This window comes from Zingiber officinale, chromosome 2A (assembly GCF_018446385.1).
Source record: "Zingiber officinale cultivar Zhangliang chromosome 2A, Zo_v1.1, whole genome shotgun sequence".
Classification (NCBI taxonomy): Eukaryota; Viridiplantae; Streptophyta; class Magnoliopsida; order Zingiberales; family Zingiberaceae; genus Zingiber; species Zingiber officinale.
In genome coordinates this window covers 99,619,798-99,687,895 of record NC_055988.1, presented here as the reverse complement: position 1 = coordinate 99,687,895, position 68,098 = coordinate 99,619,798, and the positions used below count along the sequence as shown (strand labels likewise).

The 68,098-nt window shown below is 37.4% G+C and overlaps 8 protein-coding genes, 2 long non-coding RNA genes and 1 pseudogene across 23 annotated transcripts; 7 read left to right on the top strand and 4 right to left on the bottom strand.

Moving 5' to 3' along the window:
• The first annotated feature begins 9,913 nt into the window (after positions 1 to 9,913).
• Positions 9,914 to 11,146, top strand: LOC122041702 (probable WRKY transcription factor 43). The gene is made up of 3 exons (XM_042601482.1): positions 9,914 to 10,258; positions 10,324 to 10,473; positions 10,975 to 11,146. Exons 1-3 carry the CDS (start codon positions 10,134 to 10,136, stop codon positions 11,144 to 11,146), a joined length of 447 nt encoding a protein of 148 aa, XP_042457416.1. The 5' UTR covers positions 9,914 to 10,133.
• Positions 11,094 to 14,234, bottom strand: LOC122041703 (plant cysteine oxidase 2-like). 5 transcript variants are annotated; one of them, XR_006129046.1, is made up of 5 exons: positions 13,608 to 14,234; positions 12,777 to 12,895; positions 12,517 to 12,677; positions 11,544 to 12,409; positions 11,094 to 11,232 (listed from the first exon to the last, which is right to left on the bottom strand). XR_006129046.1 is itself a non-coding variant. In XM_042601483.1 (3 exons), the coding sequence occupies exons 1-3, from the start codon at positions 13,717 to 13,719 to the stop codon at positions 12,630 to 12,632; spliced, it is 279 nt and encodes a 92-aa protein (XP_042457417.1). In that variant the 5' UTR covers positions 13,720 to 14,230; the 3' UTR covers positions 11,160 to 12,629. The 5 variants fall into 5 exon arrangements, 1 of the variants encoding a protein (XP_042457417.1); XR_006129045.1 differs by having other exon boundaries at positions 11,160 to 11,777; positions 12,203 to 12,409; positions 13,608 to 14,230; XR_006129043.1 differs by having other exon boundaries at positions 11,160 to 11,768; positions 12,203 to 12,409; positions 13,608 to 14,230.
• A 3,403-nt stretch (positions 14,235 to 17,637) lies between these two features.
• Positions 17,638 to 21,853, top strand: LOC122041706. Of its 2 annotated transcripts, none has more exons than XR_006129049.1 (5): positions 17,638 to 17,937; positions 18,066 to 18,127; positions 18,811 to 18,958; positions 20,329 to 20,458; positions 20,546 to 21,853. It is a non-coding gene; the product is annotated as an uncharacterized LOC122041706 (long non-coding RNA). The 2 variants fall into 2 exon arrangements; XR_006129048.1 differs by having other exon boundaries at positions 20,329 to 20,466.
• Positions 21,854 to 22,598: 745 nt separating this feature from the next.
• LOC122041700 (pentatricopeptide repeat-containing protein At1g08070, chloroplastic-like) lies at positions 22,599 to 24,780 on the top strand. Its single transcript, XM_042601480.1, has 2 exons — positions 22,599 to 24,522; positions 24,638 to 24,780. Exons 1-2 carry the CDS (start codon positions 22,669 to 22,671, stop codon positions 24,683 to 24,685), a joined length of 1,902 nt encoding a protein of 633 aa, XP_042457414.1. The 5' UTR covers positions 22,599 to 22,668; the 3' UTR covers positions 24,686 to 24,780.
• On the top strand, positions 24,756 to 33,172 carry LOC122041701 (histidine protein methyltransferase 1 homolog). Of its 4 annotated transcripts, none has more exons than XR_006129042.1 (11): positions 24,756 to 24,892; positions 24,971 to 25,081; positions 25,162 to 25,224; positions 25,302 to 25,368; positions 25,482 to 25,582; positions 27,192 to 27,236; positions 27,310 to 27,645; positions 27,727 to 27,829; positions 28,859 to 28,971; positions 31,730 to 32,018; positions 32,130 to 33,172. XR_006129042.1 is itself a non-coding variant. In XM_042601481.1 (9 exons), exons 1-9 carry the CDS (start codon positions 24,884 to 24,886, stop codon positions 28,939 to 28,941), a joined length of 918 nt encoding a protein of 305 aa, XP_042457415.1. In that variant the 5' UTR covers positions 24,756 to 24,883; the 3' UTR covers positions 28,942 to 29,115. The 4 variants fall into 4 exon arrangements, 1 of the variants encoding a protein (XP_042457415.1); XR_006129041.1 differs by having other exon boundaries at positions 31,385 to 32,018; XR_006129040.1 differs by having other exon boundaries at positions 31,330 to 32,018.
• LOC122041699 lies at positions 28,313 to 35,816 on the bottom strand. Of its 5 annotated transcripts, XM_042601476.1 has the most exons (23): positions 35,683 to 35,816; positions 35,479 to 35,545; positions 35,247 to 35,315; positions 35,099 to 35,167; positions 34,904 to 35,013; positions 34,330 to 34,832; positions 34,057 to 34,217; positions 33,798 to 33,974; positions 33,652 to 33,715; positions 33,454 to 33,566; positions 33,291 to 33,372; positions 33,059 to 33,171; positions 32,896 to 32,977; positions 32,661 to 32,773; positions 32,498 to 32,579; positions 32,263 to 32,375; positions 32,100 to 32,181; positions 31,863 to 31,975; positions 31,700 to 31,781; positions 31,300 to 31,575; positions 31,062 to 31,174; positions 30,902 to 30,983; positions 30,680 to 30,820 (listed from the first exon to the last, which is right to left on the bottom strand). In XM_042601476.1, exons 1-23 carry the CDS (start codon positions 35,772 to 35,774, stop codon positions 30,762 to 30,764), a joined length of 2,817 nt encoding a protein of 938 aa, XP_042457410.1. In that variant the 5' UTR covers positions 35,775 to 35,816; the 3' UTR covers positions 30,680 to 30,761. The 5 variants fall into 5 exon arrangements, with proteins under 5 accessions (XP_042457409.1, XP_042457410.1, XP_042457408.1 ...); XM_042601475.1 differs by lacking the exon at positions 30,680 to 30,820 and adding an exon at positions 28,313 to 28,591 and having other exon boundaries at positions 32,896 to 33,171; XM_042601474.1 differs by having other exon boundaries at positions 32,896 to 33,171.
• Positions 33,216 to 36,153, top strand: LOC122041705. The gene is made up of 2 exons (XR_006129047.1): positions 33,216 to 33,721; positions 33,816 to 36,153. It is a non-coding gene; the product is annotated as an uncharacterized LOC122041705 (long non-coding RNA).
• Positions 36,154 to 38,622: 2,469 nt separating this feature from the next.
• Positions 38,623 to 48,106, bottom strand: LOC122041695 (CRM-domain containing factor CFM3, chloroplastic/mitochondrial-like). Of its 2 annotated transcripts, none has more exons than XM_042601470.1 (9): positions 47,178 to 48,106; positions 45,390 to 45,882; positions 45,167 to 45,297; positions 43,856 to 44,200; positions 42,995 to 43,151; positions 42,626 to 42,918; positions 42,423 to 42,494; positions 40,127 to 40,377; positions 38,623 to 38,920 (listed from the first exon to the last, which is right to left on the bottom strand). In XM_042601470.1, exons 1-8 carry the CDS (start codon positions 48,018 to 48,020, stop codon positions 40,204 to 40,206), a joined length of 2,508 nt encoding a protein of 835 aa, XP_042457404.1. In that variant the 5' UTR covers positions 48,021 to 48,106; the 3' UTR covers positions 38,623 to 38,920; positions 40,127 to 40,203. The 2 variants fall into 2 exon arrangements, with proteins under 2 accessions (XP_042457404.1, XP_042457405.1); XM_042601471.1 differs by having other exon boundaries at positions 42,435 to 42,494; positions 47,178 to 48,103.
• A 796-nt stretch (positions 48,107 to 48,902) lies between these two features.
• On the top strand, positions 48,903 to 50,337 carry LOC122041698 (oxygen-evolving enhancer protein 1, chloroplastic). Its single transcript, XM_042601473.1, has 2 exons — positions 48,903 to 49,378; positions 49,466 to 50,337. Exons 1-2 carry the CDS (start codon positions 49,043 to 49,045, stop codon positions 50,219 to 50,221), a joined length of 1,092 nt encoding a protein of 363 aa, XP_042457407.1. The 5' UTR covers positions 48,903 to 49,042; the 3' UTR covers positions 50,222 to 50,337.
• Positions 50,338 to 50,484: 147 nt separating this feature from the next.
• On the top strand, positions 50,485 to 53,601 carry LOC122041696. Its single transcript, XM_042601472.1, has 3 exons — positions 50,485 to 52,980; positions 53,063 to 53,128; positions 53,232 to 53,601. The coding sequence occupies exons 1-3, from the start codon at positions 50,908 to 50,910 to the stop codon at positions 53,409 to 53,411; spliced, it is 2,319 nt and encodes a 772-aa protein (XP_042457406.1). The 5' UTR covers positions 50,485 to 50,907; the 3' UTR covers positions 53,412 to 53,601.
• Positions 53,602 to 53,693: 92 nt separating this feature from the next.
• On the bottom strand, positions 53,694 to 55,152 carry LOC122039833 (annotated as a pseudogene).
• Between the last annotated feature and the right edge of the window lie 12,946 nt (positions 55,153 to 68,098).

Here is a 68,098-nt window from a genome sequence, read left to right as displayed (position 1 = left end):
AAATTAAATTTCGAATTAAAACTAAATTAATTTAAAAAAATATTAAATTAACTTTAAAAATTATTTTAAAAATTAAATTAACTTTAAAAAATTATTTTAAAACAAAAATTAACTTTAAAAAATAATTTTAAATTTAACTTTAAAAATTTTATATTTAACTTAAAATTTTATTCTAAATTTAAAAATTATTTAAAAATTATTTTAAAAACTCTTTTAAAAATCATTTTAAAAACTTTAAAAAATTCTTTCGAAACATTTTATAAATTATTTTAAAAACTATCTTAAAAATCATTTTAAAAACTTAAAAAAATTCTTTTAAAAATTATGTTAAAACATTTCAAAAATTATTTTAAAAACTCTATTAAAAAATGATTTTTAAAACTTTTAAAAAAAATTTTTAAAAATTATTTTAAAAAACTATTTTAAAAATCATTTTAAAAACTTAAAAAAATTCTTTTAAAAATTATTTTAAAACATTTCAAAAATTATTTTAAAAAATCATTTTAAAAACTTTAAAAAAAAATTTAAAACTTATTTTAAAAAACTCTTTTAAAAATCATTTCAAAAACATTAAAAAATTCTTTCAAAACATTTTATAAATTATTTTAAAAACTGTTTTAAAAATCATTTTAAAAACTTTACAAAATTCTTTTAAAAATTATTTTAAAACATTTCAAAAATTATTTTAAAAACTCTTTTATAAAATCATTTTAAAAACTTTAAAAAAAAATTTAAAAAATTGTTTTAAAAAACTCTTTTAAAAATCATTTTAAAAACTTTAAAAAAAATTCTTTTAAAAATTATTTTTAAAAACTCTTTTAAAAATCATTTTAAAAACTTTAAAAAATTCTTTTAAAAATTATTTTAAAAAACTATTTTAAAAATCATTTAAAAAACTTTAAAAAATTCTTTTAAAAATTCTTTTAAAACATTTCAAAAATTATTTTCAAAACTCTTTTAAAAATCATTTTAAAATCTTTAAAAAAAATTCTTTTCAAAATTATTTTAAAACATTTTTTTTAAAAAAAAAAACTCTTTTAAAAATCATTTTAAAAACTTTAAAAAATTCTTTTGAAAATTCTTTTAAAACATTTTTAAAAATATTTTAAAAACTATTTTAAAAATCATTATAAAAACTTTTTAAAAAAAATATTTTAAAAATTATTTTTAAAAACTATTTTAAAAATCATTTTAAAAACTTTAAAAAATTCTTTTAAAAATTCTTTTAAAACATTTTAAAAATTATTTTTAAAAAAAAACTCTTTTAAAAATCATTTTAAAAAACTTTAAAAAATTCTTTTAAAACATTTTAAAAATTATTTTAAAAACTATTTAAAATCATTTTAAAAACTTTAAAAAATTCTTTTAAAAATTATTTTAAAAAACTATTTTAAAAATCATTTTAAAAACTTTTAAAATTTCTTTTAAAACATTTTAATTTTTTTTTAAAAACTGTTTTAAAAATCATTTTCAAAAACTTTAAAAATTCTTTTAAAAATTCTTTTAAAACCTTTTAAAAATTATTGTTATTTTAAAAATTATTTTAACATAAAAATTATTTTAACTTAAAAATTATTTTAACTTAAAATTAATTTAATATAAAAATTATATTTTTAAATTATTTTAACTTAAAAATTATTTTAAAAACTTTTAAAAATCATTTAAAAACTATTTTAAAAAAATTATTTATCATTTTGAAAAATTCTTCTTATTTTTTCACTATAATAAAATTCTTTTAACTTAAAAAAAAATAGTAATAATAATAAATTATTTCTATGGACTATTTTCACTTTAAAAATTATTATTTTGACTTTAAACTCATTTTTAATCTTAAACATCATTTTAACCTTAAAATTATTTTTTAATTTAACTTAACTGAAAATTAGATCTTAAATTAAAACTCATTAAAACTTAATTTAAACATTACTTTTCAACTTAATTTAACCTAACTGAAAATTAAAACTTAAAAATTTAACTTAAACTTAAAACTTAAAGCTAAATTAATCACTGGTATTAATTTTAATCTAAAATCAAAACTGAATTGAACGTATATTAATTGTCATTAAATTCTGTTAGAAATCCCTTAAAAATAATAATTATTATAATTTTTTTAAATTCATTTAAAACTTAGACACCTAACTTAAAAACTTAAATTCCGTTAACTTCAACTTTAAACTTAATTATGTAATTAATAAGTAGAACTTAACTATATAAGTTTAACTTTATTTGAAAACTAAGCTTGATTTGATCAGAACCTAGGTTTAACCTTAGTAAAAATATTAAAATTACTCTAAGTCATTTTTCTTAATCAACCTTTAAAATATTAATTATTTTTATTAAAACATAATTAAAGTTTGACTTAAATTGAACCTTACTTAACCTTGTTTAATAACGAATTTAACTTCAAATTACCACCAACTTTAAAGTAAGTCAATCCAACTTAAAAGGAAGTAAATGAAAAGTTAAATTATAACTAACACCTTCATCAATTAATACAAAATTTAGATTATAGCAAAATTTAATCAATAAATTATTAATATTGATCAATTATTGAATTAATAACAACTTATCTTACTTAACATTACACTAAAGGTTAATTTATTTCAACTTAATCTAACATTAATTACGGTTAGTCAAATTTAAATGAACAATTTTATAAAGATAATTATACAATCGTCTAAAACACTTAGGTACAAAAATATGTTACGGTTGTAAAATTTTATATTAAGGGGAAGTAATAAATAAGGAGGATTAATAAATTAAAGGAGTATCAAATTAAGGGGGAGGTTTATTTTTTAATTATCTCCTGAAGTGTTATTTTTTAATCTTCTCTTTAAAATCTCTCTAGAAAATTCTACCTCAATTTAAAAATAAATATATATCTACTTTTTTAGCAAATATTTAAATTTATGTCAGGTTCAGGGGGAGGAATTAATTAAAAATTTTCCTTTATATAAAATATTTTAAATTTTGTTTGAAAAATGTTTTCTTAAAAATTTCTTAAACCTACTTTTGAAAACTAACTCTTATAAAACTAAGTTGTTTTTAAGAATTGAGTTTTACTTTTTATTGAAAATTGATTTTGAAAATTAGATTTAACTTAGTTTTGAAAATTGTGGAAATTAGATTTTTTAAAACTTAAGTTTACAAACTAAGCTTCTCAAAATCATTTTCCTTAATTTTGAAAATCAAAGTTTAAAAATCAATTTTCAAAATCAACTTGCTTAAAATTGTGAAATTTTTTTAAATCAACTCAAAATTGTTTCTTTTAAATCACAAACTTTTTATCCTTTTTACTTAGTTTTTGAAAACTCAACTTTTCAAGTATTTTAAACCATGGTTTTGAAACTAGTACTTTTGAACTTTAAAATTTTAATTTTTGAAAATTAGATTTAATTATTTTACTTTATCAAAATTAGTTCTACCAAACTCCTTTGAAAACTAAAAGTAAAGTTCAAACTATATATTTGCAAACTGAAATTTGATTTACAAAAACTCAGTGTTGAAAATTATGAAAGTTAGATTTTTCAAACTTAAATCATTGTCAAAACTTAAGTTTTAAATTAAATTGTTTACAAACTTAGTGTTGAAAAATAAATCAGTTTTTGGAAAAATAAATTTTTCAAACTTAGTTTTGGAATTTTGGTTTTTGAAAACTTATGTTTGAAAATGAAACTATCTAAACTTAGCTAGCTTTCTAAAAGCTAAAAGCTAATGCTTTAAACAAATTTTCAAAAGCTTAAACTCCCCCAGATTATCTTGACATTTTTTTACTGAAGTCTATGCTTACTTAATCCATGCTTATTTTTTATGAATGCCAAAGGGGGAGGGTTAGGTTGTTAAGTTAGCTAAACCAGAATTGAAAATACAAACTAACTTAAAAACCATTTAAATGCTTGTTTTTTTCTTGCATATGTTTTCACTAACTTAACCAGGTTGTCATTCCATCAAAAAGGGGGAGATTGTTGGTGCGGTTAGCACTAACGATTTAACCCAGGTTTTGATGAATGACAAATCAGGTTAAGTTAGTCTGTTGTTGTCTAACACTCTGATCGAGTGTGCAGGAGAAGCCCAGACAGGTCGACGGGCTGACCGAATGTCTGGCACGAAGCCCAGCTAGGTCGACGGGCCGACCGGATAACTGGCATGAAGTCCAAATGAGTTGACGGGCTGATTGGACGTTTGACACGAAGTCCAGCTAGGTCGATGGGCTGACCGGATAGCTGGCACGAAGTCCAGACGGGTCGAAGGGTTGACCGGACGTCTGACAAGTAAGTTAAGGTAAGTCACTGGAGGGGAGTGACTGTGAGGACGCGTTCTCAGGAAAGGAACATTAGGCGTCGATCCGACTTAGATCCATTTCGGATATCTAAGTCGAGATCGTGACTAGATTCCGGTCTCGGAAAGACGGAATCTAACTCATACTCCTTTTTGCTAATTCATACTCACTTTGCTTTTGTAACAATCTGTGTTGCAGGGTAAATTTGCCTCCGGACTAACGTTTGTCTTGCAGGACGGATTCTGCGGGAAAACAGGGTCCGGGTGCCCGGAAGGAATCCGGGCGCCCGGGAGGGAAATTTCATCCTGATCGCGTGTCGCCACGTGGAGCTCGCTGGTTAGACTTGCCACGTCTCACCAGGGCGCCCGGAAGGCATCCAAGGCGCCCCGAGCCTCATATAAAAGAAGGGTCAGAGGAGAGCTTCAGAACAACTACAACGAAAAGAAAAGTCTTCCACTGCTCTGCACTTCTGCGACGTGAACAAAGCTCCGACACTACGCTCCTTTCTTGTCTTTATTGTCGGTATTTGCTTTTCATTTTCATTAGCATTCATTGTACTGTTTTTTGTAATCATTATTTCGAACTGCTAGTGAATTGCCCAACGAAAGTACTCACGGAGTACGGGCCTTCGAGTAGGAGTCGTCACAGGCTCCGAACGAAGTAAAAAAACATTTGTGTCTATTTTACTTTTCTGCTGCGTTTATACTCGATATTTTCGAATCCCTCTATCGAATCTAAGGGTCCTACAAAAGGTTCAAGTTAAGTCTTGTTATGATTTAACAAGTTGACTGAGTGTGCAGGATGTTTACTCAACCGGGAAAGACCTAGTTGGAGGCTAGGCAGGAGAAATCTTAGCAGATCGTGGAACCCAGGTGCAAGTCCAAGTAGGTCGAGGAGACCCGAAGCTTGGCAGTGTGATCGAGAGGTCTGGAGGACCGAAGATCAAGAGAAAAGTCCTGGGGAGCAGATCAAGGCTGAGTGAAAAGTCCAAACTAGATCTGGATGATCAAAGTTTGGCAGGTAGGTTGAGGTAAACAAACTAGAGGAGCGACAGTGAGGTCGAGTTTCCGAAGGGAACAACCTTAGGTCGCTGATCCAACTGAAGAAACCGGGAAGGCTTCAAGTTGAGATCAAGACAGTTCTACTGTCTTTCATATTACTCTTGCACTATAATATTGTTGTTCTAATATCCGTGTTGCAGGAGATTTTTGTCTAATACTGTTTTACAGGTGCGGCTGGATTGGTCGACCAAACCGTAGGATCGGCCGACCGAACAAGGCAGAATGAAAGCAGTATTCAGGTCAGACCAGATCACAGCCCAAGTTCGATCAAACAATAATCGGTCGACCGAACTCTGATGACTCAGCATATACCAGCTCACAACCATCGATCAGAAGCAAAATGGAAAGGAGTGGATCAGTCGACTGAACCGGAGGACCGGTCGACCGATCCAATCAGCATTAAATATTGCATTAAAAGAAGATCTCAACTAATTGTGATGAATAGGGAAAAGATCCAGTTCGGTCGACCGAAAGGCATGATCGGTCGACCGAACCCTTAATGAGCAATTAATTCCGAAGATCAAGCCAGCGTCAGACTCCGGCCAGAAGGAAGGGAGCGGGTTCAGTCGACCGAACAGAGGGATCGGTCGACCGAACGTCCAAGGCACCTATAAAAGGAGCTCGAAGTCAGAGGCTAAAAAATTACTTTCTGAATAACTCAAGTGCTGTTCTGCAAGCTGCTCGTGCTACAAGTCTTCATCAACTCTGCGAGCCACTTCATACGATAGTGCCAACCAAGCTTCGACCTTCAACTACTATTGTCGGTATATCTTATTTTTGTACTGCACTTAATTTTCTGTAAGATATTAGGAGTGTTACTATCTTACACTTTTGTATCTATACGATCTATTTCTTTCCGAGGATCTTGGAAAGAAGGGTTATAGTGTTTTGCCCATCGGTGCGGTCAAGAACCGCGAACCTTCGAGTAGGAGTCGAGCTAAGCTCCGAATGAAGTAAACAACTTTGTCCTCTTTCTTATTTTCCGATGCACGATTCTGATTTAAAAGAAAAAGTTTTTAAAGAGCAATATTCACTCTCCCTCTATCGCTTGCTCCGATCTATCAATTGGTATCAGAGCCTCGTTAGCTCTGAATTTCTTAACCGTTTTCAAAGCATTTTAAATCTCTTTTTTTTCTTTTAGAATATTTTTTATTCTTGATTCTTCAAGCACTACTAATCCCAAGACAAAAGTCTTGGAAATATTTTGTCTTTTAATTTTTTCTTGTAAGGACGTCGAACTCGTATCAAGAAGGTTACAGTACGGTTCGACCTCCACTATTCAAAGGAGAGAATTTCAGTTATTGAAGAATATAATAGAGTGTTACTTGAAGTCCGACATCGAGCTTTGGTTCACAATCTTGAAAGGTTACACTCTCCCGATGAAAGATGGAACAACATTAGAACCAGAAGAATGGACTCTCCAAATGATCAGAAAGGCACAACTGAACTACAAGGCGATCAACACCATTCAGTGTGGACTCACCATTCAGCGCTGTGAGGTAGACTGGCTCCCAACGGCACACACCCAGCTTGGGGGGTTAGGCAATTCCATTTGCCATCTGGTCAGGAAAGCTACTAGAGGGACCAATTGAAGGTAGAAGTAGTGGGACTTCCTACACTTGTTGGACGAGAGTATTTTATCAAAAAAGATAGCGCTCACTTGGGCCTAAAAAATGAATACGCTTGGCTTAGACTTCTTTGGATAATAAAAATAATGAAAAATCCAGGGGTGTAGTGGGATTTGGTATAGATGGAACAATATTATAACCCCGCATAGTAACCTGATGGAATTAGGGGCTAACTGTTGTAAGGGGATATAAAAGTAATTACAAACATCGATGAAAAATGGATGCAAGAGGAAACGTAGGTCAGTGAAAAAATGGTCCTTGAAGAGAGTGATGTAGCCAGTAGGAGGGAGGTTTGGACGATTATAACCGGTCAAGATTAGGGATAACAATCGGTCGAGTTCGGGCCGGATTCTATATCCTCCGTCTCCATACCCATCGGGTATAAGATCTTCGATGGGTATACCCATATCCATTAAAGGATCAGATATCTTCCATAGTTATAATTTTTCTTCTTTCTATCCAACTATTATCATTCAACAAAAATATATTAAAATTAATATTCTACTAAAAATATATATATATAATTAAAAATAGATTAAACATCTATATAGTCTCCTCCTGATATCAACAAAAATAGTAAGTTGATTTTGGAAAAAGAATTTTTTTTTAATATATGTATATATATATTATTTAATTGGGTATTTGGGTCAGATATCGAGTATTGATAGTCCCTCCATACCCTTCTCCATTCGGGTCGGATATCGGATCCTCCATCAAGTTCGGGTGAAATTATCATCCCTAGTTGGGATTATGATATGGTAATCAAAAGAGATGTGGTAACTAAGAGTCATTTGGTCTACCTCCTTGCTGTTGAAATCAAAGGTAGTGGAGGTGCGTGTACCAAAGCCTATGGACAACAATAGGAGTGGAAGCCATGAGAAAAAGGAGAAAGATGAACGGAGGAAGGAAAGAAAAGGAACTTACGATAAAAGCAAAGGATTCGAAGAATCGTCGACGGTAGTGAGTAGAAAACAAAGATAAAGAAGATGGAGAGAAAAATGCAAGAATGACAAAGTGGCGTCAAAATGTGAACCTTAAAAAACCTACTGATGATCTTTGATAGTCACCCAATCAAGGATACAGATGATAGAGATTTACTTTGGATTGTTGAATTTGAACCACTAGGGGTCACATCAAATTTCAACCATTGTCGGTCACATCAAATATTCTTTTTATAGGTGTGAAACATGCGGTAGCAAGCTACAGGACGCATTTATGAGGGATGTCAAATAATAAGCAAAGTTATGATGAGAAGGCGTGCTCATCATACTCAGCATTAATGACAAGTGATATGCCCTATTTCCAAGGCACCAGAGTGACATCAACTTGGGTTGAGCTACGATACAGAAAATGAGCATCTGGTCGGGAAACAAGGGACCGCAAAAATACTAGAAGCTAAGTATAACATCATCTTGAGCCGAATGGTGGAGGGAAGGTTGAATGTCTGATCGGAAGAGGCACAAGCGACACAAATGTCTAGTTAGTCGGACATACAACCTCCTTTGACTAGACTTGAAGAGGAGGCTTGTGATACGTTGGATGATGTGGGGCCTCCGAAGTCGGGTTAAAGTCTAGGAGGGGGTCTGACATGGCAATCAAAGTCAAGTTCAGGGCGAGTACAATCGGTCATCTCGGTCGAGCGGTCATCCGAGCAAACTCTTGGTCCGATCAGATCCCGAGTCCCTCAGTATTGATGAAGCCTCGAGCTAAGCCAATACCATTCAAAGCAAAGTCCTCTTTGTCATTTGGGATAACATGATTACCTACTCTGGCTGAGTGATCTAGCCGGTCGGACTATAATGTCGATCAGACATACTGACCACTTGTTCCGATCGGATTCTTTGGCCAAATAGAGAGGTCGAGTGAAGATTGAATCCCTGATATCATTCCTCAATCTGATCTGGCCGCTCTTGCGAGTGACATCCTATCAAACTACAAAAGAGGCTTAGTCGATTTGCAAGCTAAACATATTAAGGGCCCCATATTTAACGACCTAACATTCATTATTGTCGTTTTGACCCAACATTCATTATTGTCGTTTTGTGCAACAGCTGTCAAAGAATCAAAAAAAATATTCCTTGTGCTAGTTGTACGACGGAAGCTTCTAAACAGAAATTACGGATTCATTTCGAAAAAGGTATCAGTGCATCATTATGGTTTGTCCTTTTTTAGCAATGTCTTAAGATTCATGTACAAAGGAACAGTAATACTATAAAAGAGATTTCTATCTATAGGCGCAGGTACGCGCGCACACACGCAAACGTTACATCTACACGATTCATTTACTACTGTTTACTATCTTCCACTTGAGCATTTACTGACTTGAGTGGTCGTACATGTGCTGGAAACTCTCTCCCTTCCTTGATTGCTAATGTTCCTTTTGACACGTAAGATCATTCGGAATTATTTTTTTCAGCTAAGAGTCTTCGCTCAATCAAAATCAAAGAGATTTATCTTGTACACCATCTTTCCCGCTTTTCAAATTATATATATATATATATATATATATACCTCTTAGATGGTAGATTTTTGATAGGCCGGTATGCCCCACCACAAGTAGACCGGTCAAATAGCTCTACCTTTGGGCAAGAAACCGACCGATTAAAATAAATTAGGATAAAAATCAAAAGGCCTCTACATTTAATGAATACTCATCCATATATTTTATTTCAAAAAATATTCTTATTTCACATTGTTACCACCGTTGCAACGTTATTATATAACAATTACTGCTGACTGCTATAATGGGTAAGAGTTATATAATAATTATGTAACAATTAATGTAATATTATTTTAGTTATTGCTATAATTATTTTTAAATGATTTTGATCATTTTAAAATATAAAATGATTTTGATACAGTTTGAATAATTTTAATCAAATTAATAAAAATATTTTAATAATTTTTATATAATAATTTTAGTTAAAAAAAACCGATGGAGATGGCTTAGGAAGAAGGCCGCAATGGTGGAGAGATGCAAAGCACCGGGCCATTTCGATGTAGTTCACATCCCCGTGGAAATTGGAATGAACGATATGGACTCACACGAGTCAACCAAAGTCTTTGCCTCAACTGAAGGTTTCAAGGAAAAGGATAAAAAGAAAGCCTGAAGATTCTACCTGTGGAGGAGGAGATCAGTCAACTCTCTACCACTCCTCTTCTTCAATGAATCAGCCCGACGACATGATGCTGTTCGAGGTCGACGATTTCCTGGCCTTCGCTGATCAGGTCGCAGAAGAACCAGAACCCCCTGCTCAGGAGCTTGACTGCGGCGGCATCAAGAATAAGAAGCAAGTGTTCAGTATGTCAAAGCTTTGCTACTCTATCTTGATTCAATATGTGTTTGTTCGAGCAGGATCAGGAATGCAGGAAGTTCATCATCTTCCACGAAGAACACTCTCGCAAAAGTCGGGTTCATTACAAAGTCTGAGATTGAGTTGCTAGATGATGGATACAGGTGGAGGAAGTATGGGAAGAAGAAGGTTAAAAGTAGTCCAAATCCGAGGTAAAATAACTCTTTGATAACATTCGATAATTCTCAGAATCAAATATCATAAAGTTATTAACTCATGCAAGAGCAGAGCTATAGATCTTGTTGATGATATCCCTCTCTTCTAAAGTTTTTACTTTGACAATATACTATTCCATTGCTCCATCTCAAACCCTACAAGTGATACTCTAAATTGTCTCAACTCTTCTAAGCTTGCTCCACTGCCGCCCACGCAAATCATTGATCCTCGTCATCTCTAACTAATCCAACCGATGACTATCTTAACTAACATGTCATGTTTAAGGGCATGTCTTCATAACTGAAGTAATATTTGAATCCACATAATAAAATTCTGAAGGATCTATTTTAACACCTCTAACAAATCAAAGCTCAATAATATTTGTACTGTAACTGAAGGAAAAGGAATAAATTATCAAAATGATTACTTTTTGAATGAGTTTGATCAGATTTTGCATCGTCTACCTGATTTAAGAGGCGTACTGTAATGTGAGACAGGAACTACTATCGGTGCTCAAGTATCGGATGCAATGTGAAGAAGAGAGTCGAGCGCCACCAAGATGATTCAAGCTTTGTGATAACCACATATGAGGGTGTCCATAATCATCATGCTCCGCAACCTGCGGCTGTGCAGCATCAAGCTCGTCATCTGCCAAACTCTGATGGCTAATTCATTGGGGAAGAGACTTAATGGAAGATCATCTCAGGGCTGCAATTCAACTTCAGTGTGTTTTTTTTGTTGATATGACCTGAATTCTGCACATAACAATCTACATTTCTAGCACCACACTTGGTTGTTTTTAGAAACCATGAAATATGTCATGGATACAAGTGATTAGAGAAATAGAACTCCTGTTAAAATCAATGGCTATGCCAAAATGGCAGTAGCAAACTAATCTTAAATTCCCAGGACTGTCCGCTACTCAGTATCGAAAAGGAGAATGGAGAAATTCTATATAAAAACAAATTGGCTATAAACAAACTTGAAGGCACATTGTGGATGTGTTTTTATGTTAAAGATCTATCGAAGAAACCAAAGACTTTTTGAATAGAGAAGGCACCCTTACTCATGTCCCTTTTATTGCCTCAAATTCCTTTGCTTTCTGTGTATTTACATGCAACCCAGCAAGTCTTGTTTGCTTTTCTGCAAAATTTGCAGCATCATAGCATTTTAAGAGGTCAGTACTCTACAATTTCTGGTCCTGTGTATTGGCTACCGCGTACGACAAGTTCTTCGGGTTCACTCGCCATAGCTTCCAGCCACACGTAGTCACCATCGCCTGCCCCTGGGACTGCAGCAACTAAAAGGCAGCTAGTGAGACCACATCTGCTAAATCTGTTAGACTGGAATGACAATCAGAAACTAATATTTATTCCTTTAGGCAAGAAGCTTATACGCCATGCACGTAGATGCTCAACATGAGATGGGTCTTCTGAAGGTTTAGAGCGACCAAAAACCAAAACAATTTCTGATTCAGCTTATCTATTGCATTGAAAAATAATGAAACCTTTCCAAGATTATATGGGTAAGAGGTAAATATCTGAAGAAGCTTTCATTGCAAACAACTCAAAGAATAAATGAATTTGGATAATAAACAGACAAACGATCTCCTTTTCCTTTTCTTTTTCTGTACTGTTAACTTTATTGCATATTTTTATAATTTAATAGTGAAACTATAGGACAGCAAATCGACTAAAGCTTATTGCCAACAAGAGGAGCAAATACCAGGAAAACTCAAGTATGCATGCTCTTCGTAATAAGTGCAGGCTCTTCCTTCATTGTCATTGTATGGTGGTACAAGGACATCAAGAACTGCACAAGGGGTCACTGCAGTGAAACGATGTATGTTACCCCCAGTAGTAGGGTATAAAACGGATGTCTCACAAGGTGCCTTGAAGACGGCATCAGTGTTCACCTTTGCCAAGCATGCACCTGCAGATTTCCCGAGCAACAACTAGTCAAAATCATCAAAACAAGTCGGAGAGGCTTATGCTTGCTAGGCACTTAGTACTAACTGAACATTCCGACAGAGCACACACCACTTGGGGACATGATTTTTTCGTTGGGACTCTGAGGATCAGTAACCCAATCGTAGGACTTAATATGCATGGAGCCAACAAGAATTTTACTAAAAACAGTCATGCCCGGGTGATTATGTAGCGGGATGACTGCTGTTCGTGGGAGGCAAAAAAATACCAATCTGCAGAATGACAGGTAGCAATTAGGAAGAACTAACACAATCCAGGTGGTGTTTATAATCAAATGCGTCATGTGGTACAATGTGAAGAAATTAAGATACCGAAAAATTGGGGAATGCAGAAAGGTGCAAATATGTTACAGCAGGAGGTCTATTTGTTGAGGCATGCTTGAAAAGGGGTAGGTTGCGACTTAGACCAACATCTTGTGGCTTTAAAGTATCTGCAGGAGAAGACAAATGATCAGAACTCCATCATATTCCTAAACAATCCTGAAGGCAATCCAAGAAACTAACTGAAGTATCCCAATGAATGCATGTGTTTTTGCAAAATATATAGTCAAAGTAAAATTGGCTACATGAGCATAAATCCAATGCCTTGTGTCATTCCTTAATAAACACAGCGTACCAATGATATCATGGACAATCAACCAGAGAATTCGACAAAAGCATCACTGCCAATGAGGAAAAAAAGGTTGAAAAACCATGAGCTACTCATTTGGGTCATTAAAGGAGCTTCAGTTGGCTCTTACTCACTAGTTGATGTGTTAGGTTTGAACTTGTCCATACAAGAAAAAAACAGTAATAACAAAATCCCTCAACTCCTGTTATTCATCTGTCATTGTTAATTTTAAGTATTAGCTAAGATTAGCAATCATAATCACAGTCAGCAAGAACCTTGACTTTTACGATCTGTTTAAATATATTATTCAAGACTTGGAAATTAAGCAATAAATGATATCTTTTCTAACTATTAGTGTATGCATCTTGACGTAGAGACAGTAAAAGTAAACTATTAATCACATTGGCAGACGATCATCAAAGAACTCAATAAGCAAGCAAACCGTGTGAGAAAAACCATAATTCAAAGTAAACCAGGAACAGTGAAATTTTTTATGATCTATTAATCTCTCGTGGTGGATATAAGAACATTACCCAGGACGGATCGAAGGCGCTCCACATCAGCCGGCGACGGGACGGCCCCTGATCCGACATCAGCAAACACATCCTTGCAGGTATCAAACAGCCTCTGCACAGCACTCGGCATCGGAGCCAGCGTCGGATTTTTCTGCCACTGGCACAGCCTCCTCCGAAACCCCGGACGCGATCAAAAGCCTAACTTTACGGGGTCACGGAATGCCACAGCGCGAAAACTGCAACAAACGTGAACAGCCCGCGTTTGGGTGGATCGGAGACGGAGGTTTTTGCACAAAACACACATAAAGTTGCCAAAGGTATTCACTTTCGATTCCTCAAAAGAGAAGAGGGTGAAAAGGGATCTCTTTCTCCTCCTCCGGCGGAATTGGGATGCGAAAAGGGAAGTATTGGCAGCAAACCGTCACGGGCGGAAAAAAGGGAAGTATTGTGGTGGCGGATGGAGGTGGAGATTGAGGATACGAATACCATACCATTTTTAACGAGGTGTACATAAGGAAAACCAGGTGCCATGGCGAGGCTTTCAATTCCGTGGGCTGCTTCAAACTGCTTTTTTTACGTCGAGTGTTGCAGGTGACGTTGACAGAAAAGGCAGCTGGGTCGCCGTGCTGGCCGTCTGTCAAAATGCCGGGATGATTTAGGGTTTAGACTTGGAATCGGTCCGGTCCGTCAAGGAGCTTGCCGTACATGACCCGTAACATTAGTCGACCGGTAAATTACGGCCCGATTGAGTAGTGCCAAGGCCGGTTCGAGCCATCTGTTTTAAATTTTCTGATAAATTATTGAACCATGTAAATAAAACTTTAGAATATCTAAATCCTGTATTTAAGTTTAAAAATTATACTCCATACTCATTTTACCTCTCCATATTTAACCCAATATATGCCAGAGTTTAGATCCTCTGTCCGAGATTCATGTATTCCCGTGTTCCCTCACTAATCGAACGAATTAAATCATATCTCAAGGATGCAGTGTACATCATGAAATTATAATAACTGTCCAACCGACAAGGGAACATGAGAATCTCGAGACAGAAGAACTGAACTTATTAAACTGAACTCATTAATTACTATATTACATCGTGGTAAATTTTCAAATAATAGTAATTGATTAAAATTTTATTTTTTAAAGAAAAATCATTACCTTCAATATAATATATTAAATTAATTTTTTTTCCAAAGAAGAACCAGATAAAGATATAAAACTTATCAAAATCAATTAATAAACTTAAATAACTCAAATAACATGAAAATAAATTGTATGTATTCTTAATATCAACGAGTAATAAGTTTTTAAATATGAATATATTAAAAAAAAAAAAACCTGATTTGTTTAATTTTGGAGATCGGCCTGTGCATAAAAATGTATCTAATAGTTTAACTATGAGGATAAATGCATATATTTAAATTATTATTTTGATAAAATTTAAAAGAAGAATGTGGCTTCTATGATATAATTTTTTTAAAAAATATATATATTCCTGTGATTTTATCTTAACAAATTATATAAATATAAACTAATATTATTTGTAAATAAAAACTAAATAACTTTATAGCACGAGCACAGCTCAGGAATAATTAGCGTCAAAGTATAGCGTTGGAAAGTTTTCCAACTAGTTAAATCACGTCGATCAAATTACATATCTCATACATATTTTACTACGAAGGCTAAAAAATAACGTATTTACCCAATCAATTAAGGTTATTTTTTTAAATATATAATTTTTTTAATAAAGAAAATTAGATGAATATATAATAAAAAAAAGTTAAATAAATACATAAAATCTAATTATTTAATCTGAATCGATTGCTCAATCGATTCGAGACCATGTGCAGATGAATATTATTCCAAATCAATTGTTACAATACAACAATTGATAAAAAAAAAGTCTAATTTGAATTTAAATAATTACTGATCTAATTATAATATATCAAATCGATATTTGAGGATATAGATGTAATCAGTAGAATTAAATGAACATATAAGACATAGTTTTATGTCATGTTTTTTATATTCATCAACTCATTTTAGTTGAAATCGATGGACCTAGAGAACTTAGAATGACATAGAATCAACTATTATGTACTCATCTAATTTTTCTGATTATATTCATACTCTTAAACATCAAATTGACACACTATATATTATATTAAGAGAAATATTTTTTTTTAATATAAATGTGTTTTTTAAAAATTATTACTCTAAATATAGTTTATCAAATTGATATTTGAGGACATGAATATAATTAAAAGAATTAAACAAACACATTTAACGTAATTTCCTGCAATTTCAAGCTCTATAGATTTATCAAGCGATTTCGTCATAAATCGATCAAAATCGATCGATAAACTTAGAGAGTTCAGAATGACATAAATCATATTTTATGTGTTCATCTAGTACTAAAACTCAAATTCATATTGAAAAAATTATTTCTTTTAATATATTGTGTCAAATTGATGTTTGAGAGCATAAATATAATTAAATAATTAGACAAACACATAGAATATGATTTCATGTCATTTCGAGTTCTCTAGATCTATCTACTAATTTTGCCTAAAATCGATTAAAATTGTCTGGTAGACTTAGAGAGTTTAGAATGGCATAGAACCATATCCTATGTATTTATTTAGTTCTATTGATTATATTCATGATCTCAAACATTAGTTTGACCTACTATACTAAGAGGATTGATTTTTAAAATATGAACGTGTCCGGAAAATTTAATTATTTTAAAAAAAATCATTGCTCAATATAGTACATCAAATTAATGTTTGAAGACATAGATATAATCAAGAGAATTAGATGATTTTATATTGTTCTAAATTCTCTAGATCTATCTACTAATTTTACTTACAACTAATTAAAACCCGTCAATGGACCTTAAGAACTTAAAATGACATGAAATTAGAGTTTATATTTATTGATTTTTTTCTTGCATATACCTATATCCTTAAATATCAATTTTACACCACAATAATTCTGAGACGAGCAACGTGGTGAGAGGATTCGTCCTCGAATTCAGTAGGGATCTTTTTGTTCACAAATTATGGATCAGGGGATGGTCTATTGCATGAGGACTCTTGATTTCGATAGACTTCACCTTTAAATAGGTGGAGTCCATCCAAATCAAGGGTCTAAAAAAGTGGACTATTTTTTGGTCCGCAATTTGCGGATCAGAAGTTTCATCCTCGAATTCAGTAGGGATCTTCAGATCCGCAAATTGTGGACCAATGGATGGTCCATTGCATAAGTACTCTTAATTTGGATAGACTTCACCTTTAAATATGTGGGGTCCATCCAAATCAAGGGTCTAAAAAAGTGGATCATCTTCTTGTTCGTAATTTGCAAACTAAAGGATCCATCCTCGATTTAGTAGGGATCTTCTGGTCCCAAATTGTGGACTAGGGGATGATCCATTGCATGAGAACTCTTGATTTGGATAGACTTCACCTTTAAATAGGTGAGGTCCATCTAAATCAAGGGTCTAAAAAAGTGGACCATCCTCTGGTCCGCAATTGCGGACCAGAGGATCCATCCTCGAATTCAGTAGGGATCTTCTGGTCTGCAAATTGTGGACTAGAGGATGGTCCATTGCATGAGGACTCTTTATTTAGATAGACTTCACCTTTAAATAGGTGGGATCTATCCAAATCAAGAGTATAAAAAAATAGACCATGCTCTAGTCCGTAATTTATGGACCAAAGGATCCGTCCTCGAATTCAGTAGAGTTCTTCTAGTCCGTAAATTGTAGATCAGGGGATGATCTATTACATGAGGACTCTTGATTTAGATATATTTCATCTTTAAATAAGTAGGGTCTACTCAAATCAAGAGTCTTAAAAAAATAGATCATCCTCTTATCCGCAATTTCGTCCTCATGAATGTGTCTAAAATTACAAAATTTGAAATCTATTTGTATAGTCAAGTATTCCGTTCCGTATAGACATAAGAACAGCCCATATATAAACAGGCCTTGTTCAATTCCGGCCCTTTTAAATGCCGATTTGAGACACCACTCGCGGCTACCGTCGGCGGACGCTCTAACTGCTCGTCGGGCTCCGACGCCGCGAGTTTGTGTACCTCCCTCTCTCCATGTTTCGGAGGACGCTTTCTCGAGCTTCACCTCTCCTCTCCAATGGATTCATGCGAGAAGGAAGAGACCCTCGCTGCAGCGCTGCTTCACTTCCTTTCTCATTCGCTCCTTCTTCCTCGTTCTCTGACACTTCAAACCCTCCTGTGTTGCCGGAAGAAGAGAGCCGAGATAACTCCGAAAATATCTAACCGGCGGCCTCAATATCAGTCGACCGCTCGGGGTTATACAGTCCTCCAGGTGCGTCAACTGATTCTGTTTTGTTTACAGTTTTGTGCTTTTTTTTTTCTGGCAAATGACAATTGGGTTTTTACTTCCATATTTCTCATTTCGGTTCCAATTTTATTCCTTGACCTTCTGAAATGAAGAGCATCTACACGAGTCATCTACGGATTCCAATCTTGTTAAGCATCTAAAGAGTATTATAAAGGTAGTTCAATATTCTTTTTTTCTGCATTCTCTTATTTCATTCTTGGATTCACTCAACAACGAGAGTAGGAGGGTTTTAGATTGGCCTTAGTTATCTCAAACAGAATGAGGCTACCAATCTACATGAAATCACGAGGCTACCAACCTATATGAAATCATGACTTAGTGAATACTAGATTGGTTTGAATTATGCTCTTCATAAAGGAACTTTGAATATATATTCCTTCAATGTCAACCTTTTTCTTGTGCTATCACAACCTTATTCAATCCTTCAGGGACACTTTACTCAAGTTTCATGGAATGATTGCTTTTTTACTAGACTGCGTTTATGAGAGGATTATGTATCTGCTTGAAGCCATAGATATTCGTCTTCTCAGTGAAGTCTCAACTTAGGTGAATCAAATATAGTTCTATCAAGAATGAATTTTGCAGTAACTTAGGTGGCCATCTACAGATTGAAATTGATACACAATTCATTGAATAAACTAGTTTAGGTTTCTAACTCCACATTGAAGACTCCCCTTATACCTAGCATTTTATTCATTTGCCTTTTACCTGTGAAATCTGCAAATGAATTTTAAGTTCTGCCGTTCCTTTGTAACCTCAGTATGTTTGAGCATATGATTTTGATTAAATGCAAGAATATTGTTCTTTAACTAAAGCTTTGTCATTTATGTTTGATAGTTCCGTACATGGATGCCCTATTTCTGTTGCTGAGTACATGGAAGAAGTTTTAACTAATCCACAATCAGGTTTTTGCATCAATAGAGATGCTTTTGGAGCTGGGGGTGACTTTATTACTTCCCCTGCTGTCAGTCAGATGTTTGGGGAGGTATTTTTATGACGATGACTGATACATTTTCATCTCAATTTAAAATTATTATTTAGTAAAAAAAACATGTGATTAAAGCTTGAATTTGAATCCTGAAAATAGTCTATTGCAAAATGCAAGATTGAGTACAATGGATCCTTCCTTGGACCCCGTATGGCGGGAGCTTTGTGCACCAGGCTGCCTTTTTTTTTTAATTGTTAAGACATGAGAATACATTGATTATCTTGTATATTCATGCAAATAAAACTAATGTGCTATATCATATTTATTAAATTAATTTTATGGGGTTCAAATATAGATATGCTGATCGAGTTCCCTGTGTTGTACTTACTAAAAGTTTCTTGTTTAAATCCCCTTATGTAAACCTGCCAACTCCATATTCTGTTGTTGTTTGAGCCTTGCCTAATCTTACACTGATCTTTTTGTCAAAATTAGTTCATGCATAATTTATGCACATTTAGCAATAAAAATCTTCCAACTTCAACCTCTTTTTATCTACTTTACTTAATTGTTCTGAGGAATATGAAATGTATTTATTGTAATTGTCATAGTGGCATGCCTGTTTTCCTTTAGTAGGTATACTCCTGACACACCAACTCCTTGCATCAATTTATTTGATTCTATTTTTTTTAGAGGATCACTTGTAAGATTGTTTAGATAATATAGAGTTATTGGCACAGGGACCTATCATTTCAATGGTTTGTCACACAACCTCTCAATTCGAGTCAGTTGTAGGTGGCGTTGCCCTAGATCACCATAATTGCTATTGATGCTTGATCTTCAGTTAACTACTGACTTTTCAGTAAGGCTGTTCCATTCTGATCAGCATTTTAGATGCTCTCTTTGGGCACGTTATTGGTCTCAAATATCTGTACCACAGTGCTGGCCCATTTATCCCGAGCAGCCTTTAGCACATTCCATCAGTTATAGAATAGGCATGAAGGAGGACATTGCTAACTTCATCTATTGCTTAATGGATGTAGCTTGAGTAAGACAGAGAAATAAATGATAATTGGAAGAAAATGGGAAACAAGATTAGAATGTTGCAAAGTGTCAACGTTGGTGTTGCAAGGATCACAACAAGGTCTTACTTTGAGCTGAGATGAGCTACCTTCTTTGGGTGTTCCTTTACTTTTGTATTTGTTTCTCCTGGAAGAAGCCATGCATCTGATAAGTGATTTAGAATTTGTGTGCTCCATCCACCATGTGTCATTTAGGATTGCCATGTACTGGTTGAAACATTTCCAGCCATTTATCCACTATTCTCTCTTTTAGTTTGCCCTTTGGCGCATGGCCAAAATATAGTTGCTAGCTTTGAGTAACAACCTTTGTGGCAATAATATATATATTATACTTCTCTTCATTTTCAGAAGTATTTTGTTTCTGCTGATGGTGGGTGTTTGGACTGTGTATTTGGGAGCAGATGGGTCAACCTGGAATTGTGAATCTTGTTGAACTGGGCCAGGACAGGGGACCCTAGTTATGGCCGATCTTCTGTGTGTAAGAAAGTATTCTGCTTATCTTTCTTCTAGCTGGTATAACTCTTTATTATCATCAAGCAATATAAATATAAGAATTTTTTTGCAGGGATCTTCAAAGTTTTCAAATTTTACTAAAGCTCTTAACATTCACATGGTGGATTGCAGTCCTGTCTTACAGGAGGTCCAATACAATGCTTTGAAGTGCACGGATGAAACAACTAATGACGACAACAGCTCCAAAAGAACGATCACTATGTGTCTGGCAGTCCAATTTCATGGCATCCCACTCTGGAACAGGTTCCATCAAGATGTATGATACTGACTGACTTCAGATTAATTAGTGCACAATATTGAATTTTACGTGCTGCAATTTTCATTGTTACTTTGAGCTGTGGTTATTCAAAGACACAATCAATCTACATGATGTTTAAATCATTTTTTTTTTGTAGCAGCAACCTATTACATTTACAAGCTACCTCTTCAAATCTCCTCTTGAATTGTTTGTACTGATGCATGCTATATGGTAGAAAAATGTTGCGAACTTCATTGTACATATAGTGTTGCTTTTTCTCAGCTCAATCTCCCTTTCTTGTTCAGTTATATCACTTATCACACTAGTCACATCATTGAATTTTATATCTGTTTACCGTAGAACCCTGGATATGTGATCCACTGGTTGTTGATCCATGCAGCCACTCAAAATATCCTGCATGGGGCCACTGTTTATCCATATTTTCTCAGAGAGCCATATAGACAAATGGAGGGCAAAAAAAAAACTTCAAAAGTCAAAGAACATGGTTCTATAATTGCTTGGGGCATCACGAGTTTCTTCATTTCCTTGACTGAATTTGATTTTCCTTAGCTGATCCTAGTTCATACACTTTGTAATTTGATTTACCTACCTTATAACAACTTGTATAATCTTCCTTTCCATTAATTCTTGAACTAGTTAGTGCAGTATGTGTGCTTTGCAGCAGATTCAAAACTCCTCAGTGCTGTAACATTGGTTGGCTTTTCTACCTCCTATTTTTGTAATCTTCTTTTGTTGGTTTTGTCTAATTCTTTTAGGGAAGAAATCCAAGATATGATGGACTTATCTCTGACAGTCTGCAGGTCAAATTTTCTGATTTTGAAACTGAAAGTAGTTGGCACATAGACTTGATTGTTTAGTTGTTTTAATTGAATATCAAATTCTTGAATCTGTTTACTTTTGTCGCCTATGCAGGCAATTCGTAAGCACGAATTTGTGGACGTATTAGATGATCCCGGTTCAGCTGATCTAAGTGCTCATGTTGATTTTGAATCGATAAGGCACTCTGCCAAGGGAGTATCAGCTGATCTAAGTGCTCATTTTGATTTAAGAATATTTTAATATATTTTTTATTTTAAAAAATATTCAATGTAATTGTAATAGTTATAGGAAAAATGCTAAATGCTAAATTTGAATTTGATGGAAAAAATTGAAACTAACGATAAAATTATTAAGATAAGATATGATAAATTGTAAACTAAGAGTTTTAAGTATTTAGAATATTATTTGTAAAATGAGAAAGGGATTGAGAGAAATATTTTATATAAAATATAAGTTGAAATAGAAGAGAACGTCGGATGTTCTATGTGATTATAAAATATCTTTAAAATTTTAAATTAAGTTATGCCTATGTGATTATAAAATACCTTTAAAATTTTAAACTAAGTTATGCCTACATATTTTGTAGAGCAAATGTTAGACTATGATTTGTATATGAGTTGATGAAAGTTATAGAGATGAGAATATTAAAATAAATATATTAATATATAAAAATGAATAAGATTAAAAAAATAAAAATATTAAATAAAAATTCAAAATTCTATCTTACTTTGAAATACACATTTAAAATCATACAAATATATAGTTAAATAATTAATAAATTCTCTCCTTTAGCAATGTAAAACTAGGATAAACATATACTACACTGACTTTATTATCAATAATAAAATAAATAAAATATATTTAAATATAAATGATAATTATTTTAAAAATATTTTTTTACAAAAATAATATCAAAAGGTATTATTTTGAATTTTGTCTATATTTATATATATTTTAAGACATTCTATCGTGAGTTAGTAATGCAACGGCCATTAACTGGTTAATGAAACGTACTAATAATGATTTTATCGAGATACAGTATTATAAAATTTCTCCCGTCCTTGGCTCTCCGCTACCGCCGCCGAGCGACGGCGCTCATGTCCGATCGATTTACGAACATCATCTCTCTCCTCCAACAGCCCGGTACCGTCCACCTCCACCGCCACCTCGCTCAGATTCACTCCCTTTTCATCCGGTCCCAGCCCGACCTCCTCCCTCTCTTCCTCGATCATGTCCTCCTCACTCTCTCCCCTTCCCCCGCCGCCGCTATGCACGCGCTCGAGCTGTTCGAATCCATTCCCCAGCCGGAACCCGACCTCTGCGGCAGGATCGTCTCTGCCTTTTCCAAGCTTTCTCTCCATCGAGAGGTCCTCGCTGCCTTCTTCTCCGCTCACCGCAAAGGGACTCCGTTACCGTTTCCATCCATCTCTCTCGCTCTCAAAGCCTGCGCTTCGATCCCAGATTCTGAACAAGGCAGGCAAGTCCACGGCCACCTCTTGCTTCGTGGGCTCGGATCTAACGTCTTCATTCAGGCCGCATTGATTGATTTCTACTGCAAGGCCGGTGATTTAAGTTCCGCGCAGAGAGCCTTCGATGATATCGCCGTCAAGGACGCGGTTCCAGTAAACTGCTTGATCTCCGGCTACTCCAAAGCTGGAAATGTCCTCAAAGCCCGCCGGCTGTTTGATGAAATGACTAGGAGAACGTCCGCTTCTTGGAACTCCATGATCTCTTGCTATTCCCGCAGTGGAGACTTCCCTGAAGCTCTGAGGTTGTTCGAGCGGATGCAGCAGGAGAATGCCCGGCCTAACGGGATCACTGTGGTGACACTTTTATCCATATGTGCGAAGCTAGGCGACTTGAAGACAGGGGAGAAGGTAAAGTGCTTGATCACTGACATTGGCTTGCAGAAAGATATGATTTTGCAAACCGCATTGCTAGAAATGTACGTTAAGTGTGGGGATGTGGACAAGGCACGCCAAGTGTTTGATGAAATGGAGCACAGAGATGTTGTTGCGTGGAGTGCCATGATCAGTGGCTATGCTCAGAACGGGAAGTCGGAAGAGGCGCTTGAGCTTTTCGAGAGGATGAAAGCGAAGAATTGCAAGCCGAACGAGGTCACTCTCGTCGGCATCTTGTCTGCCAGCGCGCAACTCGGCAGTGCAGAAGTCGGAGAACACATAGGAAGTTACATTGAGGGACAAGGTCTGGCAACAGGGGTTTATGTTTGCTCAGCTCTGGTCGACATGTACTCAAAGTGTGGGAACATCGAAGGAGCTCGTAGGGTGTTTGATAAAATGAAAGAAAGGGATGTTGTCACGTGGAATTCGATGATCGCCGGACTCGCATTGAATGGGCTGGCCGAAGATTCATTCAGTCTCTATCGGAGGATGAAGGTGGAGAACTTCAAGCCAAATGACATAACCTTTGTTGGCTTACTAACGGCGTGCACTCATACAGGCCGAGTCGAGCAAGGACTTGCAACATTTCACAGCATGAAGCTCAAACATGGCATCGCGCCAAAGGTTGAGCACTGTGCTTGCATAGTCGATCTTTTCTGTAGGTCAGGGCTCTTGGAAGATGCTTACGAGTTCATTTGCGAGATGGAAGTAGAGCCTAATGTGGTTATTTGGGGCACCTTATTGAGTTCGTGCAGAATTCATTCAAATGTTGAGCTCGCTGAGATCTGCATGAAGAAGCTACTGGTTTTGGAGCCGGAGAACTCATCTAACTATGTGCTTCTATCGAATATCTACGCCGACGCACGCAGATGGGACAGCGTAAGAGAGATTAGGAATTTGATGAAGAGAAAGAATGTGCAGAAGCTATCTGCATATAGCTGGATAGAATTGGATGGTGAAGTACATAAATTTCTGGTGGAAGACTTGTATCATCCAAGTTGCGATGAGATATACCGTGTCCTCGACAGCTTAAGCTTCCAATTAACACGGGTCGGTTATGATCATGACTTAGAATGTACTAACCGATAAGCTTTGCTGTACTCACACACCTATTTTATACATCTTGGACTCAATTTTTTTCGATTGCTCAAACACATGCTTGTAGGAGAACTGCTTCAATGCTGAAGTTGAGGAGCTGTGTCGAGTTTATTAAACTTGAAGTGGTTTTATGAAAAATTGTTTGAACGATGCTGATTTGGTTCTTTCTAGCTATAAAATTGGGCCGTGTTTCCGATGAAGCCCAATGAGGCCCAACAGTTAGTGATATACTCGCGCCTCCGCCTCGCTTTCCCATCAGATCGCCGCCGCCGCTCCCTTGGCTGTCGTCGCCGGTCCCTCTCTCTCCCGAGCGATGGAGGAGGTCTTCTATTTTACTTATTCAGTTCCTTTTCCCCTCGGCTGTTGTTGTTTCAATTTTTTTTCTCTCTTCTTCCATCAGAAAGTGTACCCTAGTTTCTCTCTCTCGAGTCTGGGATTTGGGCCATCCGCATCTTCACGAAACCCCCTTCCGCCATCGCCGGCTCCTGTGGAAGTTCTCATCACCGAGGAGGTTACTCTGTCTAAAGTTCAAAATTCTATCTTTGATCAACCCAGGATAAAAAATCAAAATTTTGTCGGTTGTTCTAGCAGGAATCGCTGTTGGAATCAAGTGTGGAGCCTATAGTCATCGCCGATGGGCTTACTCTTCATAAGGTAATTGAATTTGTTTGCTTGTGTCATGTATACTTGTTCTTTTCTTCCTGTTATTTGGTATTCTCTTGTTTTGATAGGGAAGAGTAAGTACCTCTGATGTGTTCGGGTTGGCCAACTCAGATTTAGTTCCGGGAAAATATGAAGGTGCGCTAGTGCTTTAGTTTTGCTCATTTTCCTTTCTCTAGATATCTGCTTGCGGCTCGGTGTACACTGTTTGGTGCTTGCCTAAAAGTAAAGTCCGGGGTTTCCAAGAGTAGGGGGCTTGAAGCTGTGGGAAGGTTCACTTGATCTTGTTAAGAGACTGCATTCTGAGGTCCACAAAGGCGAGTTAGTTCTCAGAGGAAAAAGTGTTTTAGAGGTGGGCTGCCTGATCCCAGGTGATATATGTGCTATTTTACATGTGTTATGCAATATTATTTAAAGAGCCAAGCATCATCTCCTTGTAGAATTTCTATTTGCATCATAATCATTTAGATGACTCCCCAAGGCAATCCTATACTGGAGTTCTGGGATAATTGAGGAGTTATAAAGCCTGGATGATACATCTACAAGTACTGACCTGAAATAAAGTAGCGAGGGTTCAGCCTAGTTCAAATTAATGGATCACTTCCAAGCTTTGAGAAATGTAGGCAGGTGGTAATGTAGCATGAGTTGGTAACCTACATAGGGTTGTAAACAAGCCAAGCTGAGCCAATTTTTGTGGTGTTCAAGCTTGTTTGATAAGATAACTGAGCCGAGTTGAGCCGAGCCCAAAATGAACCAAGCCATTGAATGATTGTTCATGCTTGGCCGGGTTCATTTTTTATGAGCTTGAGCTTGGTTCAAGCTTGGCTTGAGTTTGATTCGTTTAGATGTTATCAAACTCTTAATTCAGGCTTGTTTGATTATTTGAAACTTTTACATTTTAAGCTTGTTTGATTGGTCATTAAGCTTGATAATATAAATTTGTTTATTCATTTTGAAACTTTATTTTCGTTTATTTAGCATGTTGATAAGAGTTTTATTGATAAACATTGTTCATGAATGTTGTTCGCGAACGTTTGTTCACAAACATGTTCATGTACATTAACGAGCTGAACACATGTGTTCAAATTTGTTTGTTTAGTTTAATAAGTTGTTCAAGCTTGTTTATTTAATCAATCATGTGTGTATTGAACGAATATAAACAAGCTCTTACTAAGCCGAATACCAAGCTTATTCACGAACGTTTGATTCATTTACAGCCCTATACCTAGATGCGGATATGTAGAGGCACATGCGGTCATTATAATTCTTTTAGAAAGAATATTTAGATCAATAGAAATGGCTGATCATATAATGAAGGATATAAGTCAGCACATTTAGCTCATACTTCCATATGAAATATATATGTCTATCATGCAACACAAAAAACATGAAGTAATCAATGCTGACTGACATTGTAGAATGGATGATATATAAGTAACATGCATATAATTAATATCTAAATGATTATCACTCAAGTGCTTGTATTAACATTTATAAGTTACCAGCTATCACATAGGAAGCAGGGTTTTGTCAAGTCATTTCAATTTGAATAGGTTCAAATGAACTTAAAAATGGCTTCTTTTTCAGGGCCATGCTCTCCTTCCAAATCCATCTAATATGTGTCTTAGGCAGCATTTTTTAAATTATGGCTTCTTTCCTCCTTTATGCTATCTATATCTGCTTTTATGTGGTCTTTTTCTGTTTCTTGCTTCTCATCATTGGGAAAATATGCAATTCTTTGGACTTACTTTCTTGAGCCTTCACAGAGTTCCCTATGAAGTAACCCTATTTTCCACTTATCCAGAATTAATCATGGATACTGATTATTAAATGAAAATTTCCATTGGTTTTGGGTCCCTCTATAGAAATCACATCATTATTCTTTGCTGAATCAATGATTTAGGTGACAAAAAACATATCATTTCTTTCATTTGATATTTGCAACTATCTTGTTTTGTCAGCTTGGATGCGGTCATGGACTTCCAGGGATCTTTGCAGGCCTTGAGGTACGATCCCCAACTTATATGTCTTGTTGCTTTCTGTGAAGTGATTATTACAATCACAGTTATCTATTTGTAGGGCGCATCAGTCATTCACTTTCAAGACTTTAATGCTGAGGTGCTTCGCAATCTAACCATCCCAAATGTGAAAGTCAATGTACAGAAACACTTAAACCAACATGAATCATTGCCTATAAGCAAGTCATCAACTCCCAGAACCCCTAGCGTTCGTTTCTTTGCTGGTGATTGGAATGAAGTCCATCAGCTTCTACTCTGCCGTTCTAATGCTGGTCAACAAACAGCAACAGTTTCTGGTTCAGAGGGAAACTTATGTGATGGTTACGATGTCATTTTGATGGCAGAAACTGTGTATGAACCGTCCTCCCTTAGTAGTCTCTATGCACTTGGCAAAAAGGTTACTGTTTTTCTTTGATGATCAATATGCAAACCTGCTGATAAGGCTCTCAATATATCTCAAGACTCTTGTATTTTGCAGTGTTTGCAACATCCTCTTGGAGTAATCTATATGGCAGGAAAGAAGCATTATTTCGGAGTTGGTGGTGGTACAAGGCAATTTGTAAATTTGGTTGAAGAAGATGGTAAGCTTTCCCAAACATGAATGCCATGCTTGTAATTTACTGAAACACACATATAGTTTTCCTGTTCTACAAAATCATTCTGCCATTTTTTGTTTTTCCAAAATGCAACTCTCTCATTTACTTGTTATATCCTTCCATTTTAAGATTTCCACTCCAAATGTTTCACTAGTTGGTTTCAAATAAGTCTAAATTTTCATGTTTGAGCATATGCATATATTAGGTGGAAATGAGCTCATATGAGATTTCAAGCAAAATGTCGCCACTTTTGATTTCAAAATCAACTCGTTCAAAGTAATCCTAAAAACAACTTGTTTAGGCTAAATTGAGTTTGGCAGCACCTGTAGGATATATCTTTAAAATGTATATATTAAGTGGCAATAACTCACACATAAGATTTATGTGCAAATGCTGATCCAAGTTGATTCTAAGATTAACTTCTAAGCTGATTTTAAAATCATCTGTGAAACATTTTGGATTGGAATTTTGAAATGGAAGGGTATAATAAGAAAAATATATTTATGTGTCTTTATAGTAAAAAAAAATGAAACAAGAAGATATTTTAGTAAAAGAGAAAAAAAGAATGAAACCAGGGCACAGTCCTATCCATTTTCACTTGTGAAATGCATATATGGTTTATTTGCCCAGTCTTCTTTCCTCTCTTTTTTTCCATCAAATGAAACAAAGAGAATGTGCTGCTAGGTAACATACTCTTTTAGTTATGCCTACAGTAGTAGATGGACTACCGTTGAACGCATTGCATTCCTGAAATAGTAAGCACAAACACAACTTGTTGGTGTTAATGTTGAAGAGGAAAAATGAACATGCTCTTTATATTGCATTTTTCTTTTAGAAGCTTAGAATCAGTATCTGATAATTTGGCATCTGATGAATGTAATTATGTAACATGTAAATATAGTGCAAGTGGTTAGTTATGCTGCATTGACTTTTATACTTCAGTTTTGGTGTCTTTTGGCATGTTTAAATTTCAATTTCCAATGGTGACCATGCGTTGCCTTTTTCTTCTCCCAGGTGTAATGACAGCTTCTTTGCTTGCTGAGGTTGCTGATGGTTCATCCAATGTGCGGGAAGTGTGGAAATTCATGTTCAAATAGATTGACAATAGAAGAAAATGAACCATATACGTAAGAGTTATGTTGAGTCACCTTGTTCTCATATTTAGGCCAGTTTTCTATCCGAAAATTCTTTTTCTTATGTATTAATCAATGGCTATGGGTCCAATTCAATCTGAAAATTTAGATTTTGTCATATGGAAATGGAGTTCATTATGCTTTCTCTCTCTTCTTTAACTAGGTAGGTTGTTCCAAATACTTTATAATTAAGGCATGAACTTTTTCCTACTTAATAAGTGTCTCACCTTGTTATCATCCCTAATATCCATCATCTCACAACATGCTTTACCCAAAGCTTTTCTTAGATCATCTCTATAAAAAAAACTTGCCTGGAGGGATGAACAAGAATGAGCAAATTGATAAATTAGTAAATGGATATTGCCTAATTTATTCCAGTGACTGAAAAAAAACTAAAAATATGGAATTAATGAAGGGGCGAATGACTAATACATTTAACCTCTTCAACTTGTCCATCACACTCGGTCTCTCTAGCTTAGCTCACATGATTCATCCAACCTAACTTATCTAGATCGTTTGATCTAACTAATTTGAATCATTCAACTAGCATGATCCACTCAGTTCATTTTAACTATTTAGCAAGTTCAGCTAATCTACTCATCTAATTGTTAGGTTAGATTGAAATCGACTTATCTGTCCAAACTGCCCAACTTGACTGACTTGCTCAACCCATATGAAAAGTTTAGCTGGCCACTAGGTTGGTCAAATAGTCTGTCCCATTTGATTCATCTAAATCATTAGCTTGCCTGGCCTAACTGTCTTGGTCTGTTTGATTGTCTAGATCAGCCTGCCTGTCCCATTTGTTCTACTAGCCTAATTGGCTATTTGTCCTGCACAGTTTGTACAACTCAACCAACCTATCCAGTGCGATTGACTCACTTGGTCTCACTGGCTCGTCCAATATGCCAGCATGACTGACTTGATTAGTCATTCAACCTGTCCAACGTGACTAACTTGTCTAGCTCAACTATTTCATTTAACTATTTTAGCTCCTCTAGCTCACCCAACCTGCTCTACTCGATAGCTCGATCAACTAAGGTTTGATATTAAGGTTTGATAACAAGGTTTAGTGCTTTTGTGTGTGGTACTGATGAAGCAATCTAGCTAGTGTTTCAGAGTTATACTTTGACTATTATTTTGTACGGAGTAACCACTAAAGTTATTTCGATAAGGATAAAGATTCAATTTTTGCTGGATTTAAATGGAATCAAATTGATGGATTGGATGAATCCCTATCCATTCTAAATCTTTCCAAGTAGACCTTAAGCTCCCTCCCATGAAGACCCCCCGAGAATGTCATTTCCTTGCAAGATCTCCAGAAGATCGAAACTCTTTTTGGTATTTCATTCATTGACGACATTGAAAAACAAGGTCAAGTGGGTTCTCTGACATTTTTGTATCAGATCTCCAACTCACCCTCATTTTTCATAATGAAGGATTACAATTTAACCAACACCATCAACACATAAGGAGTCTTTGTTTACAAGGAAAGATAGGATAGAAGAAAAGAAGCAATGTGTTACACTTTTCTAAAGAGTCAAGAAGAAATAACACGTAAATGAATGAAAAAAAAAAATACATGATTTATGTATACTTCTTTTCAAATCAAACATGAAAAACCTATGATATAAACAAACTTATCCTTGATCATCTGTGCACAAATACCAAACCCTGTCCAAATGAAGATGGTTTCAACTAAATGAAGCAAGATTAAGTTTGATAGGGCTCAAGTTTGCCATGGCTCTCCAATAAGGAATAGATTTCTTTGATATGTTTCATTGCTGTCAATACCATAGGGAATACCCAAACAATGAATCTAGACGACTCAACTCGCGCAATGAGTCTGTTTCCATGGAAGGATACTATGAAAATGGGAATGAATAATTCTTACTAGGATATTCTTGTGATAAATAGGATTACTTACCATTTTGTTGTACTTGAATGATTCCGCTGGATGATGTTCCACTGCTTCCATGGAAGGGATTCGAAATTTGTTGTGCGTTGTCCTACACACATTGGGGCACCATATTAGATAAGAATTCCAAAGTATCGATACTATGTGTATTGAATAGCATTGTCCTCACTATGTGAGATGGAGGAAGTTGTTCTAGCCCATTTGTATGAGGTCCAGTACCAGTCACGATCATGTTTTGAGACACAGGGGAAGGTCCTAATTCACCTCCACTCGGAGAATTACCTGAAAAGATGGTTAGGGAGACACTACTCATAAACATCAACATGTGAGCATTAGAGAGGGTGTATTAATGTGTTTATGTCTCACTTTCTTACTAGGGTATTCTTCTGATTAATAGGACTACTTACCATTTTGTTGTACTCCAATGATTCTGCTGGATGATGCTCCACTGCTTCCATCTAAGGGATTCCAATTTTCTCGTGCATTGTCCAACACACATTGGGGCACCATATCAGACAAGAATTCCATAAAAGTATCAATACTATGTGTGTTGAATAACATTGTCCTCACTGTGTGAGATGGAGGAAGTTGTTCTAGCCCATTTGTATGAGGTCCAATACCAGTCAAGATCATGTTCTGAGACATAGGGGAAGGTCTTAATTCACCTCCATTCGGAGAATTATCTGAAAAGATGGTCAGGGAGACACTACTCATAAACATCAACATTTGAGTATTAGAGAGGTGTATTAATGTGCTTATGTCTCACTTTCTTATTAGGATATTCTTGTGATAAATAGGATTGCTTACCATTTTGTTGTACTCTAATGATTCCGCTAGATAATGCTCCACTGCTTCCATCTAAGGGATTCCAATTTTCTCGTGCATTGTCCTGCACACATTGGGGCACCATATCAGATAAGAATTCCATAAAAGTATGGATATTGTGCGTATTGAATAACATTGTCCTCACTATGTGAGATGGAGGAAACTGTTCTAGCCCATTTGTATGAGGTCCAGTACCAGTCAAGATTATGTTCTGAGACACAAGGGAAGGTCCTAATTCACCTCCACTCAGACAATTACCTGAAAAGATGGCCAGGGAGACACTACTCATAAACATCAACATGTGAGTATTGGAGAGGTGTATTAATGTGTTTATGTCTCACTTTCTTACTAGGATATTCTTGTGATAAATAGGACTGCTTACCATTTTGTTGTACTCTAATGATTCCGCTAGATGATGCTCCACTGCTTCCATCTAAGGGATTCCAATTTTCTCGTGCATTGTCCTGCACACATTGGGACACCATATCAGATAAGAATTCCATAAAAGTATGGATACTGTGCGTATTGAATAACATTGTCCTCACTATGTGTGATGGAGGAAGTTGTTCTAGCCCATTTGTATGAGGTCCAGTGCCAGCCAAGATCATGTTCTGAGACACATGGGAAGGCCCTAATTCACCTCCTCTCAGAGAATTACCTGAAAAGATAACCAGGGAGACACTACTCATAAACATCAACATGTGAGTATTGGAGAGGTGTATTAATGTGTTTGTCTCACTTTCTTACGAGGATATTCTTCTGATAAATAGGACTGCTTACCATTTTGTTGTACTCCAATGATTCTGCTGGATGATGCGCCACTCCTTCCATGGAAGGGATTCGAATTTTCTCGTGCATTGTCCTGCACACATTGGGGCACCATATTAGATAAGAATTCCATAAAAGTATCAATACTATGCGTGTTGAATAGCATTGTCCTCACTATGTGAGATGGAGGAAGCTGTTCTAGCCCATTTGTATGAAGTCCAGTACCAGCCAAGATCATGTTCTGAGACACAAGGGAAGGTCTTAATTCACCTCCACTCAGAGAATTACCTAAAATGATGGTCAGGGAGACACTACTCATAAACATCAACATGTGAGTATTGGAGAGGTATTAATGTGTTTATGTCTCACTTTCTTACTAGGATATTCTTGTGATAAATAGGACTACTTACCATTTTGTTGTACTCCAATGATTCTGTTGGATGATGCTCCACTCCTTCCATGGAAGGGATTCGAATTTTCTCGTGCATTGTCCTGCACACATTGGGGCACCATATCAGATAAGAATTCCATAAAAGTATCAATACTTTGCGTGTTGAATAGCATTGTCCTCACTATGTGAGATGGAGGAAGTTGTTCTAGCCCATTTGTATGAGGTCCAGTACCAGTCAAGATCATGTTCTGAGACACAAGGGAAGGTCTTAATTCACCTCCACTCAGAGAATTACCTGACCATCAGGAAGACACTACTCATAAACATCAACATGTGAGTATTGGAGAGGTGTATTAATGTGTTTATGTCTCACTTTCTTACTAAGATATTCTTGTGATAAATAGGACTACTTACCATTTTGTTGTACTCCAATGATTCTGCTAGATGATGCTTCACTCCTTCCATGGAAGGGATTCGAATTTTCTCGTGCATTGTCCTGCACACATTGGGGCACCATATCAGATAAGAATTCCATAAAAGTATCAACACTATGCGTGTTGAATAGCATTGTCCTCACCATGTGAGATGGAGGAAGCTGTTCTAGCCCATTTGTATGAGGTCCAGTACCAGTCAAGATCATGTTATGAGACACAAGGGAAGGTCCTAATTCACCTCCTCTCAGAGAATTACCTGAAAAGATAACCAGGGAGACACTACACATAAACATCAACATGTGAGTATTGGAGAGGTGTACTAATGTGTTTATGTCGCATACCGTAAAATCTCTCCAAATTGTCCCCCTTGTTGTATGCCTCCAATACCCACTCCTTCACACACTCCTAAAGGTAAACACGATTCTCTTCGGCATGTTAAAATGGTGTGTGAATCAATTTTATGTATGGTTTGTTGATCACTCTTTACCTGTTCCGACGGTGTAAGGTGTTTGTAAGGCTTGCCGTTGACACTTTGGACTTCACAAATAGAGTTCAAGATGAGATCAAAAGGCTCCCTGCTATACATGTAGAGAACCTCTCCCCTGTTGCAGGTTTTTGCATGCTCGACAGTTTCATTCAACATTCTCCTCGGCATATTTGTAATCTAACAACAACAGAGACTTTGGGATCATGAATGCACTTATTGAGATACTTGAACCCCTGGAGAGTGCACATGTTCAACTTACCTTTTGAAGGTGCTCCTGATCAACAACTGCGAGCTTGAGGAAATCTTTCACAGTGGTAATGTTGCGAGCAGCCAGTCTCTTCATGAATTCACCATTCAGTCTAATGTTTTCCAGCTTGAATACCTTATCATCCAGAGATGGGGGGTAGCTTTTCTGATGCTCTGGAAAAGAAAGACATTCCTCTTTCAGTATGCAATCGGGTTACATCATGAAATGCTGTTACGTCTAGGATTGTTAGATCTAGAGAGGTACACTGAAAGAAGGGAGACTTACGTTTGCTTCGTTCAACTAAAACTTTAAAGCATTCTGTAACTGCTGGTTTGATCTCCCAGCCGACATGGCTGCTAGGGGAAACTTTGGCGCCTAACTTAAACTTGCCGGATTTGGCCAAAGTGGAACTATCAGTGAGCTTGATACCTCCAAAAGAAGCAATGCCTTCATGCAATCTGGCCTTGTAGGCTCCTAAGAGCAATGGCTTCTTTCCTTCCCGTGCCTTCAATATTTTGCTATTGAATTCCTCAGTACTCCACTCGCCACTGCTATCACTGGGGAACTCTCCATCAACAACCACTATCTCTACTTCAACAGGGAATTCAAGAGGCGGGCTATATATTTGTCCAGATTCAATTTGCCTAAGGGCAACCTGGAGATTGTTATGATCCTCATCTTTGATAAGATCCTCAGCGAAGAAGGTTGATTGGAGCAGCTTCTTTTGGAAGGAGAGTTGCAGCTTTGGTGCTGCTGGCCCAGCTTCTTTGATAGGCAGTCTGGGAGATCTACAGGGCACGAGAATGATTTCTAAATGACAAACGAAACATTAGACAGAAGGGGATTTCATGAGTTGTACCTCAGTAAGGGGTCTGCATGAGCAATCAGAGGTTCCATCTGCTGAACCACAATACCATTAGTTTGGGCGTTGATTTGAGCAAGTACGTCCATCGGTCTTTCCTCGCGCATCTATACGAGTAATGCAAATTTCAAGATTAGTTTCAGCTTTCTAGTTCTCCGCATCCCCTACAATTTTAGCGGTCGAGTGTTGCACCTGTTGACGCATGACAAGAGCAGTTTGATCCATATCCTGAGGTATTATGTTCCGCAGCTCCCCAAGCACCTGAGTCAGTTTTATGCTGTTAAATCGATATCATGGAGTTTGTTTGACAAAATGCATACGGAGTTATTGTGATTCCCACCTTCTGCATGACATCAACCTCAATTTGATTGATAATATGTGGAACAATGCGCCCAAGCTCGTCATGCAACTAAAACAGATAGATGAGACATTAGTGAGCAGACAGTTGAGATTTTTCAAGCATATTCAAGTCTTAGTTCTTGATGCCAAACAAAGAAGAGCACGAATCCCAGGGTAAATCTATTCCATTTGTGTTCTAAACTAGAGAAGATCAAACAAACAAGGCAATATACCAGATTGCTGACCAGGGGTTTCACCACCAAGCCAACATACTGTATTCCTAGAGCTTGCATGATCACCCTGGAATAAGAAATGCAGATGGAAACACAATTCGCGGGAAAAAGATTTACTTGCTCATGAGACAATTTGGTGTAGTTTAGCTGAGAAGAAAAATGATGACAAGTAAAAAAAAAAAAAAAGGGAAAAAGGAGACTCACTTCTTGAAAGAAGGTTTAGTCCTCATCCCTGTAGCTCTTCTCTGTTGGTTTGAGCGGCTGGCTAATTCTGACCGAGTTCTTCTGAAATCCATTTTTTTTTTATGTTCTTGTTTTGATTTGTTGGAGAAGAATTGTGGGATTGCTCTCCTAATTAGGAACTGAAGAAAGAGATATATATAAAAGAGAAGCAAGAAGGCAGGGGAAGATCGTAGAGAAAGTGAAACTGGAAAGGCAGAAAATGATGAATGGACAAGCAGGAAAACTGGAGGAGGGTTGGACGCTTCAAACTACGCGAATGCAACTCCACTAGTGCATCCCTGTTCCTTTTATTCAACGAGAAGACGCGTATTTATTTTAGTTTTTTTGGATTATTAAAACTTTGAAGAACATCAGAGGAAATGTAATGGAAATTTGAGTGAAACGTGATGGAAATCTTGACTAGAGATTGATGCAGTTGAATTCGTTGATGTATCCGTGTGGGACCCGACAAAATCTTGTGATGCTATCTTTGTCATTCGAATGTTCAAAGATGCTAGCAGCTGTTCAAATAATAAAAAGTAGTTGGGGATCTTCAAACTGATGCTCATCAGTTGCCCCCTAAAAAAAAAAAAATCATTTGTAAAGGTGGTGGATAAATAACATCTAATATATTTTACTATTGTAATATTTATAATGTGTTAAAATAAATCAATTTAATTAAAAAATATTATATATATAATATTATTATATTTAAATATTTTTTTTATTAATTTAACCAAAATTATATCAATATTGTTTCAATAACTATTGTCCATGAGATTGTAAATAAATTGAATGTTCTTGAATAAGTTTGGTTTGGTGCTTATTTTGGTAAAAGTTTATTTAGGGGGCGTTTGGTTATTTTCTAGGAATCGGAATGGGAATCATTGTATTGTGGAATGAGAATGGGTATGAACATGGATATCACTCTTAAAAGCAATATTTGATTAGTTGTATATTTTCTATCGGAATAAATAAAAATTTCTTTTTTTACCCTTAAAGGAAAAATAAGAGAAAAAATTAGATGTAAAAGAAAGATGAATGTGAGAAAAAAATATGATGAAAGAGAATGATGAGAGAGAAAGTATGATGAGAGAGAAAGTGTGATGAGAAAGAATGAAGAGAGAGAAAGTGTGATGAGAGAAAATAAGAAAAGAGAGTGTGATAGGAGAGAGCATGATGAGAGAAGATGAGAGAGAAAATATGATGTGAGAGAAAGTATGATGGGAGAGGATAAAGAGAGAAATATAATGAGAGAGAGTGATGAGAGATATTGAGGAGAGAGAAAGTATGATGAGAGAGAAAGTGTGATAAGAAAAAAAGAGAACAGTGAGTGTGATGGGAGAGATTGAGGAGAGAGAAAGTATGATGAGGGAGAAAGTATGATGAGAAAGAAAGTGTGTTAAGAAAAAAAGGGAGGGAGTGTGACAACAGAGATTGAGGAGAGAGAAAATGTGATGAGAGTGAAAGTGTGATGAGAAGAAAAGAGTGTGATGGGAGAGATTGAGGATAGAGAAAGTATGAGGAGAGAGAAAGTATGATGAGAAAAAAAGAAGAAAGAGAGTGCGATGGAAAAGATTGAGGAGAGAGAAAGTATGATGAGAGAGAAAAGTGTGTTGAGGAAAAAAAAGGAGGGAGTGTGACAACGGAGATTGAGGAGAGAGAAAGTGTGATGAGAGTGAAAGTAATGAGAAGAAAAGAGAAAAGAGAGTGTGATGGGAGAGATTGAGGAGAAAGAAAGTATGATGATAGAGAAAGTATAATTAGAAAAAAAGAAGGAAGAGAGTGCAATGAAAAAGATTGAGGAGAGAGAAAGTATGATGAGAGAGAAAGTGTAATGAGAAAAAAAAGAAAGAGAGTGTGATAGGAGAGATTAAGGAGAGAGAAAGTGTGATAAAATGATGAGAGAGAAAATATGATGAAAGAAAACAAGGAGAGAGAAGTGATATGAAAGAAAAAATAAATAAATATATTTTGATATTTGATATTAAGGGAGAAAATTTTAGTTCTAGGTCAAGGGTATTTTTGGAATAAGGGAATATTTTGATTGATGAAAATAGGGTAATGGTTCATTGAAGGGGAAGTACATGAGAATGAGTTATTACTCAATTTCAAGGATTCATTCCTTTATTTGTATTTCTATTCCTATAATCCAAACATTAACAATGACAATCAATGATCCCCATTCCCATTTCCCACTCCTATTCCCCTAAACCAAACACCCCCTTATATCGTTCAATATATATATAAGATTAATTAAATGAATAAATTTAAACAACTCATTAAAATAAATAAACAAGCTTAAATAAATATACATTCAGCTTATTAATATTCATGAATAATATTTATAAATAATATTCATGAATAATATTTGTGAATTAAGTTCATTAATAAAATTCTTATTAACATTCTAAATATTTTTTTTTATTATTAAACTCAATAATCAACCAAACAAATTTAAATGTAAAAATTTAAAACAATCAACCAGTTTAAATTAAAAGCTCGATAATATCTAAATAAATTAAACTCAAACTAAACTTGAACCAAACTCAAACTCATGAAAAAAATCAGACTAAGTTTGAATAATCATTTTAATAGCTTAATCATTTTAGATTCACCTCAACTAACTTACCGAATAACTTTAAACATCATAAAATTTAGCTTGACTTATTTACCACTCTAATTGTTCATAGCTATTATTTCATAGGTGTTGACTCAATTTTAATTAAGTTAATATTTTAGACATGAAAAATATATCAAAAATGATATTTTATGAATTAGGCTTTGGAAGGGTATACGGAAAATGGATAGTCATTCCCAGCTTAACAGAAGGAAAAAAAAAGGATGAAATAAAAAAATAAAGGTAGAACATAAAACGGAAAACATGCATATGCAAAAATTAACAGCGTAGAATACAAATACTTCACCCAAAAAAATTATCAGACCTCAATAAGTTGTCAATTAAAATTGTCACATGTTGGTGAATAAGAACCCAATTAAGGGGGAACTAGGACAGCGATGACTAGTACCAGCGACAAAATAAGTATAAAAACAGACCTCAAATCATCAGAGGAAAGTACAAAAATGAAGAACAAATTTACTGCAGATGGATTTACAATTTACAGACTTGATGAGCTATTGCATAGGTTCCTTTGGTGGCCAATCTTGGAGATTAGCAGCTGCTTCCGCAATGCATACAGTAGCTTTGTTTAAAGATTCCCTGCCAAGGAGTTCAAAACCTGTTACATTTTCCAGAGGATGGAAGAAAGGGATACAGAATTTTGACATTTTCCAAGAACTAGAACTACACAAGTAGCAGAGGTAACAGATGCATTCAGCTCAAACGATAGAAAGGCGAGCAGAACATATTTCTAGTGACTAACTGAAACTCTACAAGATTGGATATTACTGGTAGTTCTCAGTTCATTGTTACATGTTATCATATAAGTTTGCAAAAGGAACTAGTTCCCCTCTCACTTTTGCATTGTAATAGACCACAAGCTTGATCACACATTATGTTTCTCAGTGACATTGACCTCTTACCTTAAATGAAATGGCCCATTTATTTGTAAACCAACTGAAAAATACTCTCGGACATTACTCTTGACCGAGGGTCTCCAGCTAGCTAGGCAGTTGAGATTCAATCTAGCATTGAATAGTTTGAATTACATGCTCATAGATTGCATGCATCATACACGATCCAAATATTTCCAATTCTGAAGGTGAATGTAATTGGTTGTGAAGTTATCTGGATAAGTGAAACAAATTTTAGCGACAAGTTTCTAATTTACTGGCTAACGAGGTATGGGGAGTCACCCTGCATATTCTTGAAATTTCACGTATCCTCAATTTGAACCAATATAAAACGTTGCTAAAAGAGAAAGAACAGGTCATATAAAGAATTAGTTAGTTTAGATCAACGCCAATGGCTCTCTTCCATGCTAGTACCCTCATTCTTACATATTTTAAATGAAGATCAAGACTAGGACCTGAATCAAAAAGATAAAACACCTAAAATATTTTTAAATATCAAAGAATGTTTTAGGTCAAAACCCGAAGGGGATATTTTGTTTCTCAGTAACATAGGGAGTGAAAATGGAGTGCCCATAACAACAAAACTAGTTTTTACTTCATTACATCACTGTATACAAGGGAAATCCTGCTTTGATTTCCCAAAAGTCCTAGTTCCCTTTGATTTCTCTTCCCTGATTGTTATAACTATTATTCAGTTAAATCTTGCGTGATCTGCCAAACAAAAAAGCTTCATGCCACAGCGAAGTGTCCATGACAAGAAGCAGCATGTGAAAAAGCATATGATGAGGCCACACACACAATTTGGATATTGATTTTACATCTTCAACTGCCCAAAATTATTATGGCTTCTATTGCACTCCAATATAGAAAAGCGTGTGAAAAAAATACTAACCTTAACCTTCAAGAAGGCTCCAACAACACCTTCAGGATGACATTTAATATCTTGATTGAGTATTACTCGAAGACACTTCAATCTCTTGAAGCTTCATCCTCCTCGTCTTCAGAATCATAGAAATCACTGACGTCTTCTTCATCATCAGAATCAAGAGAAGCATCTTCATCTTCCATCTGAAATGACGACTCATCGTCGGACTGCATTGTATTTGTGCCAGTAGCAGCTATTTCCTCATTTTCAGAGATTCCCTGTACACGTGAGTTAGAAAATATTAAAAGGGTTCATGCAATCAATCATTCTAGGTGATAGAGTCAAGCTAAAATGACATTGGGTCATTGAGACAATTTTCCCACGTGATCTTAAAGTAAATGACTTCACTTTTTTCATGCTATCTTACAAAATACAAGTTATACTTAATGAACATACACATACTCGAACAAAATCAACTGTGTGCAGATAAGGGATTTCTCTGATTTGATCAAATACATCAACCTACCGGATTTAATTCAGATGTCAGCCTGACAATAGTTCTTAGGTCAAAGTAGGCCTGCCAAGCTGTAAGTTAAGATCAGGTTTCAAGGTAGAGGGGAGCTTCAGGGTGAATTGAGGACATCCTTATCAAGAGGTACATCAAAGACTTGATGCCTTTGTCAACATGGCGGGCCAGTTGCAATGCTACTGAGCTGACAACTTCCTGAAGCAGCTTGCAGTCATAAAGCTATTCTGCTCAACTAGGTGGAAGATAGTGGCTGGTGTGACCCTGGGATGGGGCAGTGTTGCGGATGCCTGAGGCGTGATTTAAGATGGAAGAGGTAAGCTCAAAAGTCAAGTTGAAGTTGCCACCCAAATTTCATGTTACATCAAGGCACCCTCTTAATATATAGACATAATGGACCATCACACTTGTTCAGAACTACTGGGTGTAGAACATCTTAACTCTAACGTGCTTCACAACACCATAGTGACTCAAAGGCATAGGTCTAGCTTTCAATACCATGAATTGAAATGACTCTCATGCCATCCAAAATGACTAATCAATTGAAAATAAAATTTTTTGTAATTTAACTCTAATATATCAAATATAGACAAGTGAGGTGGTCCATTATGTTATGTATGTATATTAAGACAATGTCTCTCTCCCAAATGACTAGTCATTTTAGGATGAAATAGTCTCTACCCTAATTTAACATCTTTTTACTCACTGTGCCCATGACTATGTCTAGTTTGAGCAAGAGAGGACGAAGAGAATTGTGAGAAAGGAGAAGAGGGAGAGACAATGGATCAGAAGTTGATAAATGCTTGGAAGGGGGACTAGAAGGAGAGAACATGAAAATTTTCATTTCTATCCGTTGTCGACCTCTTCTCCACTGTAGTTTGGTGATGGTCCAATGATTTGTCTCCACTGTAGTTTGGTGATGGTCCAATGATTTGCCAAGGTCCTGCAGTGGATTAGTGGTGGTCTAGTAATGTTTAGTTGTCACATTGAACCACCATTATGTGTGACCATGTTGAGGTGAAGACAAGACACTGGTTCAGTGATGAGATATGGTGGCGTACAGTTGTGATGACCACAGCTGACAATACTGACGACTGATGATGGTCGCGATGGCTGCCAACGAGTGATAACCAGTGGTGATCATTGATGATTCGATAGTGGTCCAACATTTAGTGGTGAGTAGTGGTTAGTGATGAAGAAAGGGCATCAGATATTTTATAATTTTCATTTGTCTCACCCAATCTATCCATATTTAAATAAATCAATTTTAAAAGGAGCAAGAGAGACAGCGATCCTCATTGGTTCATCTCTCTCTGTAACTTCATCCAAGTAGATATCCTTTCCCTCTTCATCCCCTCCATTTTGGCCCCCTTCCCTCCAAGTGTTCCCAATAATCCGAAGTGAGAATTGAACAGTTGTGCCCCCTTTCCCCTCATATATCCTTGCAAAAAAGAAATAATATACTGGGAAGTTGAACATATAGCGCAAAAACAATCACTCAAAGCTAATTTTTAGGACCATGGATGATGAGACATGTCTATGGATTTGATTCAGGCTTTGCATCAGTTTGCTTTAACATAGAACAAAGAATTTCATCCAACAATAGCACTAAAATAGTTCTAACCATTGTGCACAAGATCCTGAACTTTGAACTATATCCATATATGATATGAAAGCATGTTCTTGATTATTAGCTAAAGGGGGAAAAAAACAAGCATTACTGAATGGACTATTCATAAATGGTGAATTGTTCTCCAGGGGAAAAGAAAAATTGTATTCCCAAAAGGTTATACTGACATTGGCACATACCAGTTCCTCCTTCATTACTTCTATGTTTTTCTCAAGCTCGACTATATGTTGGCTAAGGGCCTGCATTAAATATAGAGAGAGAAAAAACAGCAATTAAATTCAAGACATCATCTAATAAAAGAGTTAGGGATAAAATTGTGAGATAGAGGACTTTCTTTTGCAATCATAATATAAAAGTAATTTGAACATACCTCATGGCGTTGTATTGCTATTGCACGCTTCAATGCTTTTGCCTTTGTTAAAAGATTTCTAGGGCGCAAGCTAATAGGTCGTTGATAATTCTTCCCACGATAATAAATAAGTGCATAACCTTTGGGGACAGGCTCAATTGCAACTAAAATACCACCACTCTCGTATTCGAGGAGTCTTGCTGTGCTCTCAACAAAAGCTAAGGTTTTCTGCTTAGAAATTAGCTTAACCAATTCCCTATGCTTCCAATGCAAGTGCATATTCTCGATCACACCATCAAAAACACCACGGATTCCTATGTTTGGACAAACAATCAATCTAAAAATTGGAAGCGGTGATTCGGCAAAAATAACCAAAAGACAGAAACTGACCAAGTGGCAAGTATGCCTTCATTCGCAAACCGATTCTGCGAAACACAGATCTTTCTTCATCAGTGATTGTTTCCTGGTCCTCACATGGATTGACAGGAACCATTGATGCTTCAATCTTAGTAAGCAATTGCTCAGCTCTTGCCTTCTTTGCTTGAGCCTGCCCATAGGGAAATAAAAATTATCTATGATTAACATTAAAGCATTGCTTGAAAAGGAAAAAAAAATCAATCACACACAATGGAGATTTTTTTTTTAATTTAGATCAGATATCTTCTATATATAAACATATGAGAATACACTGAGAATTTACAACCAGCAGCAGCTAGTTCATAGACGCATCCTGGATATTTCATATGCATATTATCTACTCTCTAGAAGGGGAGCCTTGGCGCAACAGTAAAGTTGTTGCTTTGTGATCAAAAGGTCACGGGTTCGAATCCTGGAAACAACCTCTTGCAAAAAAGCAGGGTAACGCTGCGTACAATGAATCATTCCCCGGGACCCCGCATAGCGGGAGCTTCATGCACCAGGCTGCCCTTTCTTATATTATCTACCTTCTAACACTTAGGAGCATCTGTATGAGCATCTGTATGGCTATAACAGAACATTAGTTATTCATTCTAAATGCAAACATCAAGAACACTCTTAAACAACCAAAATATAACTAAAAGCCTACAAGTTCAGGATGTACAGCCTTAAAAGGGTTCCTTAAAATCTGACTAACATGCAAAGGGGGCAAATCTCTAAAAATTTTGTAGAGATTTACTATAACAAAGTAATATGTAAGTAAATTCAAGATACATGACATTTCAAATTTCATAAAAGCCGAAGCACAGCTTGCCAGAGAAGAAGGAAACTTACAATGGATAGTTTATGTTCAACCCTTTTAAAAAGCTTGGTTGTTTTATATCTTGAAGCTTCTTCTTTCATTGCATCACGCTCTTCAGTGGATATTTGTCTTCCCCACCGTGCTTGAGCCTCGAGAAACTCAGCTAAAGTACCAACAGGTGCATCCCCCTCAGGTGCGTTTACACTAGGTTCTCCAATCGTTCTTTTCCGCAGTTGCTCCTCTGCATCTTGGATTTCCTTTGTCAGTTCCTCCCTTTCAGCCAAAGCAGTGGCTACAGAAGCCGGAATAAAATCCTTCCCACGATAAATAACAATGTAATACTTGTTTCGAAGAAGCAAGGTTCCTCCAATCAAAGCCTTTAAAGTCAAGCAACCACTTAAATCTTTAAGTCATTATGTTAAAAAAATGTCAATTTGTGCAATCATAAATAGAATTTTGCATAAAATACTACTAGTGCAAACTGCAAAACCACATCCTTTTTTAAAAGAAATGTAGTAAATAACTTGTTAAGAATACATAAAGATGCAAAACATTTGAAAACACAAATCCACTATTGTTTCATTGTCACAGGTATATGTAAACAAGCATCCTCCATATCTAGGATGTATAATCAGCATGCAGAAGGTTAGCTCCGAAAATATATATATATATATATATATATATATATTCCAACATGTAAGATAAGGTAGTCAAATATAAGGAAAACTAGAGAGATCATAAATAAATAAATAAAATAAAAAACAGATGAGTGCCAAACAAGACTAAATTGATAGTTGAAAATGTTTCTAGCTATTTAAAAAGGTAAAAAAGGATGTGGGCCAAGGGCAAATATCTGGAACTGCTACAATTGGCAAATGAGTGTGTATGGCAATTCCATTACACAGTTGGATTCTTAGAAGTATGAGAAAAGGAAATGGACCAACTGTAATGACACTTTGATTAAAAAAATAAAAAAAGTTTCAGCATTCAATCTCCAATAAGAAAACTCATATACTGATACTAATTGCTTAAGCGGAATGGGGCCTTTAATGCAGTAAAAAAAACTGAGGAAGAAAAGTTCAAATATGCTGGAAGACAAACCTTGAACCAAGTTCAAAATGAAACCAATCCCAAATAAAAAAGAACCATTTGAAGATGACAAGTGGTATCTATCATAACCAAGCTAGAGCAATCATAGTTCACATCAAACACAAAGCTACTTTCCTCTTCAAAAATAAATATTTTCCCTCATTATCAAGATTTGAATCCATAAAGATGCAGGATAGATAGAAACCTAGAGAAGAAAAAAATAGTTACAGAAGAAACTAAAAAATTATACGAACCTTCAGCTCTTCAGCCATTAGTTTATTGTTGGTATTTTGAACTCCCCTTTTCACTGCAATTTTCACAACTAAACTTTTTTCCCAAATCTTCAGAATAGCATCTGCCAAACCATGATGGTGTCTGTTTCTCCCTTCACCATAACAATTTGAGGTGATAACATTAGCATGAAAGAAGCAATAAAGAAACAGAATTGAGAAAAAAAAACATTTTGACCAAGCATACCAAGGGCGAAATGACAAGGAAGTCTCTTCGCTAGCTTTCTCAAGTTGGTCATCTCTGAATTGGTAAGGCGTGCTCGCATACCAGAAGGCAGAAGTCTAAAAGGTGTTCTAAAACCAGGAATATTTTGAGGTAATAAATCAGCATCTACAGGTAAAATCCCAGTTCCCCACCAATCAACAAACCGAGGACCTAACCCATCAAGCAAGTGGTTAAACTCCACTTCCTCTTCTGCCAGATTTTTTTCATGCTTAAGGTTTAAATCAAATGAACTTGAAGTTACAGGTTTTGAGGTTACAGAATGATCAACATTCTCGACCAATGTGGTGGTTTCTGAAACATCTGGAATAAATAATGACTCAGTTTCATTTGATACTAATGTCTGATTGTTTTGCACATCTGGCAATTGAGTTCTAGAAGGACGTTTATAGTTGCTACCCCGATAGACCACCATAACACTACCAGATCTCCAAATAACCAATCCTCCAGTCCTACTCTGTCCACAAGCATAACCTTTATGAATACATCAGCACGAGAAAACATGTAGTGTAACTATCATAGAATTGTGAACAACAAGATTGCACATCCAATATTTGTCTACAAAATTACAGAAGACCACGATAATAGTTTCAAAATGGTGAATGATTTATAGTAAATGTTAAAATCATCTGCCGAAAACAATCCTAATACTGCCACTTTTGATTTCTATTCTAGCTTCATACATTAGAAAATTGCTTCATATGATAGAAATTTGCCCTCAACAATCTCAGAACCAGGATCTGAATCTGCAGTTGCTTCAGCAGAAAATAAACACAATCACTGTGACTGATTGTTTGAGTTGCTGATTTCACCTTGTGTGGCTGCATAACCCATTAAAGCATTGGGGACAACCCAGCAAAGGTCTATCAGGTGGTTCAAACCAACAGTCGTGCAGGCACACACAAGCAGCATGCGCACAACCCTGTGTGAGAGGGCAGCCTAACTGCAGCCCATCACCTCAAGGAAGGTATGTGGGTCCGGCCTACTACATCAGTTCTGCATCTATTAAAATTTTCTAACCTTAGTTTAATTCCCTTGCATAGTGATTCGTGCACTCACCATTGGTTGAGATGGTGCCTCAAGATACATACAGCTATCAGCATTGGTTGAGATAGTTGCAAAGTTTTATTTATTTTTCATTATTGTTGAGCAAGGAGTCTAGGGAGGTTGATAGATTTTTCTACATGATGCAAGCAGTGGTTGTTTAAGTTTTCTCTATACTTTAGCTCTCAATTGATATAAATTAGAATTCTCTTCTTGGACAATAGGCTTAAGTACATCCTTGTTATATTGCTTTTGTGTTTCTCTTGTATTCGTTTATCATCCTATTATGCTGGAGAAGATTGTCTAACATAATGTGCTCAGTGTATTGCTTTTAGAATGAAGAGAAAGATTCCACTATGTGAATTCATGCTAGGTGACTTCCAAATTCTATGTGAACTAGTCTTGATCCGTTGTGGGCAGTTCAAGATGGTAGATCAGAGCATCTACCTTATTGGGCATTGATCTTACAGTGATTTCTTGAAAGCGTCAACAGATGATGACACAACCTCAACCATTTTGTTTAAATAGATTTCCAACACACAGGAGAGTAGGCGATATAAATTGAACTTGTATCTGAGTATGCATTTGCATTCCTATACTCATATTAACTACATTGTCTAGAAAGATTATCCTAGTGCTTCAAGATGTACAAGAGAAAAAAGGAATAACTGAGATCAACAAGTAGGAGATGACTAGAATAATACCAACCTCAACAAGCTCATGAGCTGTCTTCATATCATGGACCAAATCCTCGTGAAACTTTAACCGAACTATCTCCGACTTCCTCCATGCATCATGAATCTTCTCAGTAATGGCCTGCGTGACACCAGCTTTCGGCACAGTGATTCTTTCTCTCAGCATGATTCCCAGCCGCCTGAGCCTCCGCAGCTCAGAATCCTCTATGGTGAGCTCTGCTAAAGTTGGCGCCCTCAGTCTCTTTCGTTTTTCTCCCTTCGTAACCTCTTCCTCCACAAACCCTCTGTCGTCTTCCCTCTCCCACGGCAGAAGAATTCGATCCACCATTTGGCACGTGTGCGGACGGCTCCAGGTGCGCTCTAGAAGCTCACCCAACCTCTCTTTTCCGCTCAAAGGCGTCTCTTTGCTGTCTCCGTCCACGCCCTCTACTTCCTCGCAACTGAGTTCGAGGTTACGCAGCCGATACACGATCCTCTCAATGGAGCCGCCTCGGCCAACGTCGGGCTCTTTCGGCTTCCTCTTTGCAGGAGCCTGGGATGTAGACGACTCAGGAGGATCCCACTGCTGCAACCAGGGAGCGGAGCGGAAAGGGGGATTCGTGCTACCACTGGGTAGCCTGCCATCCTCGTCGTTGTCTTCCCACGGTAGCCTTGGGTTTCCGGAGGAGCTCCGTGCATCGGAATCACCGCCCCCGCGCTCAGCGAGGCGGACGGAGGACGACGAAGCTGCGGAGAAGCGGAAGCGGTGGAATCGGCAGCGGGGAAGCCAGAGGGAGAGAGAGAGCGGGCGGGAGCAAAGAGGGAAGGAGCTGTGTGAAGGGAGCTCCGCGATGTGGGCGCTGGGAAGGAGAGCCATTCGCTCCTCCTCGGTGAAGACAAGCTGTTTGATAATTTGCTCGAGAGGAGCGACGGGATAAGGGAGATGGCGATATTATGCTCCGCTATTAACTTTATAACGTAACGTAATCAACAAAAAAACGTAACGATAACGTGACGTCTTTACATATCGTCTCGGAGCTTGCCAAACAAAACGCCGATCCGCGTTTGCTTCCGCGAAGTGGTTCTTCGCCGGACCAGGCCGCCGGAACCCTAACCCTACCTGTTCTTCGTGCCGGTTCCAAGGTAACGCTTTCGGCCTTCTGGCTCAGCTTCGGAGAGAGAATATGATTCGCTCGATTCCTCCTCATTGCGTATTTTGGATCCAAGATCATTCTGTTGTCGGAAAAAGCTCTCTGTGTGCTTCCTCCGCCAGCCATCTAGATGGAGTTCATCGCTTCCATGCAATGGCTCCTTCCCCATTTCGTTTCCATGTTATGGGCGATATGCATGCTCGGATACTTCGCCGTCTTCCGCTCTGGATCTCGTTGTTTCCCACTCCCTTGCCACGCTCTCCGTATTCGTCACCTGCCGGTGCACTCGCGCTACTGGTCCTCCTTGTGCTCGCCGAGGCCACCACCGCTTGTCAGAAAGTATGGGCGTTCCCCTAAATGAGGAAAGAGAGTCGCTTGTCATTGTGGTTGTGATCGCTGGTTGGAGCTCTTCAGAGAGACGAGTGCAGAGAAAGAAGATTGATTGAGGCAAGTAACTATGAACATATATCGTTCTGTAAATTAAGAACAAACATTCAAAATAGCAGAAATTCTTGCTGTTAATTTCTCGACTAACACAAATCCCTGTTGTTTGGTGAAGTTTCTTATTCAAATAGTCTGTGTTTGGTGAAATTTCTCCTACCTCAACAAAGATTTTTATGATATTTAAGCGTAGAGACGCTGTGGATGGACTGTGGACGGTAGACTGGCCACCACACAATCTAAAGCGATGACAAGCGAAGACGACAGCGAATTTCCACATCAGAAATGGCAAATCAGCACGTAGCCAATGGCAGAACTCCTCTTATCCGATCTTCTTATCCTCCGCTGTCAATATACCTCCATCCAACCCGATGGCACTCAGCCAACAGAGGGGGAAATGGCAGCATCTCTGCAAGCCGCCGCCACGCTGATGCAACCGTCCAAGGTCGGCGCTGCCGGCCGAAGCATCGCAGGCCAGCCGGTGAGGTATTCTTCCCACCTGTCTAAGGCGTTTGGGTTCGAGCCGGCCGCCGCCAGGGTCTCCTGTTCTTTACATTCCGACCTCCGAGACTTGGCGCAGAAGGGCACTGACGCCGTCAAGCTCGCCGGCTTCGCACTGGCCGCCTCCGCCCTCGTCGTCTCCGTACGTGCGCAAAAAAAAAAAAAAGGATCGGTTTTCTGTTAATTGATGGCTAGTTTGTTGATCGATGCCCGCGGGGGTGATTGACAGGGAGCGAGCGCAGAGGGCGTGCCGAAGAGGCTGACGTACGACGAGATCCAGAGCAAGACGTACATGGAGGTGAAGGGGACGGGGACGGCGAACCAGTGCCCGAGTATCGACGGCGGCGTGGACTCCTTCGCCTTCAAGCCCGGGAAGTACAACGCCAAGAAGTTGTGCCTGGAGCCGACGTCGTTCACTGTGAAGGCGGAGGGAGTGTCGAAGAACGCGCCGCCGGAGTTCCAGAAGACGAAGCTGATGACCCGGCTGACGTACACGCTGGACGAGATCGAGGGGCCCTTTGAGGTGGGCTCCGACGGCAGCATCAAGTTCGAGGAGAAGGACGGGATCGACTACGCGGCGGTGACGGTCCAGCTGCCCGGCGGCGAGCGCGTGCCGTTCCTGTTCACCGTCAAGCAGCTGGTGGCGACGGGCAAACCGGATAGCTTCAGCGGGAAGTTCCTGGTGCCCTCCTACCGAGGCTCCTCCTTCCTGGACCCAAAGGGCAGGGGAGGCTCCACCGGGTACGACAACGCCGTGGCGCTGCCCGCCGGCGGCAGGGGAGACGAGGAGGAGCTGAGCAAGGAGAACATCAAGAACGTCTCCTCCTCCACGGGCACCATCACGCTCAGCGTCACCAAGAGCAAGCCCGAGACCGGCGAAGTCATCGGCGTCTTCGAGAGCCTGCAGCCGTCCGACACCGATCTGGGTGCCAAGACTCCTAAAGATGTGAAGATCCAGGGAATCTGGTACGCCCAGCTGGAGTAGTAGAACAAACCTATCGATCGTAATCAGAAATCGCCTTCTCGCCGCACCCTCTTGTTCTTAGCCTCAACTGTACCTTTTTGAAAGAACTGGACGTAATATATTTTATTTATCTTTAATATCAAGAACAGCTACCTCAGACAATCCTATCAACACACACGAAGACTACTAACAAACAATTGGAGTCTTAAAAAGCTTTCTAAACAAATTGAGGGAAAATTCCCGGTTTAGTCCCAAATCATTTGGTTGTTTCCCGGTTCAGTCCCTGATCTTATTTGTGACCTGATTTAGTCCCATTTCTTTTTTATTTTTTACCCATTTGATCTTTCCGTCAACTAATAGTTAAAGCCCAGACTAAAAACCCTAATGCCTCTTTAGAGAAATTGATCCTCCTCCTCAAATCGTCATCTTCGGCGCTGCCTCTTACCATCCAAGATCTGCTCACGCCTCCATTCAATTCATCATCTCAATCTAGCAATCCTCCTCCACACTCCTCCACAAGCCCAAGGTAAGACTTTTATTCTCTACTCGTTTGTTTTCAATTTGATTTTTCAATCTTTAGGATTTATATTCATGAGAAACTTGAAAATTTCACGAGAATGAGAATTGGAAAAACTGAAAGCAGCAAATGAGTGACTTTTATGTTTATGTTAGTTTTTTTGTTTGTTTATTTATTTATTTTTTTATGAATGACTTTTCAATATCTCATTCTTCAATATCTCAATCCAGCAAATGAGTTATTTATTTATTTTTATGCTAGCAATGATATAGACTCTATGAAAGGAAAAATGGTTGTCTGTGAGGATGAAAGTGAAGCGGATATTTGTGCAGACAGTGATGGTTTAAACAGTCTTCATGATTCTGATGAGGATGAAGTTACAAATTATCCATTGTTTGATCCAAAGAAGGATTTTGAAAACCTAGAGTTGAAGCTTGGTTTAGTTTTTAACTCAAAAAAAGAAGCAAAATTCACAATTGAAAGTCATTGCATTAGACAAGGAAGACCTGTGAAGTTTGTAAAAAATGATAATATCCAGCTTTGGGCTAAGTGCAATGATGATAATTGCTGTTGGATGATCCATGTTGCGAAGATGACTAATGATAACTGTTGGCAAGTAAGAAATTTTGATGGATGTCACAGTCATTGTGTTCGGGATTTTAAAAACAAGTGTGTCAACTCAACATGGTTGGGAAAAACTTTTGCTAAAAAATTCAGCACAAATCCTAAATTGGGACACTTGGAGTTTAGGGAAGAGATTTCTACCATCCTGCAATCAGATTTTTCGAGGAAGACTGCCTACATGGCTAAGAGAAAGGCGCTGAAATTGGTGCAAGGTTCTGTCGAGGAGCAATTTCAGCAAATAAGGAAGTATTGTGTTGAATTGAAAAGATCTGACGTTGGGGCTACTATAGTTTTGAAGTTGACGGAGGATGATGAAGGTCCAAGGTTTCAGAGATTATATGTTTGTTTTTCAGCGTGTAAGCAAGGATTTAAGAATGCTTGTCGGCGTATCATTGGTGTTGATGGATGCTTCTTAAAGGTAGAACATGGTGGGCAATTGTTATCGGCCGTGGGGCTAGATCCAAATAATAATATATTTCCAATATGTTACGCAATGGTTGAGCGTGAAACAAAAGATAGTTGGACATGGTTTCTTCGCCTCTTAGATGAAGACATTGGTATTAGCAATGATCCACATACCTGGGCATTTATGTCAGATAAGCAAAAAGGTTTGATTCCTGCACTTGAATCATTGTTTCCTGATGTTGAACATAGATTTTGTGTGAGACATTTAGAGAGCAATATGAAACGTGATGGATTCAAGAGTGTAGCGATTAAGATCGCCTTTTGGGCTGCGGCAAAGGCAACAAGAATTGAAGAGTTTCAAGTGCACATGGCTGAGTTAAAAGACATTGATGCAAAAGCATATGGATGGTTGGTGAACAAACCTGAAAGCCAGTGGTGTAAGGCATATTTCAGCACCACTTCTAAATCAGACATCTTGTTGAACAACATGTGCGAAAGTTTTAACAGCTTTATATTAGATGCTAGGGAGAAGCCAATAATTGAGATGTTTGAGATAATACGAAATCTTTTGATGGGCAGATTTCAAAAAAATAGAGAGAGGGCTGAGAAATGGAAAGGTCGAATTTGTTCAAAGATCAGAGATGTGCTAGAAAAGATCTATGTGGAGGCTATTAGGTATTCCCCCATGAAATCAGATGAAATGCACTACCAGATAACAAGGTCAGATGATAGACGTGATCAACATTCGGTTGATCTGTTGAGTAGGTCTTGTAGTTGTAGGAAATATGATTTGACAGGCATTCCTTGCAAGCACGTTGTATGCGCCATTTGGTGCAAAAAAGATGATCCAGAGGCATATGTCCATCCTTATTACTTGGTAGAGACATATAAAAGATGTTATGCAGCACGAATAATGCCTATCAATGGACCAGACTTGTGGCCTCAATGTGATTTGACGCCCCCACTACCCCCAGTATACAAAGAAAAAGTTGGACGACCTGCAAAATTGCGAAGAAGGGAACCAGATGAACCACCCCCTTCTGAAAATAAGTTGAGAGGTGTAAAAAAATTTACAAAATGCAAATTATGCGGTGGATCAGGACACAACAAAAGGACTTGTAACCGGACTGAAAATGTCCAACACCAAGAAGCTGTACAACAAGAGCCCATGACACAACAAAGTGCTATTTTACCAAATAATAATTTGGATCCAACTAGAAAAGAAAAACTACAGGTACCAAAAATGAAAACTTATTTTATTGTATTTTTATTTTGCCTTCTTTAAGAAATCTTTGGTTCTGTGTACTTATATGTAGGTGAAAAGAGCACGGCAAGTTGGAGTTAATATTGAAGGGAATTCAGGTTCAATATCTTTGATAAATGTAAGTTTTTAAAAAATTTTAATTTAATGTTACTCATACTAGTCCAATGTATTCTCAAATGATATGGTTGATGAATATAATTGTTTTGTTTATATTGTTATAGGTTAACCAATCATTGAATATTCATACACCTGCTTTTTTTAAAGACAGTGTCAGCTTTACAACAGTCTCACGATTGCAAGCTTCTGCTGGTGTTCGAGGTAGAGTTGAACAGTCATCGTCTTTGCCAGCAAATCCCATGGTCAAGTCTAATTCTTCTCAGGAATCTTTTAAGAAGAAGTGATTTTGTTGGAAGTGATATTCCATCAAGAAGATGTGATTTTGTTATGTATCCAGTTTCAATTTTCATATTAGTTTATGTTAGTTTTTTTGGAGGTTTCAGTGGAATTGTGCCTACTTGGAAAAACAAGTGTGAGAACTAAGCTTGATGTGTTTTGTGGGAGGATTAAAATTCGATACTTCATGTATTTTCTTCATCAGCATATTTATTTTCTTCATCAGCAAACTAAGCTTGATGTGCTTTTTTTTTTGGATTGATTCGATTGTTCCGTTAATTTTAACTATTAGTTGACGGAAAGATCAAATGGGTAAAAAATAAAAAAGAAATGGGACTAAATCGGGTCACAAATAAGATCAGGGACTGAACCAGGAAACAATCAAATGATTTGGGACTAAACCGGGAATTTTCCCACAAATTGATGAAAATGTTATAGAACTAAAGACTTCAATCGGCAGCACCTCAATCTCCAGTATGGAGAGTCGAAGCAACAAATACACTTCAATGGAGACAGGGTCGCCGGCCGATTTGGAAGGCGGAGGCAAATGTGTCAGCGACCACCACCGGATTGAAGCCAGCCCACCCACACTGGTAGTGGAGGTAAAGGGGGTTGCCGTTGGCGGCCTGCGCGCAGACAAGGCGAGGGATGCGGTCGACGAGCTCGAGCTCACGGCACATCTAGAAGCTTGTAGAAGGCGTAGATGTTGCCCAGGTGGCCACCGGGGACGATGACCCAGTCGAACTGCTGGAGGATTTCGATGGCGGCCGTCTTCTGGCCCTCGAGGCGCAGGGAATTAAGGGAGTTGACGAGGTAGATGGGGAGCGCTGCGGTGACCTCACGGATGAGCCGCATTCAACCATCGAAGTCCGTGTCGATGGAGATGACGGTGGCGCCGTTGGCGATGGGCTAAACGAGCTGAGAGAGGGAAATGCGGTCAGCTGGTAGGAGGACAATGGAAGGATGCCGGCGGCAGCGCAGTAGGAAGATAGGGCTGCGGAGGTGTCCCCCGTTGAGGCGCACCCGACGCCGGCGATGGGGCGGCTGAGAGGGGACCAGCGGAGGCGATTGCTTCACCCAGAGGTCGGGCATGCCTCCGAGGTGGTCGCGACCAAGGTGATCCGCCCAGAAGAGATTAGAGTTACCCTCGAAGAGGGAGACAATGTGGTCGGGATCGATCTGGGGGAGGACGAACTCCTTCTTCGACCATACGCCAGAACCGTACGGCCAGAAAGTGCCACTGACACGGGAATCAAAAGGGCACGCCAATAGGAGCCCGGAAAGCGCTTCAAGGCGGCCAGGTCGTGGCGGACGTCGGGCAGACCGCCGGAACGGCTGCGGTAAACCACCTCGTCGAGCGAGTAGGTCTCCGGGGTGTCATCCGGAGAGTTGAAGGGCACGCACCAGGCCGAGAAGCCAGGCGGCATCTTCGCCTCGTAGCGTCGGCACACCTCGTCGCGGATGTTCTCCTCCTCAGGTCGTCGAGTCTTCAGCGGCTGCTGTTGGCTGCTTCCGCTGGACGCTTCCGCGGCGGAATATGAGATCGGAGATCTCAGTTGAGGCCACAGGAAGGGATTGCTGCGGCTCCAGAGGCGGTGCTCGATAGAATTGAAGGGCTCGATTCTCCTACTTTTGTTGATTTCGCAAAGGGGAGGGCGGCGGCGGGTGGAGGAGGAGAAAGGTAGATGGCCGAAAACGGAAGAAACCATGGACGCGATCGGGAGAGAGAGCGCGGTGGCGGCGGGTTGAGGGAAGTTTCTTTTTTTTGCCCCTTTTCTGTTAATCATAAATAGTTTATGATTTCGGCGCTTTTAAATTATTTATTTATTTTGACAAGTATGCTAAAAAAAAAATCTTGAAAATTTAATTTAGTCTTTCGACCATTTTTAAAAGGGCACATCCAATTATGCAAACAAAAAGTCTTGAAAATTTAATTTAGTTTTTCGACCATTTTAAAAAGGCACACCTAAATTTTAGAATTACCCAAAATGCATATCTCTTTCTCATTTTCAATATCAAAGTTGATATATATATATATATATATATATATAGACTTTTTTTTCGCTCTCTTCAGTTTTTTACTATCTGCTTTGCCTGTTCTCGCCTACTTATCAATTAAATTAACTACAATATACCTAAAGTCGTACATGGTATAATATATTTATCAAAAGGCACATTATCATTTTATATATATCAAAAAGTATAGGTAAGTGATGTGTAATATCTAATATAATTCTCCCGTCAATCTCCTCTGTTCAGTAATCAAGTATCGAGGCATCCGAACCACTTTTTGAATAACTTTGATTTTAAAAAAATAACTTCGATCATTTGTCTACCTCCCTCCTTCGTAACATATAAGTGCAGATCCAATTCTGTGGAGAAATCTTCCCTCTTGTGAAACCCTAGTTTAGTGACCTCGAGTGTTTCTCAAGCGGCATCAAGCATTTCGGTGCCAAAAACCAAGACTGATCACGAGGAGCCAGTGAAGGGTTCTAGGGTTTACGTCAATCATCTCGTCTCATAATGACCCAAAGAAGTCGATCGGGTGTATCATCATCCTCTCAACATCAATTAACTATAAAGGTATCATTTTACAAACTCTGTGATTTTGAGAATCTCAACTATTATGATTAAAATGTTTTAATTTTTATAAAGTGTAGGGTTCAGTTGACGTTGGACAGAAACTGCATTGGAACAGTGCCCTATGTCACTTTAAAAGTTTTTTTTGAAGCATCCATGAAGAAAGGAATGCATCAAGGGTCTGTTATTTTACATGACCGACACATAGCGCTGATTAAACAGTCACCCTTTAGTATTTTTTTGGACATACAAGATATGCAGCACATCCGTGGGATTTTGGTCAATATATTTCAAAATTAGGATTCAAGTAGTCAAACCTTTAGATTCTCAGGTACAATATATAATTTTGTATTTTAATCACAAAGTAGTTGTATGGTAAAATTAAATCTTTGGCTAAACGTGGGCCTGATACGATATCACATCAGAGTCATAGTGGGCCTGATACGATGCTATATTAGTGTTGGGACCAAATATGTAGCTAGAGGGGGGGGGGGTGTGAATAGCTCGGCGCGATCTCGTGCTCGTCGTTGCTTGTTTCTTCAAAGATGTGCAGCGAAAATTACAAAGAAACACACACACAACGCTAACTCTATGATTTACTTGGTATCCACCTCAAGAAAATGTGACTAATCCAAGGATCCACACACTCACGCACCCTCCACTATGTAAACACTCCTTTTTGGTAACTACCGAAGGCGGAGAAGCCCTACAAACTCACAGTACAATACAAGCAAAAGCTTACAAGAGATGCACAAAAACCCTAACCCTAGCTTCTTCCTCGCCTCTTGACTTGGACATGCACCAGCACAAGCCTCCAAGAACCTTCAAGATCTGGCGTGAGAGCTTTGTGGAGTCGCTGTGAAGATCTGGGATGAAAATCGTGAGCTCTAGAAGTTCTACCGAAGATGAACGCACGCTAACAGCTATATCCTACGCCAACGGTCAAATCCCAATCGATCGGATTGCTCCCAATCGATTGGGGAAGCTTTGGATCGATCGATCGATCGATCTAGAGCGCCTCTGTGCTCTCAAAAATTGCCTGGATCGATCAACCGATCGATCCAGGGCTTTTCGCGTGAAATCACACCTCCCAATCGATCACCCGATCGATCGGAGGCTCCCAATCGATCGGCTGATCGATTGGGAGGCTTTCTGTTCGCGCGACACTTCTCCCCAATCGATCCACTGATCGATTGGGAGGAGGCTTGTCGCGGGGACTCTCCCAATCGATCGGCTTATCGATCCAGCTCTTGTTTTTGCCCAAAAACAAGTCCAAAGTCCCCTAAACTAACATCCGGTCAACCATGACCTGTTGGTACATCATGCCTAGCATCTGGTCACCCTTGACCTGCTAGAACTCCCTCACCAAGTGTCTGGTCAATCCCTTTGACCCACTTGGACTTTTCTCCTCATGCCAAGTGTCAGGTCATCCTTGACCCACTTGGACTTATCTCCACCAGGTGTCCGATCAACCTTGATCCACCTGGATTTCCCGTGCCAAGTATTCGGTCAATCCCTTTGGCCTACTTGGATTTCTCAACACCAGATGTCTGATCAAACTTGATCTATCTGGATTTCCTGTGCTTGGCTTCATTCACCAGGACTTTCACCTAGTTTCACTTACTAGGATTTCTCATTTGTCTGGCTTCACTCACCAGGATTTTCCTTCTGCCCGACTTCACTCACCGGGACTTTCACCTAGCTTCACTCACTAGGTCTTTCACCTGGCTTCACTCACCAGGATTTTCCTTCTGCCTAGCTTCACTCACTAGGTCTTTCACCTGGCTTCACTCACCAGGATTTTCCTTCTGCCCGGCTTCACTCATTGGGAGTTTCACCTAGCTTCACTCACTAGGATTTTCCTGCTGCCTGGCTTCACTCACCAGGACTTTCCATACTGCCTAGCTTCACTCACTAGGTCTTTCACTTCTGCTTGGCTTCACTCAACAGGACTTTCATCTAGCTTCACTCACTAGGATTTTTCAGTCAAGTATCCAGTCAACCTTGACCTACTTGACTCTTCTTCATAATCTCACCACATGAACAATTGCACCTGCAATCTCCATGTCTTGTCTGCATGTATTGTCAAACATCGAAACCCAAACATCAAGACTCGAGCTTGACCCAATTCAAGCTCAGTCAACCAGGTCAACCTTGACCTAGGGAATATTGCGCCAACAATCTCCCCCTTTTTGATGTTTGACAATACCACTTATAAGTTAGGCTAATCTCATAGCCTCAACTCCCTTCATGCCAATGTAAGAATGATGGTTTCTTTCATTCTCCTCCTTTCCTAGAGGGCAAACTCCCTCTTTAGGTAATGAAGGCCTAACTTAACCACACATTCTCCCCCTATTGGCACACATCAAAAACTCTCCCCCTGAAGAGTTACCCAACGTTGTTGACAACTTCACTCGTTGTTCACAATATAATAATGAAGGTCTCATACCCTTCATTATTCTAAACGCTCATCCTTGAGCATATACCACTTGGTATATTCACACACGATTCAAATGAAGGTCTCATACCCTTCATTGTCATCAAATGCTCATCCGTGAGCAAACACCACATGAATAATGAAGATATCCGCTCTTCATTACATTCAAATGCCCAACCGTGAGCATTTTCACTAAAGAAGGTTAACCACCTTCCAAGGTATATGAAAAATAGATTTTCATATCCCTAAAGAGTAACTCCCCCTAAAGACATGCATGTAACTTCTGTCATTGCACCAACAATAACTTGAAATCCCTAAACTTTTAGGAAGCCCAAATTTAGAAGTTTTGAGGTTCAAAAATTCAATATTGAAACCAAACCTCAACCTAAACATCTACTTAATCTTCCTTAACCAATCCATCCTTATTTTCATCATAAAAACTCCCCCTAAATGTATACAAATGTGTTTTGAGGGGTTAGGAATGGTTACCTAGACTAAAGGTGGTTCAAAATGCTGTAATCAGGCTTTCCCAGCCAAAATCAGCATCCCCAATCGATCGAACCCTGCTGAATCGATCCACTGATTGATTCAGACTGCGTGGATCGATCGGTGGATCGATCCAGCGAGCTTCTGCTCGCGAGAGATGCCTTCTCAATCGATTGAGGCACTTCAATCGATCGGGTGATCGATTGAAGCTCTGAAATTGCTGAAATTCACTTTCAGTCAATTTCAGAAACTCCCCAAAAATTCTACAAAATTTAAAAAATTATGAAAATTCATGTAGACATTCCTTAGGGCATATATTATCATGGAAAAATAGTTTTCTAAGAAAATACTTCATATTTTCCAAGATTGACACAAACTAGAAAACTTGTAAAAACTTTAGTATTTTTTTCTAGTTTGTGTCTAACTTTTCAATGATAAGTACTATCAAAAGATAGTCTTCACCAAGGTTTTCCAAAGCATATTTGAAATCATTTTCAAAACCGATATCCAACCATGTTCTTTGGGCTCAATGCACATGACTTGTACATTAGCTTTCCCAATGATTGGAAAACACATAACTATGTGTTTGATGAACTTAAAACTCACAAAAATGCACTAAATCAACATCTTAAGTTTTGTTCATCATCCTATCATCTCACTTGTATCTAATGTGCACTAAAACACATACAAGTCACCTTATAGTTCTTTTGTGAGATGTAAAGTTTGGTTTTGCCCTAATCTAGGGATCATGCATATCTACCTAGGCATTTTGAGGTTATGAACATCCACCAAGGATGCTACTTGTTAATAAATGTCATTTGTCCTTAAGTTGCAAGGAATTAAAATAATACATGATATGTTATGGCATACATCAAGAAGAAATAATTTTCAAAAGAAAATTTCCTATAACTACATGATGTATGTATGACATGACATGATATTTTTGTGTTTTTCATAATAAAACATGAATGCAAAAATAAATATGATTGTTGGTTGCTACTCGGAAAACCTAGAGGTTCCACTGTACAAAAAATTTGTACAAAGGTCTGAACCTTTTCCTAGCTACCATGTGTTCTTTTAAATTAAATTTTAGATCTCCTGCGGAACTTAACACGTTTGATCCAAAACTTAATCTATTTGTACTTTAAGGTTTAGACTTGGATCTCCTGCGGAACTTAACACGTTTGATCCAAATCACCTAAGTTATTAATTCCATTAAATATTAATTTCCATAATTGGTTCCCAGTACTGACGTGGCGAGGCACATGGCCTTCTTGGATATGGGAGCAACCACCACCGACTAGACAAAACCTTTTATAGAAAGGTAATATTTAATTTCCTAAAATAACTTTAGGTTAACCGAAAAGAACAATCAAATCACAAGGAAAAGAAAAAAATAAAAGAACATAACATCGAAAAACATATTCGAAATTCTAGAATCGTAAGCCTCTTGTATTTGGTATTATTTCCATAAATAACTAGCATGATGCGGAAAGGAAAAATTACTAGTTATACCTTCTAAAAGACCTCTTGATCTTCTACCATATTCCTCTTCTAACCTCGGACGTTGTGTGGACAACGATCTTCCGAGATGAGAACCACCAAGCACCTTCTTCTTCCTTACAAGTTTCGGGCACCACAATTCTCCAAGAGAAGTAGAGGTCCGGCCGCCACCACCAAGCTCCAAGGGATGCAAGAAACAAAACCACCTTTCTCTCCTTCTTCTCCTAGCTAGAACCGGCCACCATCAAGAGCTCCAAAAGAGAGGTTGCCGCCGGCCATAAGAAGAAGAGAAGAGGAAGAAGCTAGGGCCGGCCACCAAGGAGGAAAAGAGAGGAGAAGAATAATAGAGTTGATCACCCACGAAGGCACCTCTACCCCCTCTTTTATAATCCTTGGTCTTGGCAAATAAGGAAATTTAATTAAAAACTTCCTTAATTCTTTTGCCATGGAAAAGAAAAATTATTTTAATTAAAAACAATTTTCCTATTCTCAATTTACATGGCCGGCCACCATCAAGTTATAAACAAGGAGAGTTTTAATTAATTAAAACTTCCTAATTTGTCTCTAGAAATTTATAAAAATTTCTCCAATAATTTTCCCTTCATGGTTAATAAAAGGAAATTTTATAAATTAAAATTCTTCTTTTAAACATGTGGATAATTTCCAAAAGGAAAGTTATCTCTTAAAATTAAAATCTCTTTCAATCTACAAATAAGGAAAGATATCAAATCTTTTCTTAATCTTTTTAGAAACTAATAAAAGAGAATATTTAATTTTAAACTTCTCTTTTAAATTATTATCATGGTTAAAAGGAAAGTTTTTCTTAAAAATAAAATCTCCTTTCAATCTACAAATAAGGAAAGATTTCAAATCTTTTCTTAATCTTTTAGAAAGCTTTTAAAAGGAAAGATTTAATTTTAAACTCTCTTTTAAAACTATGATATCCACATAAGAAATAATTTTAATAAAAATCCTTTTTAATATGATGTGGCCGGCCACCTAAGCTTAAGGCTCAACCTTTAGGCTTGGCCGACCCTAAGCTTGAGCTTCAAGCTTGGCTTGGCCGGCCCCTATTGGTTGGGTAAGAAGGTGGGTATGTGGTGGGTATAAATCTCTATATACAAGATGCTACGATAGGGACCGAGAGGAGGAATTGGTTTTGGTCTCCGATAAAATTAAGCATCCCGTGCTCGCCCTGAACACACAACTTAATTTTATCAATAATAATTCATTCCACTAGAGAACTATTATTGAACTACCGCACCAATCCCAAATTACATTTTGGGCTCCTTCTTATCATGAGTGTGTTAGTCTCCCTGTGTTTAAGATATCGAATGTCCACTAATTAAGTGAGTTACTGACAACTCATTTAATTAATATCTTAGTCCAAGAGTAGTACCACTCAACCTTATCATCATGTCGGACTAGGTCCACCTGCAGGGTTTAACATGACAATCCTTATGAGCTCCTCTTGAGGACATTATCAACCTAGTATCTCTAGGACACAGTTTCCTTCTATAATCAACAACACACACTATAAGTGATACCATTTCCCAACTTATCGGGCTTATTGATTCATCGAACTAAATCTCACCCATTGATAAATTAAAGAAATAAATATCAAATATATGTGCTTGTTATTATATTAGGATTAAGAGCACACACTTCCATAATAACCGAGGTCTTTGTTTCTTTATAAAATCAGTATAAAAGAAACGACCTCAAATGGTCCTACTCAATACACTCTAAGTGTACTAGTGTAATTATACAGTCAAGATAAACTGATACCTAATTACACTACGACCTTCTAATGGTTTGTTCCTTTCCATTTTGGTCGTGAGCTACTGCTTATAATTTATAAGGTACGATAACATGATCCTCTGTGTGACACCACACACCATGTTATCTACAATATAAATTAATTGAACAACTACATTTATCATAAATGTAGACATTTGACCAATGTGATTCTTATTACTAGATAAATGTTTATACCAAAAGCTAGGCTTTTAGTATACACCCTAACAATCTCCCACTTATACTAAAAGACTAAGCTGCCATATCTGCTGCCATACATCTGATTCCTAACCCTTCAACATGTCCATCAAAAGCTCTTGCCTTAAGGACCTCGGTGGAAGGATCTATAGGTCATCACCTGATGCAATCTAGGCAGCAACAACTTCTCCTCGTTTATACGATTTCTCGTATTGGGTGGTACTTGCGCTCTATTGTGTTTACTTGCCTTTATAGACTTATGGTTTCTTCGAGTTTGCTACTGCACCAACATTATTACAATAAATTGTAATAATCTTTGGACAAACCAGAAATCATATCTAAGTCTATCTTGAGATTATTGAGTCATTCAACTTTTATAGCTACCTCAGAGGCTTGCCATATACTAAGCTTCTATGGTGGAGTCCAGAAAAACACCTATGCTTATCACTCTTCCATAGTTATGACTTTACCTCCTAAAGTAAACACAAAACCCCGAGGTTGACTTATTATTGTCCCTATCCGATTGGAAGTCAAAATCCATGCAACTCACAAGGACCAAAATAACTGTCTTGTAAGCTAGCATATAATCTCTAGTGCCTCTAAGGTACTACAATATATGCTTTACTGCAGTCCACTGTCCTTGTCCAGGGTTACTTTGATATCTGCTAACTATGCCTTTGGCAAAATAGATTTCTGATCTCATACATAGCATACATTAGGCTTCTAACAGCCGTAGCATAAAGAACTGTCTTTATTTCCTTTATCTCCTTTGATGTCTACAGAGACATATCTTTAGATAAAGTTACTCCATCCTTAAAAAGTAAGAAACCTTTCGAGGAGTTTTGCATGCTTAAAACGAGCAAGGATTTTCCGATGTATCAAGCTTGGGATAAGTAAAATATATTTTTCTTTCGATCCCTTATTATTTTGATCTCAAAAATATATACATTCTCCCAAGTCCTTTATATCGAATTATTTTGACAACCATACCCTTACTTCTGACAACATTTTAATATTGTTTCCAACTACCAAAAATGTTATCTACGTATAGTACAAGAAATACCACCACGCTTCCATCACACCTTTTGTATACACAAGACTTATCCAATTACTAAATAAATCCATAGATCTGGATTACTTTGATAAATCGGATGTTCCAAGACCTTGAAGCTTTGCCTCAGTCCATAGACTGATTGAGCTTACACAAGATGCTCTTAGCCCTTTGCAATGAACCCTTCTGGTTGCTTTATATGGATGCTTTCTTCAAAACTTCCATTAAGGAATGCTGTCTTGACATCCTCTTGCCAAATAGATAAAAGAATCCGGATAGACTTAAGCATGACTACCAGTGAAAAAGTTTCCTTTTTCATCAAGCCTTGCTTTGAAAGTTACTACCTTCCTGTCTATCCCTCTTTTCCTATTATAGACCTTTTTATACCCAACGACTTTTACACCATTTGGTGATTCTACAAGCTTCCAGATTTTATTAGAATACATATATTCTAATTCTTTTATTCATTACTCTTTGCCAAGATGCTGCATCTTTATCTTGGAGTGCTTCATCATATGACCGGAGATCAGGTTCATGCCTCCGGGATCGAGTCCAAAAACTCTCCCAAAACATGAACCTATTTAGGTTGCATAACAACCCTCCCACTACAATAAGACACTTTCTGTAATTGTGTATTAATTTGTGATACGTGTTGCAGTTTTCTTGTAGTATCTCATCTTGTACAGTTGGTACTAGGTTAGACATGTCCTTTATTATTTCCTTAAGAACAAATTTACTTATGAGCACGTGGTTCATTATATAGTCCTTTTCTAAAAAATCAGTCATTGATGCTAACAATGACCTTCTGATTTTTAAGACTATAAACTTACTTTTGTTTATCTAGGATAATTTACAAACAAGTGAACTCCTATCCAACTTATCATTGTCTCTCTTTAACATATGTGTTGGATTACCCGAATCCGAATATGCTTCAAAATAGGTTTTCACCTATTCAGCAATTCTATATGAGTAGAGAGTTCTAACTTGGAAGGTACTATGTTCACTTTCGTTATCAGAGTTTATCCTTAAAACAAATTTGGTAATTTTCTAAATAACTCATCATCTATCTAATTATTTCATAAGAGTCCTTTACCTTCTTTCTACTACACCATTCTGTTGGGGTGTACCAGGTGTAGTTAGTTGGGATTGAATCCCTTTTTTGATAAGTGACTCCTAAATTCTCCCAAGAGGTACTTGCCACTACGATCTTACCATAGTGACATTTACTTTAACATTTCTCCGCATCAGCCTTGTACTCTTTGAACTAATCAAAGTACTTAGTCTTGCGGTACATTAAGTAAATTTATTTGTATCTTGAATAGTTGTCTATAAAATAGATGAAATATTCAATACTACCTCTTGTCTGGATAGTCATAGGATCACACAAATCAGAATGAACCGATTTCAACATATCTTTGACTCCATACCCCTTAGACTTAAAAGCTTTTTGGTTATTTTCCTTCCAAGTAAGACTCGCAGGTTGGAAAGATTTCCACTACTAATGAACCCAAAAGTTCATCAGCTACCAATGAATCCTACTTAAGTTAATATAACCTAGCCTTAGATGTCAAAGATATATTGGTTCATTTTCGAAGGTTGCTTTCTCTTAAGTTAGAAGATGTGTTATTAATTTCCATTTGTTGCATCATGGGAGTTATTGGATTATAAATTGTCAACCAATCATACCAGAATAGATAACTTGCCTATTTTTCTTGATAACAACTTTGTTATCAAAATAGACACAATATCTATTCTATAATAGTTTAGAAACTGAAATCAGGTTCTTTCTAAACTTAGTATGTAAAGATAATTCCTAATAATCCAAATTTTATTCCTATTAGAGAATAAACCTCTCCCACTGCAACAGCTGCTACTTTTGCAGTAGTGCCCATGTGGACGGTGTTTTTTATTTTCATTTAGTTGTCGGGTATCCTGGAACCCTGCAATGAATTGCAGACATGATCAGTGGCTCCCATATCTACACACCAGGTACCGGTAGATAACTCCACTAAACATGTATCAACTAATGAATAAAATACACCTATATTGTTCTTAGTTCTAAGAGGACAGTCTACCTTAATGTCCAAATTCTATTTCCAATCAATTATAATTGGGACCACTAAGTCTATCCTAAAGTATATCAGCTAGGGATTGACCATCTTCCTAAGAATCACAAAAATATTTGGTTAAGACCAACTCCTTAAAAATCCCCATGAATTTTGTATGCCACGTTAGTGTGGACGTATACAAATTCAAAGAGGAAATTTTATTTAATTTTATTATCTCGTCAACCTTACTTTATGACGAATAAAATTAATAGTTGGTCTATCTTTAATCAAATATTTGGTCAAGACTCTAAATTTAAAATAATATTGATTCCTCTAACAATACTATTTAAATTTACCAACACCTCAAAACATCGTGAATTTTGCATGCCACGTTAGTGTGGACGTATACAAAATCAACATTTGTAAGAGGAGGGTTTTACCCATTAACTATCTTGTCAACGTAACTTTATGACAAATAAAATTATCTCAAACACCGTTAATTTTGTATGCCACGTTAGTGTGAACGTATACAAAATCAATCATTTGTAAGAGGGAGTTTAACCCTTTAATTTTATTATCTTGTCAACCTAGTTTTATGACAAATTAATAGTTGGTTTCATTTGGTCACACAAATAATAGCAGTGACTCCGATGGGGAGGATACTATTAGATGTATCTAAGTGTATACCATTACTTGACACTAAGTCCATTAATAAGATTATGCCCCTTCCGTTGGGGAAGATCACACGCTCTTAATTAACTTCCTATAGTCATCCAAAAATGGAAGTCTGTTCTAGTGATCCGCAAACAAGCTCATCCGTTATGGAGGAAGGCACTCAGAGCCAACGCGCAAGCTTGTTTGCATCACTTACAAACCAGTAATGGAGACCATGGGATTTACTTAAAAATCCCTCTCCCACTTAGTTATTTATTAATGAGGAATTTTAACTATGCTAGTCTACTAAATTTGTAAACTAACATGCACACACAACACAATATAAAAGCAATAAATAGAAAATCTAATTTTCAACTATTATGGCTTTTATCTCTAGTTGTCCTCCGTGTGTTGTCATCCCAAGCTGCTGCCATATTTGGCCACCGCCACCGGGTCTAGCTGTCGCATCCATCTTGCTCCTTGTTCTGCTGCGCCTCTGGTCCTTAGAAGGTTCCACGCTTTGCAAGATTCGATCCGCGACATAAATAGAATTTTACAATTTTGATCCTATATTCCATAAAAGGAATGTACATGTATCTAAATCAAAAATAAAATCCTAATAAAACTAAATACAGCTCCTGCTGTATTTTATAATACAATCATGCACACACATATAAATGCCCTTGACATGTCCAAGGGTCCAATCACACACATAAAACTATAAGCCATAATAGTTGGATCCTGCATCCACAAAGTTAGCACATCCTACTATTATCCTGCCTAAATTATGTATGACATGTGCATAATTAAACTAATACCAAATACACAGAGGCAAAACCCTAGCTCTGATACCAATTGTTGGTTGCTACTCGGAAAACCTAGAGGTTCCACTGTACAAAAAATTTGTACAAAGGTCTGAACCTTTTCCTAGCTACCATGTGTTCTTTTAAATTAAATTTTGGATCTCCTGCGGAACTTAACACGTTTGATCCAAAACTTAATCTATTTGTACTTTAAGGTTTAGACTTGGATCTCCTGCGGAACTTAACACGTTTGATCCAAATCACCTAAGTTATTAATTCCATTAAATATTAATTTCCATAATTGGTTCCCAGTACTGACGTGGCGAGGCACATGGCCTTCTTGGATATGGGAGCAACCACCACCGACTAGACAAAACCTTTTATAGAAAGGTAATATTTAATTTCCTAAAATAACTTTAGGTTAACCGAAAAGAACAATCAAATCACAAGGAAAAGAAAAAACAAAAGAACACAACATCGAAAAACATATTCGAAATTCTAGAATCGTAAGCCTCTTGTATTTGGTATTATTTTCATAAATAACTAGCATGATGCGGAAAGGAAAAATTACTAGTTATACCTTCTAAAAGACCTCTTGATCTTCTACCGTATTCCTCTTCTAACCTCAGACGTTGTGTGGACAACGATCTTCCGAGATGAGAACCACCAAGCACCTTCTTCTTCCTTACAAGTTTCGGGCACCACAATTCTCCAAGAGAAGTAGAGGTCCGGCCGCCACCACCAAGCTCCAAGGGATGCAAGAAACAAAACCACCTTTCTCTCCTTCTTCTCCTAGCTAGAACCGGCCACCATCAAGAGCTCCAAAAGAGAGGTTGCCGCCGGCCATAAGAAGAAGAGAAGAGGAAGAAGCTAGGGCCGGCCACCAAGGAGGAAAAGAGAGGAGAAGAATAATAGAGTTGATCACCCACGAAGGCACCTCTACCCCCTCTTTTATAATCCTTGGTCTTGGCAAATAAGGAAATTTAATTAAAAACTTCCTTAATTCTTTTGCCATGGAAAAGAAAAATTTATTTAATTAAAAACAATTTTCCTATTCTCAATTTACATGGCCGGCCACCATCAAGCTATAAACAAGGAGAGTTTTAATTAATTAAAACTTCCTAATTTGTCTCCAGAA

What these genes read in the sequence shown, in the direction of transcription:
- LOC122041702 (XM_042601482.1), top strand. Translation starts at nt 10,134, where the DNA reads ATGAATCAGCCCGACGACATGATGCTGTTCGAGGTCGACGATTTCCTG. An exon ending in GGCGGCATCAAGAATAAGAA is followed by an intron (nt 10,259 to 10,323) that starts GCAAGTGTTCAG and finishes TTGTTCGAGCAG; the next exon opens with GATCAGGAATGCAGGAAGTT. An exon ending in AAAAGTAGTCCAAATCCGAG is followed by an intron (nt 10,474 to 10,974) that starts GTAAAATAACTC and finishes AATGTGAGACAG; the next exon opens with GAACTACTATCGGTGCTCAA.
- LOC122041703 (XM_042601483.1), bottom strand. Translation starts at nt 13,719, where the DNA reads ATGCCGAGTGCTGTGCAGAGGCTGTTTGATACCTGCAAGGATGTGTTT. An exon ending in GCGCCTTCGATCCGTCCTGG is followed by an intron (nt 12,896 to 13,607) that starts GTAATGTTCTTA and finishes CTTCTCCTGCAG; the next exon opens with ATACTTTAAAGCCACAAGAT. An exon ending in CTGCATTCCCCAATTTTTCG is followed by an intron (nt 12,678 to 12,776) that starts GTATCTTAATTT and finishes GTCATTCTGCAG; the next exon opens with ATTGGTATTTTTTTGCCTCC.
- LOC122041700 (XM_042601480.1), top strand. Translation starts at nt 22,669, where the DNA reads ATGTCCGATCGATTTACGAACATCATCTCTCTCCTCCAACAGCCCGGT. An exon ending in TAAGCTTCCAATTAACACGG is followed by an intron (nt 24,523 to 24,637) that starts GTCGGTTATGAT and finishes ACATGCTTGTAG; the next exon opens with GAGAACTGCTTCAATGCTGA.
- LOC122041701 (XM_042601481.1), top strand. An exon ending in AAGTTCTCATCACCGAGGAG is followed by an intron (nt 25,082 to 25,161) that starts GTTACTCTGTCT and finishes TTGTTCTAGCAG; the next exon opens with GAATCGCTGTTGGAATCAAG. An exon ending in AAATTTGGTTGAAGAAGATG is followed by an intron (nt 27,830 to 28,858) that starts GTAAGCTTTCCC and finishes TTCTTCTCCCAG; the next exon opens with GTGTAATGACAGCTTCTTTG.
- LOC122041699 (XM_042601474.1), bottom strand. Translation starts at nt 35,774, where the DNA reads ATGGATTTCAGAAGAACTCGGTCAGAATTAGCCAGCCGCTCAAACCAA. An exon ending in CAATTTGGAGAGATTTTACG is followed by an intron (nt 33,567 to 33,651) that starts GTATGCGACATA and finishes TTATCTTTTCAG; the next exon opens with GTAATTCTCTGAGAGGAGGT. An exon ending in AACTTCCTCCATCACACATA is followed by an intron (nt 32,182 to 32,262) that starts GTGAGGACAATG and finishes CAATGTGTGCAG; the next exon opens with GACAATGCACGAGAAAATTG.
- LOC122041695 (XM_042601470.1), bottom strand. Translation starts at nt 48,020, where the DNA reads ATGGCTCTCCTTCCCAGCGCCCACATCGCGGAGCTCCCTTCACACAGC. An exon ending in TAATGGCTGAAGAGCTGAAG is followed by an intron (nt 44,201 to 45,166) that starts GTTCGTATAATT and finishes TTGACTTTAAAG; the next exon opens with GCTTTGATTGGAGGAACCTT. An exon ending in TTGAACATAAACTATCCATT is followed by an intron (nt 43,152 to 43,855) that starts GTAAGTTTCCTT and finishes CCCTATGGGCAG; the next exon opens with GCTCAAGCAAAGAAGGCAAG.
- LOC122041698 (XM_042601473.1), top strand. Translation starts at nt 49,043, where the DNA reads ATGGCAGAACTCCTCTTATCCGATCTTCTTATCCTCCGCTGTCAATAT. An exon ending in CCTCCGCCCTCGTCGTCTCC is followed by an intron (nt 49,379 to 49,465) that starts GTACGTGCGCAA and finishes GGTGATTGACAG; the next exon opens with GGAGCGAGCGCAGAGGGCGT.
- LOC122041696 (XM_042601472.1), top strand. Translation starts at nt 50,908, where the DNA reads ATGACTTTTCAATATCTCATTCTTCAATATCTCAATCCAGCAAATGAG. An exon ending in CTAGAAAAGAAAAACTACAG is followed by an intron (nt 52,981 to 53,062) that starts GTACCAAAAATG and finishes ACTTATATGTAG; the next exon opens with GTGAAAAGAGCACGGCAAGT. An exon ending in GTTCAATATCTTTGATAAAT is followed by an intron (nt 53,129 to 53,231) that starts GTAAGTTTTTAA and finishes ATATTGTTATAG; the next exon opens with GTTAACCAATCATTGAATAT.